Source organism: Oratosquilla oratoria, chromosome 26 (assembly GCF_046742065.1).
Source record: "Oratosquilla oratoria isolate Oo_2021 chromosome 26, ASM4674206v1, whole genome shotgun sequence".
Taxonomy (NCBI): Eukaryota; Metazoa; Arthropoda; class Malacostraca; order Stomatopoda; family Squillidae; genus Oratosquilla; species Oratosquilla oratoria.
The window spans coordinates 22,522,028-22,594,116 of record NC_134802.1 but is presented as its reverse complement, the minus strand read 5'-3'; the positions used below and the strand labels follow the sequence as shown (position 1 = coordinate 22,594,116).

At 39.3% G+C, this 72,089-nt stretch overlaps 3 protein-coding genes across 6 annotated transcripts in view; 1 reads left to right on the top strand and 2 right to left on the bottom strand.

Annotated features, from left to right (window-relative positions):
• Positions 1–16,065: 16,065 nt before the first annotated feature.
• LOC143039309 (uncharacterized) lies at positions 16,066–16,737 on the bottom strand. Its single transcript, XM_076209186.1, has one exon. The coding sequence runs from the start codon at positions 16,735–16,737 to the stop codon at positions 16,066–16,068; it is 672 nt and encodes a 223-aa protein (XP_076065301.1).
• A 3,051-nt stretch (positions 16,738–19,788) lies between these two features.
• LOC143039413 (uncharacterized) lies at positions 19,789–46,213 on the top strand. The gene is made up of 9 exons (XM_076209420.1): positions 19,789–19,807; positions 33,317–33,427; positions 35,963–36,077; positions 41,421–41,588; positions 42,170–42,244; positions 42,713–42,935; positions 43,166–43,371; positions 43,615–43,787; positions 45,868–46,213. The coding sequence occupies exons 2-9, from the start codon at positions 33,359–33,361 to the stop codon at positions 46,120–46,122; spliced, it is 1,284 nt and encodes a 427-aa protein (XP_076065535.1). The 5' UTR covers positions 19,789–19,807; positions 33,317–33,358; the 3' UTR covers positions 46,123–46,213.
• Positions 46,214–57,186: 10,973 nt separating this feature from the next.
• The window catches only part of LOC143039412 (kelch-like protein 24), a 20,019-nt gene continuing 5,116 nt past the window's right edge, over positions 57,187–72,089 (bottom strand). For 2 of the 4 annotated variants that reach the window (XM_076209418.1, XM_076209416.1), the window contains exons 4-14: positions 71,993–72,089; positions 70,844–71,010; positions 69,123–69,294; positions 68,467–68,664; positions 66,703–66,815; positions 66,398–66,552; positions 64,977–65,197; positions 64,592–64,694; positions 59,656–59,763; positions 59,040–59,200; positions 57,187–58,719 (exon numbers count right to left, since the gene is read on the bottom strand). The exon at positions 71,993–72,089 is cut by the window's right edge and continues 38 nt beyond it. In XM_076209418.1, the coding sequence (XP_076065533.1) occupies positions 58,675–58,719; positions 59,040–59,200; positions 59,656–59,763; positions 64,592–64,694; positions 64,977–65,197; positions 66,398–66,552; positions 66,703–66,815; positions 68,467–68,664; positions 69,123–69,294; positions 70,844–71,010; positions 71,993–72,089 (1,540 nt within the window). In that variant the 3' untranslated portion in view covers positions 57,187–58,674. Of the gene's footprint in view, positions 58,720–59,039; positions 59,201–59,655; positions 59,764–61,205; positions 61,276–64,591; positions 64,695–64,976; positions 65,198–66,397; positions 66,553–66,702; positions 66,816–68,466; positions 68,665–69,122; positions 69,295–70,843; positions 71,011–71,992 lie in introns of those variants that run through there. The other 2 variants (XM_076209415.1, XM_076209419.1) reach the window with 2 other exon arrangements.

The following is a 72,089-nucleotide window of genomic DNA, read 5'->3' as shown; positions in this document are numbered from 1 at the left end:
TTTTACTTCTTTAACTGTTTTTTTTTTAATTCTTCAATTTCCTTAGTAAAGTTTTTGTTCGCCTTCTCTAGTTCTTCCAATTTTTCAACTCTGCACAATGTTGTTAACATGACCGAACCTACGCTCCAAGTCCTCGATCATCTTATCGACCTTCTCTTCTAGTCTTGTCAGTCGGGGGGGGGGGGTTGTGTCCCCCCACCCTCTTTAAATCTCTGGAAAATATTCTCATCACTTTCTACTGTATTGCTCTTATCTATACTTCTAATCTTTACATTTTTATTATACATTTCATCGTCACTCAGCTGGTCGGGGGGCCGTTTGTTTACCTTTCGCCTGTCTGCCTGGGCCAAGTCTTCTCCTTCCTCATTTCCTTCCATTTCCCCAGCAATCCCTCCCCTTCTCCTCTTTCCCTACTTTCCCACTATCCCACGAGCAATTTCCCCCACCCTGCAAATACAATAGGCACTTCTCTTTGCTTTGGGATCCACGAAACTTCAATTTTCTTCAGAAAGTCTTCTATGCCGTCCGTTCGTTGAAGTGTGTGTGTGTGTGTGTGTGTGTGTGTGTGTGTGTGTGTGTGTGTGTGTGTGTGTGTGTGTGTGTGTGTGTGTGTGTGTCTGTGTGTGTCTGTGTGTCTGTGTGTATATATATACTACGCGTAGTTGGTAAGTCACTGCGTCACTTGTCATGTGATAGCTGAGTTCGAGTCCTCGGCAGTACCACATTTCAATTTCTGGTTGTGGCCTCCATTGGGTCTCCCGATGTTGATGGCTTAGAATTAAAATGCATTGTGGTTGTTAAAATGTATCTCTAATCACTGGGACCCATTCAGTGTTGTACATATACATATACATACACACACACACACACACACACACACACACACACACACACACACACACACACACACACACACACACACACACTTTCAACGAACGGACGGCTTGACGAACGCTCTGAAGAAAAGTGCAGATTGTGGATACCAACGCAAAGAGAAGTGCCTTTTTGTGTTGCAGGGGGGGGGGGGAAATTGCTCGTGAGGCAGTAGGTAAGTAGGAAAAGAGGAGAAGGGGAGGGATTGCTGGGGAAATGGAAGGAAATGAGGATGTGGAGGACTTGGCCCAGGCAGACGGGCGTAAGGTCAACATGAAACGACCACCGGATGACGAAATGGCAAATAAAAATGTAAAGATTAGAAGTATAGAAAGGAGAAATACAGTAGAAAGTGACGAGAATATGTTCCAGGGATTTAAAGAGGGTGGGGGGGACACAACCCCCCCCCGACTGATAAGACTAGAGGAGAGAGTTGATAAGGTGATCGAGGACTTGGAACGTAAGTTAGGTAAGGTAGACTCCATCTTCCAGAGAATTGAAAGATTGGAACAACTAGAGAAGGCTAACAGAAACTTAACTGAAGAAGTAGAGGACCTAAAAAGACAGTTAGGAAATGTAAAGGAGGAGAATGAGAAATTGAAGAAGAATAGTAATGAAAACAGTGAGAAAATAGCTACAGAAGCTAAAAATTGGAGAATAACTCAAGAAGGGAATAAGGTTTCATTCACTGACATAGTCAAACAGCAATTGAAAGAACATAATGAAGACTCAGTTATTAAAGTGATGAGACAGAAGGAGAATATAGTAAGAGAATTAGCTGACAAAAAGAAATGTATAATTATATTAGGAATGGAAGAGAAACATAACCCAGATAGAACCGCAAGAATCAAGGAGGAAAATGAAAGGGTAAGCAGTTTATTAAAATTAGTCCAGGAAGATGAACCAGAAATTATAAAGGAAATTGAGGAAAAATTCAGACTCGGAAAATATAGTACAGATAAGACCAGACCAATTAAGATTAAATTCAGGTCACAAACAACGGCAGAGAAAATTCTATCCAAGACAGGGAAACTAGCAACAAATGATCAATATAAAAAGGTATGGATAAAAAGAGAAATGAATAAGGAGGAAAGAGAGGCAGAAAAGCAGAAAAGAATTGAAGCTAAGGCAAAAAACGAGGAAAGAACGGAGTCAGAGAAAGAGAGATTCTATTGGAGAGTAGTGAACATGAAAATAAAGCAGTTCGACATACTAAAGAAAAACATAAGGGAAACAGAGAACACAATGGAAGTGGCAGAAAACTAAGAGTGTCTTACACAAATATAGATGGATTGATAACAGGATTGAATGAACTGAATGATTATTTGAAAGAAAAAGAACCGGACATAATGGGAATTGTAGAAACAAAATTAAAAGGCCCACTACCACCCAACAGTGTAGGACATGATACATACAATTATTGGATTAGAAACAGAGAGAAAAAACAAGGGGGTGGAGTTATGTTCCTGACAAAAAAGGATATAAACGTGAAAGGTGTCATATATGGAAAGAATACAGTAGAGATGATTATGATAGAAGTGGAAGACCGAGATAAGAAGAGCAGAAAATTTGTGATCAATTATGTGCCTCCGAAAACAGCCTCATGGGAGGAGAGTGAACATAAAAGTATGTTAGAGGACACAAAGATAGCATTAACTAAAATAATGGAAGACGGAGGAAGAATAGTTATGATGGGCGACTTTAATTGCAAAGAAATCTGCTGGGAAGAAATGACAGTAAAGAGTGGTGATGACTCATGGGGAAATGCTCTACTTGAGATGATTACTGACCATTCAATGACACAATGGATACAAGAGAACACTAGGTATAGAAATGAAGAAGAACCATCGAGGCTAGACTTAATAATTACATCTGAACCTAGAATAGTGGACAAGATTGAATATAAAACACCAATAGGTAAAAGTGACCACATATTGATTGAACTGGAACTTAATGAAGAAAAATATATGAAAAGAAATGAACAATATAGAAAAGGAAGAATGATGTATGAAAAAACAAACTTTGATAAAATAAGAGAATTCTTCCAACAAGAAAACTGGGAAGAAATATACAAAGAAGAAACATCAGTGGAAGAGAAATGGAATATTTTGACAAAAATTTACAAAGAAGGAGTGGAAAAGTATGTCCCAAGACAAAAACAAGAAAAAGAATATGTAAAATGCTGGTACAACAAAAGTTGTAGGGAGTTAAAAGACAAAAGAGACAAAGCCTGGACCGGATGGAAAAAAGACAGAAAACCTGAAAAATGGAAAATATATACTGGTTATAGAAATGAATATGTACAAAAGTGCAGAGAGGAAAAAAGAAAATATGAAAAAGATGTTATAGAAAAGTGTAAAGATCAACCAAAACTATTCTACAGATTTGTAAACAATAAACTGAAAAACAAACAAGACTTGGAGAAATTAAGACAAGGAGGAGTTGAATACACTGAGGAAATGGAAATGGCAGAAATTATGAACAAGCATTTTAAATCAGTGTTTACAAGGGAAAATATACAACCTGAAGAGATTGAGTGGAAGGAAAAAGTCCCCCCTATGGAAGAAATAGAAGTAACGAAGAATGAAATATTGACACACTTGGGTAATTTTGATGTCAGAAAATCGCATGGGCCAGATGAAATAGCAAACTGGATTCTGAAAGAATGTAGGAATGAACTGGCAGACAAAATACATAGCATAATAAGCAGTTCCTTAAAAGAAGGAAAAGTTCCAGAAGATTGGAAAAAAGCAAATATAGTACCTATATATAAAGGAGGAAATAAAGAAGAACCTACCAACTATAGACCAGTCTCTCTAACAAGTACAATAGCAAAAATATGTGAAAGAATTATCAAAAGTAGATGGGTAAAATACTTGGAAAAAAACAACGTACTAAATCCAAGGCAATTTGGATTCAGACAAGGACGATCATGCGTCACCAATTTAATATGTTTCTATTCAAGACTAATAGATATAATACAAGAAAGAGATGGATGGGCTGATTGTGCATTTCTAGACCTAAAAAAAGCTTTTGACAAAGTACCACATAAGAAGTTGCTTAAGAAATTAGAATATGAAGGAGGAATACAAGGTAAATTGCTAAATTGGATGGAAGACTTTTTGCAAGAAAGAAAAATGAGAGTAGTGATAAGAGATCAGCACTCAAAATGGAATGAAGTAATAAGCGGTGTCCCGCAGGGAACAGTTCTGGCCCCAATAATGTTTGCTATATATATTAATGATATGGATGAAGGAATCGAAAGCTATATGAGCTTCTTTGCAGATGATGCAAAATTACTGAAAAGAGTGAAAACTGAAGAGGATTGTGAATCACTACAGAGAGATCTAAATAAAGTACAAGAATGGAGTAGGAAGTGGGAGATGGAGTTCAATACAAAAAAGTGTAGTATAATGGAATTTGGAAAAAGCAAAAACAGAATAACAGGATCATATAATTTGGGAGAAGAAGGAATAAAAAGAGTAGAAAATGAGAGGGACCTGGGAGTCATTGTTATGAATAATATGTCACCTGAGAAACATATAAATAAGATTTTTGGAGAAACTTATAATTTAATAAGAACAATCAAAGTGGCATTTACATACCTGGATGAAGAAATGGTGAGGAAAATCCTAATCACCCTGATAAGACCAAGATTGGAATATGCAGCAACGATATGGTCACCAAGTACAAAAAAATGTATAAAAAACTTGAAAGAATACAAAGAGCAATTACTAAACTGGCACCAACACTCTCAAAACTATCATATGAAGAGAGACTACAAAAACTTAAACTACAGACACTAGAGCAAAGAAGAGAGAGAGGAGATTTGATAGCTATTTACAGAATCATGAAAGGCATAGAAATTACTGATAGAGAGAATCTGATAAAATGGGACGACAGAAATACAAGAGGACACGGAAAGAAAATAAAAAAAGACAACTATAGAAGAGATTTGAAAAAGAACAGCTTTCCTCACAGAGCAATAGACAGTTGGAACAAGTTAGATGAGAAAGTGGTGTGTGCAAAAACAATACATGAATTTAAAAATAGTTTAGATAAAATGAGATATGAAGACGGGACCTCACGAGCATAGCTCCCCTTCCCGTAAAATACAACTAGGTAAATACACACACACATATATATATATATATATATATATATATATATATATATATATATATATATATATACATATATATATATATATACATATATATATAAATATATATATATATGCATGCAGCAGGATGAAGCAAGATGGCGTTAGATCCCGAATTTGTAGTTCAATTTGTGTCCCCAGCAAATACGCTATATCACGATTCACGGAACTGAATAATGATACACGGAATGTTCCGTGGTTTTAAGGTTCCGTTCCGTGCATATATAGAGAAAAAACGGAATATGTTCCGTTCCGTTTTCTGCGCAAATACCATATCACGAAACACAAAACGGAATGATGGCGCACGGAATGTTCCGTGGTTTTACAGGCTTTGTTTTGTGCATATATAGTGAAAACCGGAATATGTTCTGTTCCGGTTTTTTTTTTTTTTTTCGTAATATATCACGGGACACGGGACCGAATGATGGCATACGGAATGTTCCGTGGTTTTATAAGTTCCGTTCTGTGCATGTATAGTGAAAAACGGAATATGATCCGTTCCATTTGCTGTGCAAATATATCACGTAATATATACACGGAACGAAATATTCGACCACAGAAAGGACTGATGGCGCACGGAATGTTCCGTATGTTGCAAGAACTGCCGGTATGCTTTTGCACTTGCCATTGAGAATTATTAATTCTATACTAGTGTGCACATGCGCAGGCGCATGTATTGGCTACTCTACGTCAGATTTGGGTGGTAGCCGCAACCTTCAACGGGACACCTATTGTGTGATCTGACCCGCGGTCAAGTTGGCTTGACCTGAGGTTCAACTGCCAAGAACATATACATTCTCAACCGGAAGTTCAACCATATAAATGATATTATTTTTTATAATTCATCTCATCTTGTATATATATAAATTCATAAAATGTTAAAATAAATACGGAGTATTCATACTCAGTTTCATACTATATATCAGGGGTGTGCAACCTTTTTTCCCAAAGGGCCACTAGTCACGACTGTTGGTATGGAGGGCCACATAACCTTACGATCGAAGACATATCATGTGAGATTATACTGATAAAGATAGATAATTAGTTTGTTACTGATTTTATTTAAATTGGGATCACAAAAATAAGAATTGTCCGAAACAAATGTATTTTCCTTACTATAAATGAACAAATGAAAGGCTACCGTACCTTATTATTATAATATACAAACATAAATAATTACTTAATATTGGTTAACTGGGATGATTAACACACGTACCATACTATAGTGCGTGAATCATACGTGTCAGACTCATAAACAGACAGCCAAGGATCACTCAATCTAATAATTAAAATGTTCAAGTAATATGTTATTTTCTGTTCTAATATAATTAAAATCTAATAATTAAAATGTTCAAGTAATATGTTATTTTCTGTTCTAATATAATTAAAATCTGTACCTTAGTGAACGAAATAGAAAAAATATGGTGAAATTGGTACACAAAAATATGAATTTATTCAAACTTTCGGTGGGCTCTAGTTGGTAACTCTCTCTCTCTCTCTTTCTCTCTCTCTCTCTGAGGGCCACACTACAGCTTATCTATCTTTAGGAGAAAGGGCCGTAATGAAAGCCTTTGAGGGCTGCATGCGGCCCTTGGGCCGCAGGTTGCACAGGGCTGCTATATATAGTTGTAAATAGACAGATGTTTAGAATTATAAATTGTAAAATATTGTTGGCAACTGCCACCATTTTCTTCGTCACCTCCTTGGATGGAAAGCACCAGTCACAGAGGCGACGCAATAAAGAGAAGAAACAAAAATATTTTATCTCCAACGCTTCCAACAAATGTAGAACAACACAAGTCTACAGGTACCGTTTCATGCATATACATAGTGAAAAACAGAATGTGTTCCGTTTCGATTTCTTTGCGGAGCTTTAAATTTGTTATTCGTTTCTCTTTCTAATTCTTTGAATATATTTACATTCTCACCATCAACATCCGTTCCGTTTTCCGCGCGGAACTTTAATGATGATGGACGCAGAAAACAAAATGGCTGACAGGAGGATACTCTGATATGTCTCATGATCTTTCTGCAAACTAACATAGAAAACGATAATAGTATTTATCGAGATGATATTCATAGCAAGGGCCATGATGTGAGCCATGATACTGATGTATATTATATGGAATAAGAAAATCGTGTATTTATAATAGGCTATGGGTGTTATTTGTATATTATACTTCATCTATCTATAAATTACAGCTAAGGCTTACATGGACAATAACGAAATTACTTGATTGATATAAAGTTTTATTATAGGCGGAATTTAAATAAAAACACTAAAAGACATTCGAAAATCATTCCGTGTACCGAGATTCCGTTCCGTGTGAATTTTATTCTGTTCCATGTTCCGTGAGATAGTAGTGACAGTTCCCATTTTACAAGACCACGTCAAACTACACGTCTTTTGAGTCCAGGTGGCCTTGCGCGGGACTGAAAAGCGCGCGCTTTTTTTTTTACCCGTACTCTGTTCAAACGGTGACTCATTGCCGTGGGAGAATGACGCACGCTACTCAGTTTCATCCCTGGCATTTATCTTTGTGGTGGTGATATTTCACTTGCCACAGGTACACGTTATCCTTGTATAGTTCTATCAATAGAATAACGTCCTCACGACACTAGTAGAGCTGCGACTTCTGTGGCATGATGAATGAGGTGGTATTGGTGGGTCTTGTGTTTCGCCTCACCAATCCACCACAGCTTGGAGGGCAGTGGCGCGTCTCAATTTAATTGAGTGTATTACGGAGACCGCCGGCGTCAGTTCCCCACGATTTTATTTACAATGTGACGGGGCCTCAATACAGAAATGATTTCACCAAAGGCTGATATGAAGACTGATTAGATATCATACCTGTTGGATTTTTTCAAATTTGTGAATAAATTAAACAAAATATAATCATTTTTTCATTATAAATTATCATATTATTACAACAATATATCAAATATCACCGAATATAAGCAGGAAAGTGTACGGTCGTTTATATTGCACAACGATTGAAAGTCGTTGTATTCATGGGAAATAAAAAAGTGGAATTGTGTTCTGAAGAATTATTGATAAAATCCTAACATATCATTTTTATTTTCAATTTATTTAAAATAGTGTTTGATTTTTATGTGAAACGTTGCATTTTATATTTGAGATTTATTAGTACTCCACATTCCATAACATCACTCAAGCTAAAGCAGTTATCGATGTTTAAAATGTTTTTGTCACCCCTTAAATATTCTCTTTTAAAATAAGAGAGAATGTTGGCAAAGGCTAAACTTTACCAATGCTCTCATATATATATATATATATATATATATATATATAATATATATATATATATATATGTATGTATATACATATATATATATATATATATATATATGTATGTATATACATATATATATATATATATATACAACTAGGTAAATACACACACACACACACACACACACACTCACCCGGTGTTACCCGGTGTGTGGTGTGTGAGTGGTCTCAGACCTACCCAGAGATCGGCTAAAAATGAGCTCTGAGCTCACTGCCGTAGGGTGGTGTCTGGCTGTCTCGACAGAGACTGCAGCAGATCCGAGGTGAATACACGGTGGCACTGTTGGTAGAGCGCTGAACTGGAAAGTAGAAGTGCTCCCAGTAAACAGTTCGAATCCTGCCCAGGGCCGAAATCAATTCGGTATCGCTGTGCCTCGGGTCGTTACTCTGACTCTCGTGGGCGGGGAGTTGGGTGTGTGTGTGTATGCAAGGTCATAGCATTACCCATAGATCGGACCTACGAGCTCTGAGCTCTCTTCCAGGAGGGAAATAGCTGTCGATCACGATTCCAACACGTGATCCAAAGACCAAGTGAATACACACACACACAGCCTCTTTTCGAGACAGCCAGACACCACCCTACGGCAGTGAGCTCAGAGCTCATTATTAGCAGATCTCTGGGTAGGTCTGAGACCACTCACACTCCACACACCGGAAATGCAAGGTCACAACTCCTTGACTAACGTCCCGTACCTACTCGCTGCTAGGTGAACAGGGGCTAGACGTGAAAGGAGACAAACCCAACTTGTCTCCGCCCGGCCGGGGAATCGAACCCCGGTTCTCCGGCTTGTGAGGCCAGTGCTTTACCAATCCGCCACCGGGCCGTGTGTGTGTGTGTGTGGAAAATTTTTAGTTTCGAACATGGGCGCAATATAGCAATAGAAAATTAATTATTAATTTTGTAAATTATAATGTCTCAACGTAATATGCAATTTTGTGAGCGGAAATAAAAAACAAAAAAGGTGCTAAAACAGATTTCGTAACGAAGTTGTGTCGGACGAATGGTACGCCATGTTTGTTATGATAGATGCCGGCGTCTAAGAAATGAAAGGATGATAAATTCGTCTAACCCAAACTAACCTAACCTAACCTAACCTGTGATTAATAAATCATTACCTGCAAATTAAATATTATCCGGCTAGTCCTCGTTGTCGTCTTCGTGAGAGACGTTAGCGGGCTTTTCAACCACTCTCTCAGCTTGCGGGCTATACAAAGTTCTTACAGCTTGAAGGAATGCATATATCTCCGCTTCATAACATTCCTGCAAGAAAATGTACCTGACGAGGTACTGTCGGAATTACCGAGGCCGTCAAATGACAGACAATAAGATGGCGTCCCGATCCTATGCTACCGACTTCGTTAATTAGCATATTTGCTTGTAGCAGGGTATTTTCTATTTTAATTTCCGCCCACAAAATTGCATATTACGTTGATACATTTTAATTTACAAAACTAATAATTAATTTTCTATTGCTATATTGCGCCCATGGTCGAAACTAAAAAAATACCATATATATATATATATATATATATATATATATATATATATATATATATATATATATATATATATATATATATATATATATATATATATATATATATATACATATATATATTATATCTACGGAGCAGATTCTCACTAATACACACTGTGTTAAACACGACAGCATTTTGGCACTGATGTATCTCCTTAATGAGATTTTCATTTTTTTTTTTTTCTCACAGTAGGTCTCATTTCAGGAGGGTGGGCAAATACAAGCCTTCCATAGTCCTCCATATTTAATTTGATGTTTCTACTTCAGGGAGTCACCTTCAAAATAGTTTACAAGAATTAAGTCACATTTTTTCAAAGCTATATGATACACAATTGACAATAATGCACAGACAACGTAGGTTTAAATATAGGCCGCTTGGGAACGCTGGAAGGGTCGTGACCCTCTACGTAGTCGGACACTTCGCCTTAGAGGGGGAGGGGGAGGGAGGAGTCAGGTAAGATAGGTATTCTCGCTGGGGCACCACGCTGGTCAAGTCGGGGTTGGTGAGGTGGAGGAGGAGGATGGGGAAAGGAAGGAGGTGGGTGTTGCTGTTGTTGGGCTCTAAATCTATAGGAAGAATTAAATAGCGTGATGGCAGAAATCATATTGCATTGAATGTTAATTATTGGAGCTCTCTTCTTTATGTGGATGGCTTTAAGCATTTTTAATTCCTTAATTTTGGTACAATGTGCGACTATCCTAGTGTTATCCACGATAGTCTCCCTATCAATTACAGCCTGGTGGTATTGGAGGTGGTGTTGTTTAATTGCTCCTTGCTGTAAATGTAGGGACAACCGTCTACTCAGTTGACATGTCGTGAACCCAATGTATGTAGAATTACGGGGTGCGCAGTCCCCAGAAGTACAACGGTATTCATATATAACCTTGTTTCTCAATAATATGCCGCCATTGCCAGACAGATTGTTTCCCCCCCAAGTCATAAGTTCTGGCTACGGGCCTGCCCCACGGTCTTCCCGAGCAAGTTCCCATGCAGCCACCTTTCCTTCCCACTCCAAACAACTCTCGACAGGTTCAGTCAACTTGCCCCAGCCATGAGTTTTGTGACACCATTGCTATGCACTGTATTACCAATGTATGTGAAGCTTTCCAATGTCTCAATGTCCTTGCCACTTGTATGGACAAACTGAACTGTGTCATCCAATAAGCCTCTAAACGTCTAGACCTTGGTCTTGGTCCAAGAGGCATGGAGTCCAAGCGGTCTCATCTCCCTGTGCAGTGAATCGATAGCTACAACCAAGACCTCCAACGACTCTCCAAGAAAGATGGCACCATCAGAAAAGACAAAACTAGTTACCTTTGTATTGTCAATAGATGTTCCGCAATTATATTGATAGATAACTCTGCCCAATACCCAGTTCATGCAGGTGTTGAAATGAGTTAGGGCAAGGGCCCATCCTTGGCTCACTCCTGAATTAACAGAAAAGAAGATAGACACGCCTCCTCCATAATTGACAGCATTCTCTATCCCAGAATATAATCCCGACGTCAAATCAATAATCATCGCAGGAATCCTATGGATTCGCAGAAGATCCCAGAGCACCGCACGATGCAGACTCAAATGGCCTCTTGAGATCAGCATAAGCTGATAAAACGCTGCTGAAACGCACGTCGATCCTCCACAAGAACGTGAAGCGTAATAATCCAATCGGTTCTTGACCGCTCTGGCATTTGAAACTTTAGCAGATGCGAACGAAACCATTTTAACAACAGATGGCCAAACGCCTTACCTGGTTTACTAAGCAGTGTAATATCACGGTAATTGTTGCAATCCTGCCAGTCCCCTTTTCTCCTTCCAGATAGCGACAACTAGACTATTTCTTCGGTCAGAGAAAATGGTACCGGACTGCCAGATATTAGACAGAACCGCATGCAACCCGCGGACCATGGCCTCACCTCCAGTTTTCAACAACTCCGCAATGATGCTGCAGATGCCAGATATCTTTCCACCCTTCAATTTACACCCTCCTTGACCTCTGTCAGAGAGGGCAGAGATTCGTCTATCGGCGGATCGGCAACCACCACCCGAACATCATCGAGGGGGAAGCTGTCCTCTTGGAGGGTCACCCATGAATGACTGCTCAAGGTACTCAACAAAGGGGTTATACCCCTCTACGGATAACACTAGCTTGCCATCAACTGTTCGAACTGTGCTCCTCTGGGTCATAGGCTTGTATCGAAGTTTCTTCGGGACTCAATAAGCAGGCCCAAGCTCATTTACACTAAAATGGCCTTCGACATCCTCAGCGACTTCCCTGACATATTTCTCTTTATCTATCCACACGAGAGCTTTAATCAGCCGTTTATGAGTTTTGCATTGGTCCAGGTCCCCAACCATTCTGGAAGCACGGTCCTAGTTTATACGCTTCAGTGTCTCCCGCGATGCCACACCGATTTTCGACTTTGGACGCTCTCCGACGCACTATTCGTCAGCTTTCCGAATTTCACTTTTAACGGTGTCACACGATTCTTCAGGGTCCCCAAGAGTGCCAAATACTTTAAAGACGTATTACAATTGGTTGGGAAGTGTTTGGTAAATACAATAAAATCCTGAGAGGCTCTCTACCTTTATGTTTGAAACGTAAACTTTACAATAAATGCATTCTGTCAGCAATAATCTACGGGTGTGAGACTTGGAAACTGACGAAGGCGATGGAAACAAAGCTAAGGACTGCACAGAGGAGAATGGAGAGGTCAATGATGGGAATAACGCTGAGAGACCGAAAGAGAGCAGGTTGGGTGAGAGCAGACTAGAGTGAAAGCACTTTAAACCTATTAGAGATTGCTATCACATACTCCTGTGCATATGCATCATACCTAAGCTTCTCCAGAGGAAACCCAGGTGGGTTACATCTCGGGATTCTCTTGGATTTGATACGCAGTCTGAGTGTTGTAACCACAAATCTTGGATCTGTCCCAACGAATTCAGCACTCCAATAAGCCTTGCAGTTCTATACGATCTTCCAACAAGTACTAACATATATGCGATCGATCTCCTTAGCCACTCTTCCAGCATTGTCCATCGGTGTGGCTATCATATCTAAAATCAGGAGCCGCCAATCCTCAGCCTACTGGACCTTGGCAATTTCAGAAGGATAGAAGTGTTAATGTTCCTGGTTCCATAATTCATAGTCAGCTCTGTCAGTGCAAGTAACTACACTGAAGTCGCCCGAAACAATAAGTGTGTCTCGTGGCGGGCACTAGTTAACTATAGATTCAAGCTTAGCATAAAGCATCTTCTCTTCAAGGTTATGTACCTCACTAGGAGCATATACTGCAATAAGAGGGGTGAAGCCAGCAACATACGCTCATCTAACGAACCAACCTTTATAACAGTGTGGCGTAATAGGCTAGATATGTATAATAACTGCTGAGAATATTCAATTACTGTGATAAGATATCGGAAACAAACAGTGATGAATGAATATATAGATAGCTAAGTAATTAGGTAAATAAATAAAGAGATAGACAAATAGATAAATAGAGAAATAAATGAACATATGAATAAATAAATGAATAGATAAATAGATAAATAAAAAAATAAATAAACAACTAAATAGATAAATAAACAAAGAAAAAAATAATATATAGACAGATACATAAACAAACAAGTATACAAACAAACAAACAAATAAATGAATGAATAAATAAAGAGAAAATAGATTAATTAATAAATAACTTATAGATAAAAAACAGATAAAGAGATAGATAAATAAACAAATAAATAGATAAATAGATAAATAAACAAATGAATAGATAGATAAACAAATCATGAAATATACATAAACAATCATATAGATAAGTAAATAAATAACATAAATAAGTAGATAAATAACAAACCTACCCTTGGAAAACCCTCAGGTGAAGCAGTGGGACTTGATACACATTGGGGAAGAAATCCCTCTCAAAAGAAGAAAGAGCCCCCTTCCACCCTACTCGCATTTTGGGAGGGCGCCTGGACCTCACTATGCTCCATGTGCATGGCCCATCGTCCTCACTGGATGGTGGACCCACAGCTCACTAGCAATAATTTTGCCTTTTTCACGACTTTATCCATGGACCTCCACCTCCCCCATCTCGGCGCTGGAATACAGGGAAGGCCAATTGGACCCCTTTTCAGGAGGAATTAGGAAGCTGGTAGCAGTCCTACGTCCCCCCACAGAACGTAGATGATGTACATCGATACTTTGTCGCCGCCGTCCAGGTTGCTGCGGAACAAGCTGTCCCCAAAATGAAGCCAAGTATAAATCGGTATGCTGACCGGTGGTATTACAACGACATTGTAAAAGAGCAAAAATCACCGAATCAATGTATTCCGTAGCTTCCTGCGACGGCACCCTTCCCTTAAGACGAGTCCTTCTGCGCTCTGCCATCAGGTATGCGCGAACGGTCACCCACAGGGTCCGGGAAGAAAAGTGGCTGGAATGGTGTGCCACTTTTTCTGCCCAAACTTCTGCTAGCGCCCTCTGGAGAAAGCTGCGGCCGGCAGCACATGCAGTCTTCCCTCCCCCTCACCCGCGGCCCAAACAACAGGCGGAGCTGTTGGCGCAGCAATTTGCGGACCCCTCCTCTTCCACCCAACTCCCCCTACCTATAAGGGAGAAACAGCACCTCCTCCGACAGGATAGAAAGGATGTGGTCCATGCATCCACGGACACAGCTACCTCGACAAATTTCGACGGGCTTGCAAGACGAGCACGGACACTGATCCTGGTAACAATGGGATATTTTACTTCTTCCTGAGGCAACTGGGGCCATCTGGGGAGCTGGCAACACTGGCACTCCTCAATGCCTCCCGGAAGGTGGGGTGTCTCCCTGCGGAGTGGAAAAAATGCGGATATCGTGCCAGTCCCCAAGCCCAAAGACCCATACAGCTACAAGCCCATATCTCTCACGTCTTGCATTGGCAAGACCGGTGAGCGGATGGTCCTCATTTGCCTACTATGGTGGATGAAACCCTTTCGTCACAATATGTATGGTTTTATAAAAGGAGTGGCAGCAACTGACTGTGTGGCAACCCTTCTTGGATTGGTCGGTAGTCAGGCTGCAATTGTGGAGTTTCTGGATCTAGAAAAAAAATCGAGCTAGCAAGTGCTTCTGCCATTCTTGCATCCCTGTCTGCTAAGGGATCCAAGGAAGACTCCTGACCTGAGTTGCAGACTACCTAACAGCTAAGACAGCAAGAGTGCGCTTCCAAGATCACCTATCCGCATGCCACAGGATGGAAAATGGGACCCCACAGGGGTGCGTTCCTAGTTCCACCCTCTTCAACGTACTCATAGAGAACCTGGCTCTCCTTGATGCTCGTCTCCTCTGCTATGCGGACGATCTCGCGTTGGTGGTCACTGGGGGCGGCTGCCTCCTTCGCAGGGCTCAGAGAGCTCTCAGTAGCCTCTCCCAGGAATGTGGAAGGCTGGGATTAAAGATCTCGACGACCAAGGCCAGAGCAATGAATATGAGGACGCAGAAGCAACGCCCACATCTTACTCTTCAGGGTGACACCCTCCCCTGGGTGCCATCAATCAATACTTGGCCATCTGGATCGATGCCAGGCTGTCCTTCGCTCCGAAGGTCTGGTACATCTGAGAGGCCACGAAGACGAGATTAAGGACTGGTCCAAGGGAGAATGAAATGAAGTCCTCCTTCCTGAGTGCCCTAGAATCCGAGGTCCTTCCTGGAAGACGCATGCGGTGAATGCGATCCACACCTTTGAACTCCGGGAATTGGTTCGGCAACGTGCTCTAGGCCACCCTCATCCAGATTCCCCCACCCCTCCCCCCAAACCTCCCACGTGACGATCTCTCTGCTCCAGCTTTCAACTTTTCCACCTCAACGGAAGAAAGTCTGACTACGACCCAGCACGGCTGCGACCCATGGTCCTTGAGGTCATAAAGCCCATCCAGTGGCGGACTTAGCCTACACGGCGCCCTGGGCGAACCTCACCTTCGGCGCCCCCCTTCCACAATGCACATAAAATGCTTGGTTTCTCCCCCTCCACAATGTAAATAAGAAGTTTAAGACGACCAAAACTTTCACAAAAGAACTTTTTATTAAATATCTATTGCTACTACAGAATAAAAGTAAATCATTTGCGAATTTTACAAACCTTGCAAAAAATGAATAAATAAACAGAATTTATTGGACCACAATACAACTCTCATCTAAATCCTTGCTTTTCTCACTTTCCTAGCTGCAAAGTCATCAACTAATTCATTATAAGAAATATTTTCAGCAACTGTGTGATTTATGCTGATGGTGGCCAGAGCAGTGAGGCGTTCCTGTGACATAGTTGACCTCAGGTAGGACTTAATGAGTTTCAATTTCGAAAAGCTCCTCTCTGCTTCAGCAACAGTGACTGGAAGAGTAATAGCAATCCTGAGAGCAGTCCACAAATTTGGATATATTTTAGAAAGCTCCTTTTCGTGGATAAATGTTAATTGCTCAAGCAAGGACATAGTTTGTGATGGCATGTCTGGCAAGTTTTTCAGCTCATTTACAAGCTCTCTACCATTCAAGTCAGAATGACCCTTAAACTGTAGTGTAGTGCTAAGATCCTCACATTTTTTGGTCAGCTCCTCAAATGTGAGATTATGAAAATTAGTCAGCACACCAAACTTCTTTCCCACATTTTCCAAGGTGGAAAATCTTTCCTGAATGGCTGACATTGCAGCATCAACGACTGCATTGAAGAATGTCACCTCCAACTTCTTCAAATCATCATTTAAGGGATCATCACATGCTTCATAGGAGAAGTGCCGTTTTGTAGACCTTAGCCGTTTCTGTTTTAACACAGCCTCCACATTCATTTGTTCACAGATATCTTTGGCAGCCATCTCTCTCTCTCTCTCTTTCTCTCTCTCTCTCTCTCTCTCTCTCTCTCTCTCTCTCTCTTCGTTACGAGTATCGTACGCGTCAAAGTCCGTCTCTCTCTCTCTCTCTCTTTATGGGACTTTTATACATTCGGTATAGATAGACTCAGGCGCTCATGGTTTGATCTGCATTTGGAAGGGGGCAATGCCGCCCCCTCCCAAGTGCCGCCCTGGGCGACCGCCCATACCGCCCATAGGAAGAACCGCCACTGCGCCCATCCCGGCGAGCTTGTCGTACTACACGGACGGCTATGTGGACCCTCTCACGGGAATGTGTGACGCGGTTTTTGATACCGCCGATGGGGTGACCACCCTATGGAGAGTGAGTGAGTGACGGAATTTTTACTCTTCAGAAGGAACTTGCTGCCATCTCCAAGGCCCTGGACCACGTTCCCTCTGTTGGCAGGGCAGGGGACAGTCGTGATCCACACAGACTCAAGAGGTGCTATTCACGTCGTCCGGATGACGTTTACTTAACGACATCAATCCAGCAATCGCTGCACCTGTTGGACCAGTATGGGAGGTCTGGAACATTTCACTGAATCCCCAGTCACATCGGGATTCCAGGAAACACTATTGCAGATGATGCTGCCAAGGCAGCGACGAGGTTCAGCACAATCACACTACCCCTAACAATCATGATCCCACGGATCAAGGGGGTTACAATCAAGAGGGCCAGATTAATGGCCAGGGCCAACCACAACAGCAAACTTCATACTTCGGAATCAGCGCTGTGGTACTACTTCGTCACTAGGTACGGGGGCTGGCTACTTGCCTTCGGGTAGAAGGACGGAATCTACCGTCCACAGGATCCGCCTAGGATATCGCTGTGGGTGGCAAGTGCTACGCGTCGGAATAGACAGTTACGAACGCTGCAAACTCTGTGGGACCGAGATGCAACACTGTAAAACTTAGACTAGGCGTATTACTCATACAGGCGCGGATCCAGGAATGTTATTGGGGGGGGGGCGAACCGATAAGCGATAACCAATACTTGAAACACGCCGATATTTTAACCCCAAGAATAATGCTGTTGGCTTGGAGATTGGTCCAGAAACCTAAGTCTGTTTTGCTCATAATTGTATGTAAAATCATATATAATTTACAAATATAATTCAAATCATAAATTCGCACTAAAAAGTGTTTATCCAAGGAGAATCAAACTCAAGATGAGTGTACCATACTCGGGGCGTTTGGGGGGGGGGGGCTCCTTGTATCCGCGCCTGTACTCATATAATTACTGTATTGTATTATTGTCAGTGTATCACTGCTATTTCAATAAACCTATTATTATTATTATCTATTATCTATTACCTGCTAGAGCAGCGTTTCTCAACCTTTTCCGACCATAGCACCCCCTGTTGTCATGTCTAAGCAGTCCATGGCGCGACGCTTCACCGTCTCCCCTTCCGAAGCAACCCACAGCTTCTTTGGGGCGCGCCTTCACCCTGGCGCCGCCTACGGTTGAGGGGTACCCCACCTTCTCTGATATAATTGGCATCGCGTGGACAACAAACCGTGTTAATGAACTGTTCCGTACTACCTGCGGGTACTAGCCCCGTAAAAATAAAATAAAATAAAATAGATAAATAAATGAATAGATAAATAGATAGATAAACAAACAAGACACTAGTACCGAATAGACCTGGCCACAGGGTCAAACTGCCTTCGATGTCAACATTACGCAGAGGGCAGAGTACCATATTCCTCACTATTCTACACCATGGTCTCATTACATATCGTTTATCTAATTATGGGAGTGGATTTGGTGATCAAACATTCTCTCATCATTCTCCTTGATCTATATTTTTATAAGCTTAAAACGAATTTCTTTGCTTAAACTCATTTGTTTTCATTAAGATACTCTTTACAATATCATTATATATCGTCCTTATTTATATTACTTTGACGTTATGCACTGCGTATATACCATGTATTCCCTGAAGATGTCCATGTAGACGAAAGCATTTTATTTTATCGTATTGTTGCGAAGGTTTATTCCACATACACCAAAGTTTATTTCCCTCCTGTAAGAGGGGTAACCAGTCAATGCACACCCATCATTCACAAACGAAACCTATTCGTTCAGCCCTCTCATCTAAGTACCCTGCATTGCTAGTGTCAAAAACAATGCAGGAAGGCACAGTTCTTCTGCATCAAGGACCGATCCCTAAATGGTTTACTTTCACTGCTTCATCGCACGGTAACATTCCCTCCCCCCCCCCCAACACACACACATACACACGCCTCATCCACTCAAAATAATTTATTAAGCAGATGTGAAGAGTATCCCTTTAGGTCGCGTCCTTGCATCAGCCAACGGATCAAAACACAAGTATAAAGTGTTCACCGGTCCTTGAATTAAGGGAATTAGGCACTACTGGCGTAGAAAATGTTTTTTTTCACAAATTTGCCCCTTCCCTCCCAAAATGGAATTGAACTTTGCATTACCATTACAGTTCTACCGTCTGAACCCTCGTATTTATAATTGTATCACGGTCGTTAGGATTATCTTCACTCAAATGGGATTCTAATAGGGTCGACTTAATTTCTATAACGTCATCGGTAAAATGTTATATAAATATATCTATACTCCCTAACCTCTGCTTTTATGTAACTCCTCCCTCATGAATGAGCCCAATGCACCATAGGCCTCAGATTCGAGAGAGAATTAAATTCAACAAATTTAACTTAATTTCTGCGCCATGGGATCTATATATATATATATATATATATATATATAATATATATATGTATATATGTATGTATATATATATGTATAAATGTATGTATATATATATGTATATATATAAATATATATATATATACATATATATATATATATATACATATATATATATATATATAAATATATATTTCTTTCAATTCATTTAAACAATTTCTCAATTTTTGCTTTGTGCCACGTGCTTTTAAATTGGTAGGTTGGTGTACAATATGTTTTCCCAGATGAGTCGGTTTGACTCAGATATTCCTGATAATCAACGTTTCAATTTAGTTTCTCATATCACCTAGGGTAAGTAACGCGAGGCCGCTCGCTATATTGTGATTTATACTTTTATTCGCTTTGCAAATAAGTGCTCAAATTAAACTGTGATAAGAAAAATTTCCAAGAGGTTATTATTCTTATTTATCACATGGTATGTAAAAGGTGTTTATATTGTATATAATTCTATTTTGAATACTGCGGCTTTAAATATATTTGATGTTCTCCGATATGCCAAAAGCTCATTTATCACCATTCCACTAATTCACCAATTAATTTCTAACCTTCACTATTACCTGTGAAATTTATGTGTGGATATTGTATGTAATAGAGTTGTATCAGTTTCAAATATTGTTCATGTGAGTTTTTGTGTTTACAAATATCATACATTTAGTGATGAACACGAGGGAAGACTGAGATGACCTGCCATGGTTCAGTAACAAATCGCATCTGGCAGTCATTCAGGGAAGTGTAGGCTCGAAACTGAAGTCCTTTCGTTAGGCACCGTCCTCTGGACCATGATCATGGTAGTTCGTGACGCGAAACTGAATCCTCATCATTACCATCTCAGTGAAATTCAGAGCAAGAGATGTTGTTGTTTGTTGTTGCTATTATTATTATTATTATATTATTATTATTATTATTATTATTATTATTATTATTATTATTATTATTATTATTATTATTATTATTATTATTATTATTATTATTATTATTATTATTATCATCATCATTATTATACATACATATATCAAAGGCATTTTCCTCCTTACACGGGGGGTAACCAAAAAGAAAAAGGCGTAGAAACCACTCCCACCCATTCCATTCCCTACATATTCCATTTCCCTCCACCCTCCTCCCTCCCTCTCATCTCGGCACCTCATGGATGACGGGTCATCCCTGCATCCTGTCCACTGCCCTGGGTCAGAAGCAGTCTCGCAAGACACAGCACATCCACAGCAAGGCCGCTTCATAAATTCGGCGACCCCCCCCCTCTCCGTCCCCTCATGCAGGAAAGGAGAAGAGGGGGAGAAATCCCTTCAGGCTGCGTCAATTTTTTTCTCATACATACTTCCTCACCCCGCATCCCCACTCCCCCTCATGCATCACAGCATCATCTATACACAACCCTTCTCCATTCACCCCTATCTTCTGTCCTCTCCCGTCCTTTCTCAATAGACATTCCTCTCTTTTGTAATGCCCCTTTTACCCCATCCATCCATCTCATCCTAGGACGCCCCCTCATATTCACTCCCTCCACCTCTGCCTTCCACGCCTCTTTTACTAATCTTTCTTCACTCATTCTTTCCATGTGTCCAAACCATCCTAATAATCTTTCATTAACCCTATCTCCCAATTCCCTCTCCACCCCTGTGCTCCTCTTCACCTCATTTCTCACTCTATCTAGCCTAGTAACCCCTATCATACTTCTCAGACATTTCATCTCAAACACATTCAAACTTCTTCTCTCTTCTTTTCTTATGTTCCATGTTTCTGCGCCGTACAGTGCTGTTGGCACAATCACTCTTTCATATAACCTCCTAGCACCCATTCCCAGATGTCTATTTCTCATTACACATTTCATCCAACAAGGCATTTACTCGCTTCTCTCAATCTACATTCTACCTCCACCCCCACTCCTCCCTTTCCTGCCACATTCGCACCCAAGTATCTAAAACTATCCACTTCCTCCAGTCTCTCTCCCTTAATGCTCACTTCCAGCCTACTGTCACTCTCTCCCCTTGTACATCTCATCACCTTACTTTTGCCCACATTTATCTTCAGCTTCCTTCTTTCACACACCTTCTCAAACTCTGTCACTAACTTCCTCAATCCCTCCTCTGATCCTGCTACAAGCGCAGTGTCGTCAGCAAACAACAACTGGCTTATTTCCCACTTTTCTCCATTTTCTTTAACCATCTCCAACCCCTGACCCACTACCCTTGCATTCACCTCTCGTACCACCCCATCCATGTATAGATTGAACAGCCAGGGCGACATAACACATCCCTGACGAAGTCCCACCTTTACCCCAAACCATTCACTCTCTTCATTTCAAATCCTAACACAAGCTCTACTACTCTCGTAAAAGCTCTTGACTTCTACCTGTCCCAGAGGGGACATTCCTAGAAAAAGTAAAGGCATAAGAAGGTCTGGGAGTTTTCCAACCAGTACCCTAAGGTTTGGGTCTTTTGATGTGCATGGGTGTGGTACAGATGAGAGTCAAAGAGAAGAGATAGGCAGTATGTTTGCGAGAAGAAAGATGGATGTGCTGGCTTTGAGTGAATCTAAAATGAAAGGGAAGGGCGAGTGAGAGTTTGGAAGTGTAGCCGGGAGGTACTCAGGAGTGAAGAGGGGACGAGGGAGAGAAGGGGTGGCTATACTAGTAAGTGAAGAGATAAGTAAGCGTGTTGTGGAGTGGAAGGAGGTTTCATCAAGGTTGATGTGGATGAAGGTGAAGCTGGGAAGGGAGATGGTTTTTTTTTATAAGTGCGTATGGGCCTGATAGTGAGAAGAGCGTAGAGGAAAGGGAGACTTTTTGGGTATATATAAATGAGTGCATAGAGGGATTAGGGAGAAATGTCAATGTAGTTGTATTGGGAGACCTTAATGCTAGGGTAGGAAACGAACCAATAGACGGAGTGATTGGGAAATATGGAGTTCCAGGTAAAAATCGTAGTGGAGAGTTGATGGTGGAGATGTGTCTTGAAAGAGAGTTGATGATAGCAAATACAGTGTTTAGGAAGAAAGTCAAGCATAAGTACACATGGGAGAGGGTGGTGGATGGAAGGGTGGCAGATAGAGTGTTAATGGACTATATAGTGGTAACCAGGAGTATGGTAGGAAGAGTTAAGGATGTACATGTTCTAAGGGGAGAGAGTGGGGGAATATCAGATAATTTTCTGGTGGAAGGTAAATTGAGAGTGGAGAATAGGTGGAGAAAGAGGAAAAGGGCAGAAGGTAGGGAGGTACTTAGAGTGAACTGCTTAAATGAGAAAGAAAAGGAGAATGAGTACAAGAAGAAGCTGAAGGAGGAGTGGGAGGGAGTGAAGGATAAAGTAGAACTAGGAGTGGAGGAGGAATGGGGATGGTTCAAGGAGGGAGTCGTAAGGTGTGCAAAGATGGTGTGTGGAACAAGGAGGGCGGGAGGAAATAGAAGGAAGGGTAGTGAGTGGTGGGATAAGGAAGAAAAGAAGGGTGTAGAAGAGAAGAAGCAGGCATTTATAGATTGGCTACAAATTAGGACGAGGGAATCGTATGAGAGGTACAAAGTAAAGAGAAGGGAAGTAAAGCATAATATAAAGGAAGCAAAGAGGAGAGCAGATGTGAAATGGGGTAAGAGTATGACAGAAAATTTTGAAAGTAATAAAAAGATGTTTTGGAAAGAAATTAAAGAAGGAATAGGAGGCGAATCAAGTAGAGAAGAAAAGTGAAAAATGCGCAGATGGAGAGATGATAATGGAAGAGAAGGCAGTGAGAGGAAGGTGGGCAGAGTATTTAGGGAGTTGCTAAATGTGAAGGAGGATAGGGAGGGAAAGGTAGATGCAGTGGGAAGCGCTAAGAAAACGAGAGTGATGAGTGAGGAAAATGGAGGAGAAATAGGGAGAGAAGTAAAAGCTGCTGTTAAGATGATGAGAGCAGGTAAGGCATCTGGGTTAGATGGATGCTATGCAGAATGCCTGAAAAAAGGAGGTAAAGTGATGGTGGACTGTCTGGTGAGGTAATTTAATGTTTGTTTAAGAGAGGGTAGAGTGCCGGAGGACTGGAGGAGTACCTGTATAGTTCCACTTTACAAGGGGAAGGGTGACAAGTGTGAGTGTAGTAGTTTCAGAGGGATCAGCCTGTTGAATGTAGTTGGGAAGGCTTATGGGAGGGTCTTCATTGAAAGGATTAGGAGAGGAACAGAGGGAGTAATTGGTCAGGAAAAGTTTGGATTTAGGACAGGTAGGGGATGTGTAGATAAGATTTTTGTGGTAAGACAGATATGTGAGAAAGCTATAGGAAAAGGTAAGGATGTTTTTTTGGCTTTTATGGATCTGGAAAAGGCTTACGACAGGGTAGACAGGAAGGCACTGTGGGAGGTATTGCAGATATATGGAACAGGAGGAAAGTTGTTAACAGCTGTCGAGAGTTTTTACGAGAGTAGTAGAGCTTGTGTTAGGATTTGAAATGGAGAGAGTGAATGGTTTAGGGCAAATGTGGGACTTCGTCAGGGGTGTGTTATGTCGCCCTGACTGTTCAATCTATACATGGATGGGGTGGTACGAGAGGTGAATGCAAGGGTAGTGGGTCAGGGGTTGGAGATGGTTAAAGAAAATGGAGAAAAGTGGGAAATAAGCCAGTTGTTGTTTGCTGACGACACTGCGCTTGTAGCAGGATCAGAGGAGGGATTGAGGAAGTTAGTGACAGAGTTTGAGAAGGTGTGTGAAAGAAGGAAGCTGAAGATAAATGTGGGCAACAGTAAGGTGTTGAAATGTACAAGGGGAGAGAGAGGTAGCAGGCTGTAAGTGAGTATTAAGGTAGAGAGACTGGAGGGAGTGGATAGTTTTAGATACTTGGGTGCGAATGTGGCAGGAAAGGGAGGAGTGGGGGTGGAGGTAGATTGAGAGAAGCGAGTAAATGCCTTGGTTGATTTAAAAGCGTAATGAGAAATCGACATCTGGGAATGGATGCTACGCGGAGGTTATATGAAGGAGTGATTGTGCCGACAGTACTGTACGGGGCAGAAACATGGAAAATAAGAGAGGAGTTTGAATGTGTTTGAGATGAAATGTCTGAGAAGTATGATAGGGGTTACTAGGCTAGATAGAGTGAGAAATGAGGAGGTGAAGAGGAGCACTGGGGTGGAAAGGGAGCTGGGAGATAGGGTTGATGAAAGATTATTAGGATGGTTTGGACACATGGAAAGAATGAGTGAAGAAAGATTAGTAAAAGAGGTGCGGAAGACAGAGGTGGAAGGAGTGAATATGAGGGGACGTCCTAGGATGAGATGGATGGATGGGGTAAAAGGGGCATTACGAAAGAGAGGAATGTCTGTTGAGGAAGGACAGGGAGGACAGAAGATAGGGGTGAATGGAGAAGGGTTGTATATGGATGATGATGTGATGTATGAGGGGGTGGGGAATGGGCGGTGAGGGAGTATGTATGAGAAATAAGTTGACACAGCCCGAAGGGATTTCTCCCCATCTACTCCTGTTCTGCATGAGGGGACGGAGAGGGGGGGGGGTCGCCAAATTAATAAAGCGGCCTTGCTGTGGATGTGCTGTGTCTTGCGAGACTGCTTCTGACCCAGGACAGTGGACAGATGCAGGGATGACCCGTCATTCATGAGGTGCCAAGATGTGAGGGAGGGAAGAGGGTGGAGGGGAAAGGAGTGTGTAGGGGATAGAATGTGTGGGAGTGGTTTCTATGCCTTTTTCTTTTTGACTATCTCCCATGTAAGGGGGAAAAAAGCCTTTGGTATATATATATATATATATATATATATATATATATATATATATATATATGTATACATATATATATATATATCTTTTTCCACCACATACCACTTTTAATTCCATACCATCGCAAACGAGACTGAGAACCGGTTCTTAGTCTCGTTTGCGATGGTATGGAATTAAAAGTGATATGTGGTTGAAAAAGATATTAATTGATCACTGGGAACCATTCAGTGTGTATGTATATGTATATGTATATATATATATATATATATATTACAAAGGATTACAAAGGATTACAAAGGCGGAGCATGCCGACAGTAGACCTTTTGGTCCATATCTAGGTCGGATGCGAAAAAATCATACTGATAGTAAATGAATAAATAAAAACTATAATAATGTAGATAACAAATAAGATACATAAATAAATGCATAGGTATAGTTAAATAATAAACAAACAGGTAAATAGTAAATAATAATAAATTAACATATAACTAATGATAAATGAAAATCAAGCAGACAAATGATAACAAAACAAAAACAAATAATATAAAATAAATTATAATTATTACAGCACCTTGCTTAGGTGTTTGTCTAAATGATTCTTAAAGCTTCGCATTGAACTACATTGCACTGCCTCTGCAGGAAGTTTATTCCATTCATTAACTACACGGTTGGCGAAGTTGTTTCTACCCACTTCCAAATTGAATCTATTTCCTGACAGTTTGAGACCATTGTTTCTTGTCTGATTCTCAGTGCGGAAATTTTGTCACTTTTGATGTTGTCACTTCCCTTTAGAATTCTAAAGACCTGTATCAAGTCACCTCTGAGTCTACGCTTTTTTAGGAAAAACAGAATCATATGTTTTAGTCGATTTTCGTATGATTTATTTTTGATATTTGGAATCAGTTTTTTGGCTCGCCGTTGTACTTTTTCCAGTCTGTCAATGTCTTTAATAAGATTCGGTGACCATACGGAAACAGCATATTCCAAATGTGGATGAACTGACGATTTATATAGCTTGTTAATGAGTGATGGACTTTTGAAATCAAAAGATCGCACAATCAGTGCTAGAATCATATTTGCTTTCTCAGAGGCTGAAATACACTGCTTGGATGATTTGAGATCGTTACTGATAATTACGCCGAGATCTTTTTCACTATCCACTTTTGTTAACGAATTTCCAAATAACTTGTAATCGTACTTACTGTTATTTTTACCTATGTGCATTACCTTGCATTTACTTGTGTTAAATTTCATTAGCCACTTTTCAGACCATTGCTGTAATTTATTTAAATCTTCTTGAATATCTAATTGGTTTAAGTGATCATTTGCCATTCCGCACAGTTTTGTATCATCAGCAAATTTGGAAACAGTAGATTTTAGTCCATGGTCTATATCATTTATAGGCAGGGTGCAGGGATGACCCGTCATCCAGGAGGTGCTCAGATGAGAGGGAGGGTGGGAGGGGTGTGGAGTGTATTTAGGGATGAAATGGGTGGGAGTGTTTTTATGCCTTTCCCTTTTTGGCTACCTCCCTTGGAAGGGGGAAAAAGCCTTGGTATATGTATGTATGTATGTATGAATAGAAGTGACCCAAGAACGGAACCCTGAGGAACTCCACTTGTAACATTTTTCCATCTAGAAGTTTTTCATGTAAAACAACTCTGTTTTCGATCATTCAACCAATTACTAGTCCAACTTAAAAGGCTACCACTTATTCCGTGTGAAGCTAATTTAGTAAGTAGTCTTTCGTGGGGGACGGTATCAAAAGTTTTTACAAAGTCTAGATATATTAAATATATATAGTTTCTTTTGTCATAATTCGAGATAACTGTGTTGTAGAATTCGAGTAAGTTAGTCAAGCAAGAACGTTTCCGTCTGAAACCATGCTGGCTATCATTTATCAAACGGTTACTTTCTAAATGATGTTCGATAGCATCTCTGATGATAGTTTCCATTATTTTTCCTACGATTGAAGTAAAACTTATAGGCCCATAGTTATTTGGTTTCTTTTTGTCACCTTTTTTGAATAAGTGAGTATCGTTAGCTAGCTTCCATTCTCTTGGGACATCTCCGGATATGATGGATTTCTTGAAAATAATTTCTAATGGAACAACAATCTCATTTTTCATTTCCTTTAAGATTCTTGGATGCCAACCGTCAGGCTCTGATGTTTTATTAACTTTGAGTTTCTCTAGACACCTTTTATTTTTTTCTTTTGTTATATTTCCCGTAGTAAGTTTACCCTAGACTTATATATATATATATATATATATATATATATATATATATATATATATATATATATATATATATATATACATATATATATATGTATATATATGTATATATATATTTATATATATATATATATACATACATACATATATAAATATCAAATGACATGAGAGATTTTGGGTGGTGGAAGTGAAACGAAGATGCTCTCGGAATAGGTTATACTCTTACGTTACGACCACTTTGGTCTTCTTCAGAGAGTTGTCTACAAAAGGTTTTATATGATACATTTTATATCACTCCTGAGGGGCCTCTCGGTCAGGTCACAGCGTCCGAGAGGTGAACAAATGTCTGGTGTCTCAGCGAGTCTAGTATAAGGACACTTGCCACCTTTGAACTCGGTAAAATTGCTAGTGTAGAAAATAAATTGAGGAGACTCAATGGTGTCAACAAAGACATCCAGTTCACCATTGAGATAGAAAAAGAAGGCAAACTACCATTTCTTGATACACTGATTCACAGAACAAACGTTGAGGTAAAATTTGCAGTGTATAGGAAACCTACGAACAGAGATGGTTTTGTCCATTATTTTTCAGGTCATAGCAAGAGGGTGAAAACAGGAGTTCTGATTGGTTTCTTCCTTCGAGCCTACAGAATTTGTAGTAGCGTGTATTTAGAAGATTTACAAAGGATTACAAAGGCAGAGCATGCCGACAGGAGACATTTTGGTCCATAGCTAGGTCTGATGCGAAAAAAATCATAATGATAATAAATGAATAAATAAAAACTATAATAATGTAAATAACAAATAAGATACATAAATAAATGCATAGGTATAGTTAAATAATAAACAAACAGGTAAATAGTAAATAATAAATTAACATATAACTAATAATAAATGAAAATCAAACAGACAAATGATAACAAAACAAAAACAAATAATATAAAATAAATTAAATCATTACAGCATCTTGCTTAGGTGCTTATCTAAATGATTCTCAAATTAAGTACACGGTTGGCAAAGTTGTTTCTACCTACTTCCAAATTGAATCTATTTCCTGACAGTTTGAGACCATTGTTTCTTGTCTGATTCTCATTCAATGTGAAAATTTTGTCACTTTTGACGTTGTCAATTCCCTTTAGAATTTTAAAGACCTGTATCAAGTCACCTCTGAGTCTACGCTTTTTTTTTGGGGGGGAAAACAGATTCATATGTTTTAATCGATTTTCGTATGATTTATTTTTGATATTTGGAATCAGTTTTGTGGCTCGCCATTGTACTTTTTCCATTCTGTCAATGTCTTTAATAAGATTCGGTGACCATACGGAAACAGCATATTCCAAATGTGGACGAACTAACGATTTATATAGCTTGTTAATGAGTGATGGACTTTTGAAATCAAAAGATCGCGCAATCAGTCCTAGAATCTTATATGCTTTCCCAGAGGCTGAAATTAACTGCTTGGTTGATTTGAGGTCGTTATTGATAATTACGTCGAGATCTTTTTCACTATCCACTTTTGTTAACGAATTTCCAAATAACTTGTAATCGTACTTACTGTTATTTTTACCTATGTGCATTACCTTGCATTTACTTGTGTTAAATTTCATTAGCCACTTTTCAGACCATTGCTGTAATTTATTTAAATCTTCTTGAATATCTAATTGGTTTAAGTGATCATTTGCCACTCCGCACAGTTTTGTATCATCAGCAAATTTGGAAACAGTAGATTTTAGTCCATGGTCTATATCATTTATATATACTATGAATAGAAGTGGCCCAAGAACGGAACCCTGGGGAACTCCACTTATAACATTTTTCCATCTAGAAGTTTTTCCATTTAAAACAACTCTGTTTTCGATCATTCAACCAATTACTAGTCCAACTTAATAGGCTACCACTTATTCCGTGTGAAGCTAATTTAGTAAGTAGTCTTTCGTGGGAGACGGTATCAAAAGCTTTTACAAAGTCTAGATATATTAAATCTATATTGTTTCTTTTGTCATAATTCGAGATAACTGTGTTGTAGAATTCGAGTAAGTTAGTCACGCAAGAACGTTTCCGTCTGAAACCATGCTGGCTATCATTTATCAAACGGTTACTTTCTAAATGATGTTCGATAGCATCTCTGATGATAGTTTCCATTATTTTTCCTACGATTGAAGTCAAGCTTATAGGCCTATAGTTACTTGGTTTCTTTTTGTCACCTTTTTTGAATATGGGAGTATCGTTAGCTAGCTTCCATTCTCTTGGGACATCTCCGGATATGATGTATTTCTTGAAAATAATTTCTAATGGAACAAGACTCATTTTTCATTTCCTTTAAGATTCTTGGATGCCAACCGTCAGGCCCTGGTGTTTTATTAACTTTGAGTTTCTCTAGACACCTTTTAATTTTTTCCTTTGTTATATCTACCGTTGTGAGTAAGTTTACTCTTGACTTTTCACAGGTTTCAGTGTGGAGTTCACTTTGAGGTGTTTCGTTTACGAATACCGAGCTAAAATAATTGTTTAAAATATTACACATTCCTTCATTTGAATATTCAAGCTGACCGTCAGCAGATAACAGTGGACCAATTTGATTCCTAACAAACTTTTTATCTCTAATGTAACTATAGAATTCTTTGGGATTCTCTTTGGATTTATCAGCGATGTTCATTTCGTAATGTCGTTTTCTTTTTTTTATTGTCTTTTTTACAACTCTCTGTATTGATACATAATTTTCATAGATATTAGATGCACCCGAGCACTTATATTTCTTATAAGCCTGTCTCTTTTTAGCAATACTTTTTTCAGTTTCTTTGTCGAGCCACTTTGGGCGAGCCTGATTTGGGGGACGTCTGTCCTTATAAGGAATGTAAGTATGAATCATCTTAGCGAGCGTATTTTGAAATATTTCCCTCATCTGATCTACAGGTCTTTCGCTTAATTTTGCCTCCCCCCCAATCTGTAAGCTGAAGCTCCTGACGTAGTCCTATGAAATGAGCTTTACTGAAATCGGGTATTTTAGAAACACAAGTATCTATTCTAAAAAAAATTAGGAGTTTGAATCTAAATTGTGATCGCTATTTGCAACAGTTTCACCGACTTCTACATCAGTTACCATGCTTTCGCGGATAGTGATCAATAGATCGAGTAAGTTTCCATATCTTGTGTGCTCTTTTACATGCTGAATTAAGTAATTGTCACCAAGAAAATCAATCAAGCGACTACCTATATGGCCATGTTCAAGGGTCATCCAATCAATGTCAGTAAAACTGAAATCACCCATTATCAATAAATCCCGGTTGCAGAAACTAGACAATTCTTGAAATAACAGTTTGTCGTCTGCTAATGATAATGTCTTTGGCCTATATATTACACCTACATTCATTTTTTGTCCATTTTGTTTGGGTTAACTCAACCCACAAACTATCAAGATGAGCTCAATTATATTACGAAAACGTTCAAAGAACTAAGATACCCTAGTGGCCTAATTTGCAGGATGAGGAACAAAGCCAAAGAAATCCACAATAGGACAAATGCCCACAAATCCGAGAGTGAGAAGACGTACACTTACATAACCGTTCCCAACGCGCTTAACACCGAGAACATAAATCGACTCCTAATGAAAGGTGGACTCAAAACAGCCAAAGTCTCCTCCAACAAAATAGCGAGAATTGTGAAAAAACAAGAAAGAAGTCCTATCATTGTGCTAAGTGTGGTTTATGAGATTCCTTGTAAAGGGTGCTCAGCCTCTTATTTCGGTGAGTCGAGTCGAGGTTTAGAGAAACGTATATGAGCATAAAAATGACCTTAGAGCGCACAGGACGTCCAACTCCTTAGTTCAACATGCAGACAAATTTGGCCGCCTTCCCCATTGGATAGAGGCCAAAGTCCTCAGAAAGGGTCATGAAAAGAAAACAAGAAAAACGATTGAAGCCGCATACACGTCAAAGAAAAAACTAATGGAAGAGATGGATTTATCTGCTTATCAAAGGTAGCAAGTGTCCTTATACTAGACTCGCTGAGACACCAGACAAATGTTCACCTCCCGGACGCTGTGACCTGACCGAGAGGCCCCTCAGGAATGATATAAAATGTGACATATAAAACTTTCTGTAGACAACTCTGAAGAAGATCAAATTGGTCGTAACCTAGGTTCAATCGAACCCCAGGGGTTCGGTGAATCAGTTTCCGGGGTTCGGCGCATTTCTGAAATTGTCTCTGAGAGGCAACAGCAAAAGTCACATTGATTTGCAATGAATATTCATTGTTTTTGTTTTATGTGAAATTCATGTTTTGTTGATTTGGTTCTTTGAACACAGTGATTCCGTGTGCTAATGATCCATGGTACAATTTGTGCACTAATACAGTATATAGTTCTTTTTCTTGAAGAAAAAAAAACACAATTTTTTTCCAACAACGAATAGTTCGATGAATGCATGTATGAAATTTGCGGGGTTCAGTACCTCCAACAAGGTTAAGAACCACTGGTATAACCTATTCCGAGAGCATCTTCGTTTTACTTCCACCACCCAAAATCTCTCATCTGTCATTTGATATATATATATATATATATATATATATATATATATATGTATATATATACATATATATATACACACACGTATGTACATATAAATACACACACACACACACACACACATATATATATATATATATATATATATATACATATATATATACATATATATATACATATATATATACATACATACATACATACATAGGGACACACGGTAAAAATAAACATACATCATAGATGAAACCAATTAATGTCAATGTGTGCGCCCTCTGGTCACCGAACACTTGCGGTCAGCTACTGCATGGCACCGCTAGTGCCGAACACTTGTCTGGCGGATGGAGGGGGGGGCACGGCGCTCCCACTCCACCAATGTCGCACGCGAGGAGCAGGGTGGAGTGGTGGGGCGCTGACCCCCTTCCCCCTCTCCCGAAATGTCTAAGTATGTTTGAAAATATATTAGGAATCTTATATATGTCGACTGCATCTATGATGGTGTCTTCCATATGTACATATGATATTTATAAGGTAGTAGTTTTCAATATTTTTTTCTGTCGCTTCCCCTCCCTCTTCAAGCGTAAGGATTTCATGTGGGCAAGGGAAGAAATATCCCAAACGCCAAAAAATAATTTCTTAAAGAATACAAATATACATAAAACATAGGGAATAAAATTTCCCTAGGTTGGTAGAAAAAAACCCACTTGATAACACGAATGGCATAATCACAGTGGGTTAAAAATTGGCTGTGTGAAGACCATCTGAAGACGAGACATGAAGCACCAGCTGAGAACCACTGGCGCCAGGTAATTTTATTCAATTATGTGTGACACTTCCCACGCGATAGGAAGGGGTTGAGGTTTCACGTCCGCAGGATATTCTCCTCAGTTGGATAAAATTACTTGATGGGCGGAGTAATAGAAATATTTGAAGATAGAAGGTACAGAGTGAAGATTGGTCGCCCCCTGCTTTGCCATAGGGCCATTCTAAAAAGACGTCAACAAAGACAGGCATGAATAAGAGACGAAACAAATTGGGCAGGGAGTCAGCACAGAAGCATAGATTGAATACATCGATAGATAAATACATAAATTATTAGATAAATAAGTAAAGAAAGAGAGAGAAAGGTGGGGGGCTCCATGAAAGCCATAACAGTCTGTAGATTTGAGGTCAGAGATGTCACGAATAAAATTCTAATTTAGATCGAAAAAAAGAAAAGAAATTTAATTCCTCTCCCTAAAACCCTTCTTTTCCGCCCCCGCCCTCGCCTCTCTGTCTCTCACGTCAGTGCCTAATGCTAAGTCATCTTCGCTGTCAACATATGATGTATTTTGTAGATGCCCTGTGTTTTGTAACTTGAGGAGGAGACGACAACAGCAATGGAGACGAGGAACGTGAGCGACCTAGAGGGCTTCACCGACGAGTTCGCCGAGTACCCTTTCCATAACGTAAGTCCTTGTGGCGCCTCTACTTCAGTTGGGTGTCGGTGCTTGTCAAGGGTGGTGCTGTCACGCGCGCGTGCACACACACACACAGTATCGCTGCGCTTCGAATCGTTACTCCAACTCTCGTGGGCGGGGAGTTGTGTGTGTGTGTGCGTGTAAGGTCACAGCATTACCCATAGATCGGCCATATGAGTTCTGAGCTCTCTTCCGGGAGGGAAATAGCTGTCGATCACGAGTTCAACACGTAATCCAAAGACCAAGGTGAATTACACACACACGCACACACAATGATGATTAGAGGCAAAGAGACGGGACCCCATGAACACAGCTCTAACTTTTTTATGCAACAAGTAGGTAACAACAGTTAGATGAATACACGGGTAACAGCAACTTGCTGATGTGGTGGGTAACGTCATGACCTGCTAACTTTAGGATACCGAGTTGGCGTCTCTCTCAGAGCGTGAAACCGTACATTGCGTACTTTAAATGCAAGCCATTACTACCCCCCTTTAAGCAAGGGGGTGTATTCACTTAATTGTATTTACCTAAATGTAGTATATAGGAAAGAGACAACGCTCGCTGGATCCCGTCTCCTATTCTCATGTACAGTTCCAACTTAATTTATATCCTTCATTTGCAATTATTATATGAGAATATATCTTTTTCAACCTTGGGCTATATTACCTTCTAATTTATTCCAAGTATTTATGCATCAGTATGAAAAGCTAAGTGGCTTAATTATTCATGTATTGTTCGAGCTTGGGTTATATTACCTTCTAATCTATTCCAAGTACTCATGCATCCTTTAAGGCCACGTCACATTACGCGTCTTTTGAGTCCAGGTAGCCTGGTGCGAGGGTGAAAAACGCGCGCTCATTTTACCCGTCCTGTGTTCAAACGGTGACTCATTGCCTTCGGACAGGGGTTCCCAAACTTTTCAGCTCATCGACCCCTTAGTAAAGTTTAAGAATTCCTATAGACCCCCAAACTATTAATTCACGAATTATGTCAGTTTATTATTATTGTTGATGTTGTTATTTAATATGCTAATAATATTATTATTATAGTTGTTATTATCCTTATTATTATTGTTATTATTACTATTATTATTTTAATTATTGTTATTATTCTAATTCTAATTATCGATAGTGTTATCATAATCATTTTTATCTGTTATAAAAGGGCTAAATGACATTTATCAAAGCGACGGCGCGGCGTTCCAATAATGATGCAGACACTTTCACATATACGTAAACATAAGCGTTTTAGAATAAATATTTATATCATATATTCTTTATTTTATTTCTATAAGTAATATTCAAGCCAATGATATTACACAAGCTCGTCATCTTGATGTTCATTCACGATGTGGTTGTGTGCATGTGAGATTCTCCCTACATGCACAGAATGAGGAGAATTTTCGACTCAGAGTGAACTGACATGGTTTTTCTTTAAGTTTAAATATTGGTTGGTTGATTATTCTCACTCTTTCAGTACGGGAAGAGAACAGTATCATTTCATGCTAACCATTTAATTTTAAAGACTGCCTTTCGAGCCCATAGCAATCTACTGACCCCCTTTCAATCCCTTGGATGGTTTCATCGACCCCCTAGCAATCTACCTTTCGACCCCTTGGATGGTCTCATCGACCACTGGGGGTCGATATCGACCACTTTGGGAACCCCTGCCTTAGGAGAATGACACACACTACTCGGTTCATCCCTGACATTTCTGTCTTTGTTGGGGTGATATTTCACTTGTCACAGGTACACGTTATCCTTGTACAGTTCTATCAGATGAATAATGTCCTCATAACGCCAATAGAGCTGCGACTTCTGTGACATGATGAATGAGGCGCTTTAGTGGGTCTTATGTTGCGCCTCACCAATCCACCACTGCTTGGAGGACATCAGAGTGTGTTGCGGGAACCGTCGATGTCAGTTCCCCACGATTTGACGCGTAATGTGACGGGGCCTTCAGACGCAAACGTGCGCGTGTATGTGTGCGCGCGTGCGTGTATTTACCTAGTTGTATTTTACGGGAAGGGGAGCTATGCTCGTGATGTCCCGTCTTTATATCTCATTTTATCTAAACTATTTTTGAATTCATGTATTGTTTTTGCACACACTACTTTCTCATCTAACTTGTTCCAAATGTCTATTACTCTGTGAGGAAAGCTATTCTTTTTCAGATCTTTTCTATAGCTGTCTTTCTTGATTTTCTTTCCGTGTCCTCTTGTATTTCTTTCATCCCATTTGATTAGATCCTCTCTATCAATAATTTCTATGCCTTTCATGATTCTGTAAATAGTTATCAAATCTCCTCTCTCTCTTCTTTGCGCGTGTGAGTGTGTGCGCACGCGTGCACAAGCTCTTTTAACCTGATCGAGTTGATTTAAATGCAAATATATACATAAACATGACAAAAATCCACACACGCACGGACATCAACATGCGGACACACATTTGCTATTGCATGCTTCTCTACTTTTTATATTATTCATACATACTTTCTAATAATTTACTTTCATTTTCTTAGTTTCTAGATTGGTTCATTAAAATCAACGATCCTGTCGAGAAATTTAAGGCCCAACCGACATATATCATCTCAGAATGGGTCTTTATCACTTCCGCTGTCGTCTGCTTGATACACTGTAAGTTCTCGACATTATCTTGTCATTTATATATGTACCAGTTCAGTCGATGATTTCTCCCAAAAACATTTTTACGGTGTTGCATATACTTTATTTAAGTATATATTCGAGACGCCATCAAGTGATTCTGTTATTTTTCTATTTATTTATTTATTTGGTTACTGCAGAACGATTCCTATAGTGACGACTTCGGCCACAGCGAAGTGTTTCATGACGTCAGGACCAAACGATTGTATTCAAATGAGGAAATGCTAGACGAGGTTATCATTAATCTCAAATTTGTATCTAAGGATAAGCAGTGTCGTGATTGAAAGGGTTGATTAATTCAAAGGATTACCATCGATCACGCTGACTCTTATCAACCACCCAGGCTCTTGATCTGTCGAAAGTTCTTGAACGCATGTCATGTACCCAAACAAAACCACTATGGTGGTCAATGCCATAGAAAGAACTTATTTGATTCTTGATGACTACTATCTGGAGGAAAGTAAAGTTTATTTCATGGGCACACGTGTGTAAGATATCCTCTTATCATTAGAATCTTATCTAGAGGCAAAGGTCGTGTTGATACAACGTGTTTGCCCTTGGTGTGGTAAGCCAGATAGCAACAATTAGAAGCCATTGTGTATTATGGGCTAAAAGCAAAGACAAAATTTTAACTTTCGGTTTGATGGAGTGTTGCAAAGTGACTGAAGTCGGCTGTAATTTGATTTGAAAGTGTTCCTTTATCTTATACAGGATGCTCCAACAGTGAACTAGATTACTTATCCGTCGACTCAACACAACAAAACCTGGTTCAAGTGTCTGATGTCCACAAGCAGAAACATGAGGTGGCAATATTATCCAGATAAGAATTGGGGCACATAGCAACATACATTCTTTATCAACTGAACTTAATGAACTCTCGTATATATATGGCTCGAAATGATGTGTGTGTGAGAAAGAGAATTCATCACGGTCTTGGATCACGTTTTGGACTTGGATGAGAAGTTGAGCTCGTATGTTGTCCGATCCATGGGTAATGCTGTGACCTTACACATACACACACGCACGCACACACACACGCACACACACAGCTCCTTGCTCATCAGTTGTAGTGCAAGCTCACAATGCAGCGATGCTTAAAATTTCAGCCTTAGATGGGATTCAAACTCGGGTTGTTATATTAGCGGTTGAGAGCGGTACCACTGCACCGTCGAGCCTTACGTGTGTGAGTGTGTGTGTGTGTGTGTTTTTGTTCGAGTTATACTCGCAAGACTGGCTAACCATTCTGCAGAAACTGTCCTACCTGAGGCACCATGTGGCTTCAGAAAAGAAGTACCACAGACATGATTTTCTCCATGCGCCAAATTCAAGAGAAATCCCACAAACAGAACCGTGATATATACCTGGCCTTTACTAAACTAACATAGGCATTTGCCACAGTAAAAAGGGAATTCCTCATCATTAGTTTGGTATCCCTCCAAAATTTCTCAAAATCCTCAAAAGCTTCCATGAGGGAATGAATGCCTGTGTACTGGCGGGAGGGCAAAAAAATCAGAGCCTTTCACTGTCGAAGTGGGAGTTCAGCAAAACTGTGTCCTGGCACCTGTGATATTCAACCTATTTCTCAATGCTGTCACAACCCTTTAGCCTCAATAAGCTCGATGATGACTACGGAACGCGGATACAATTCCGCCTAAATTCCCCCTCTTTAACCTTCGTCGCCTACGGGCCCGCACTAAACTTACCACCGCTCATCTCCTGGAACTGCAGTAAGCTGACGCAGAAGCCCTACAACACACTCTTTCGGTGATCTCCGCAGTTTACCAATCCATGGGTCTGCATATCAGCACAAAGAAGAGAGATATTTGCACAACGCAGAGCATCCCCAGTTCCGCCCCATGTTTTTCAAATCAATGGTGTACAGTTCAAGCAAATCAAACAGTTCACTTACTTCGGCAGGATAATAACACCAAAACACAATGTAGACGATGAAATTCAGTCAGAAAGCCATCTTTCATCCGTATCTTTTAGGCCGTCTACGTTGTCAGGTTTTTCACAATGGAAATTTACGAACCGAAACCAAAAGATCCGTCTACAGAGCCGTCTGCATCTCCACCCTACTCTACAGCTAAGAAACCTGGACCAACTACAGACGAAACATAAAAGCTGTGGAGGCCTTCCACATATGATGTCTTCAAAGAATCCTGGGCATAACTTGGCAAGACAAAGTACCACACACTGAAATCTTGCAACGTGCACAAATCTCCAGCATTGAAACATGGCTAGTAAAGTGTCAGCTGCGATGGACGGGTCACGTCACTTTGACAATTTTTTTTTACAGGCAATTGGCTGATGCACGTCGCATTGCAGGTCAGAAAAAACGCTATAATGATACGCTAAATACTACATTCAAGATGTGCAACATCGCATTAACTGATCTTAAAACCATTGCCTCCAATCGCGCCTCATGCATACAGTGTTCACAAAGGGTCAAATATCTTGAGTCTGCTCACAAGCAAGCACGGGACGACCCCTCCCCCCCAAAAAAAAAATTATATATATATATATATAAGCTCAACAATGGAGTTTATCCTCCTGATCCAGAGCTGACTTGCCCGGAGTGTGGTCTCTACAGTCACCTCTGCTGGTATCAGTGACAAGGACCTCAGCATCACTCATCCCATCACACTTCACCGGAGCGTTGTCGTCGTCGATCTCCGATCTCCGATGGACTGTTTACTAGTCATACTGCCATAACTACTGAGGGGTTTTGAATTTTAATAGCTTCTTTATTTTTGTATGTACAGTTATGGAATTTTAACACAATATGAAGAAGATTATGGAAATTTATTTGCATGAAGTTACAAAAAAGATGAAAAATCACTCATGTATGAAAAATGACGTCTTTTAAATGGCGTCCATTTTCAGCTTCGCACATCCGTGCCCTTTCCAAAACATGCTCCATGACGGCTTCGAGGGTTTCCTGGTTCAATTCCCTGATTTCCCTCGTGATGTTCTCCTTCAATTGTTCCAGGGTTTGAGGTTTGTTGACATACACCTTCTCTTTGAGATACCCCCACAAGAAGTCAGGGCTGGTCAAGTCTGGGAAACGCGATGGAGAGTTGACATCGCCGTAGCGAGAGATAATCTTGTCTTGAACGAAAGTAGGATATCTTTGCTCCCTTTAGAATATTAATAATAATAATAATTAGTCTTGATGCTACGAGTTTTGAAGCATTTTTTGAGTCCCAAATCCCGTGCCAAACCATTCAATTCACTCTAGTTGAATCCCTTACGAGCTGAAAAATCTTCATTTTCAAAATCTGCATCATGGTTGTCACATTTCTTTATCAGGATCCAGATAAAAAGAGAAGGTAGTTGAGCGAAAACTGGGATTTCAGCTGAATGAGGCACTACGTATAGCTTATGGTAGAGTTGTATACTTGATTTTGTATTTGTTTTTCTTGATATATCCTGAAGTTTTCACTAAACAAAAGTAAGTCTGTGCAATGATTCCTTGGCTCTCGCCAAATCATAGGTAAACTAAATGCCAATTGATCACGTGCCCCCTTGGTCCTCATTCGTAAACTCTTGGACGCACTGCTTGCACACCTTGTGAGGGGTCCAAGACCTGTCTTGATCACCAAGCTTTACTTTAAAATGTGCAAAATACACTTGCTTGACAAATATGCTGATGTTTGCCGTCTGACTGGGGAATGGTGAAACTGCCACAGATATAACAAAATTAATTAGGGTTGTTCAGGCACTTGTGACGAGTAGCTGAGGCAGACATGATCTGAAAGAAAGGAAATAAGGATAAACAATAAGTAGATCAGTCACAAGATTAAAACAAAAATAACAAAAACCATATTTAACATCTGCTAGCCCCTTGTATACAGAATTTTATGTTTTGTTTGCAGAAAATAACTCATGTGGAGCACTCACCTGTCACCGTAGTCTCACATGTAACTAAATGGGTATCGGATTTCACCTCTGCCCGACCGTTAATCCTCTTCATATGACGTTACATTCAAACTATTCCAAACATCTTCTCAACGGTCAAAAGCTGCTGTAGTCCATCGTCATTCCCGCGAAGCAGGTGTTAGCGTCATCAATAAACAAAATGTTGCCATTTGCTAATAGCGCCTCTTTCATGAGTTGTGTTCATAGCATCCAGTAAAGTAATTAATAAGATAACATTGATTTTTTTTGTTCAATGTCTATGATTAACAATTAATAAAATAATAAAACAATACAATTGTGCACACAATTAGTACAATTGTGGTTATTCCAAGAGTAGGCTGTAGAGAAAAAACTTGACATGATAGAAGAAAACTGAATAGATATATAATAGTCTCATCGTGATTTAATTCATTTCCAATATCTTCTATTGTTGACACTTGAGTTCATCTTCCATATTTAGGTCCATTTTTATATTGTCTAGATAATTTTGTAATAGCATTCTTCATTTCATATTCATGATTTATGTGTATAAAATGTGTGTATTCCTTCCATGATGCCATTTAAATTGCTAAAAAATGTGCTTACTACACCATTACTTTTCCCGTTGGGTGTGTGTTCTTGGGTCAGTTATATTGGGTTATAAAACATCCAATCTCACTTAAATGTCTTCTCATCTTATTCATTTCACATTTACCCATTTGTTTTGTAATGTGTATGAAAGTGTTACCCTAGGATTTTTTATTATCACATTCCTCCCAATTCGCTTCCTCACAATTAAGGTCTCCTATGAGCACTATATCATTACTTTATTCAGTCCTTTTTCTCTTAGATGAAGGATCATCCCTGGCTCCTGCCACACCACTTGGGTCAGATGCAATGCAGCAAGACACATCACCTCTACAGTGAGGGCCAGCAGTGAATGATTCAACACTACCATTTTGTTGGATAAGATTAAATTTGTACATAACTGAATGTTAGATTTACAGTATTATCCATCCACCTTACATTAGTACTGTATTATATATACCATCTTGGCTTACTTTATTGCTGGAAAAATGAGCAACTCAACCTACCCTAAAGATGATCCTCTTTTCTGTTGCTGGACAAGCTGATGATGTTACCTTTAACTATTCTCTTGATCACTGTCAATACCTATCTAATCTTATTTCTAGCTCTGGCTATCTTCTATCTTTTCTCCCTTTTCATGTCTCTCCTTCATCACCTTTCATTCCATATTTTCACAAGGCACTGACTGGCATCCATGCTCCCCTCAGCCAGTACCACACCTGTGTCATTCTATGGGTGACCTTCGCCCTTGTACTGGGGATGCCAACCTTGCACACATTCACATCACATTTATCATAATGCATTTCTAATTATTTTTAATGCCAACAGCCTTCGTAGTTGGGGGACGATGGAAATATCTCTGGCTGGGCTGTTTCTTACAAGGTCTTGCATTGGAGATGCTTGCCCTTTGGGCGCCTGACATTGACTTCTACTGGCACTCCCAAAGCACCATCATGCTCGTTGGACGACGCCTGCCACTCCATATCACCTTACTTTGTCAGTATTTTACTCATTGATTTTTTGTATAGGTGTATTTACCATATTATGATACACAGAATGGATATTATGTTTATGGGTTTTTGTCTCTTAATTTCCATATATCATACCTAGTTTTGAAATTGTTATGTAGAAGTAGTTGCAAGTAGGACAATACGTCTTACGATTCTGTTTGATAAACACGTAAGCAATATGTTGTAAAGTCTTTCATTTAATCAGATTATCTTTTTTTTTATTCATACATATTTATTAGGCACCTGAACTCCTGTTGGTAGTTTTCTTTTGTAATTTATGTTAAAGTGAACACTAAATTTGTAAATTGTAGGTATTCTGTGATGTAAGATTTAAGAACTGGGTTCATAAAATCAAATATATGAACAGGGTTTTGCATTTCTCATTAAAAATTGACTAAAGAGATGGAAATTTATTCATCTCAAAGCATCAGATTTGATATTGGAATTATGTTTTTCATACAAGGCTATTTATTTTTATCATGTTAAACAGGATTGCTTCGTATATGAAACAAACAATTGTATTGCATGTTATGTACAACAGTTTCAAGAAATTATATTTTTTTGCAGATCCACTATTCATGTATATTGCTGCATATACTGTTGCCCACTTAAAGCTTCCTATGTGGGCAGAACCACTAGCTGGTAAGTTGTGGTGTATCATTATATATGATTTAATAATCATTACTTGTGAGGGGATGAAGATGGAGGTTTACCATGTGAATGAAGCAATTTTGGCTGTTGGGTCATATTGTGGAGATGCTCTGTCTTGCTCCATTGTTTCTGATCAAGGTATTGGATGGGGGTCAGGGATGGTCCATCATCTGCAAAGAGCTAAGATAAACAAGAAAACAAATGGGCATTGGATGGGTGGAAGGAGAGTGCTTGGCTTTCCTAGCTATGCCTTAGAAGGGGGTAGAAGCCTTTTGATAGATAAGTAGATAGGAAATTCTTTCACTGAATTGCTTTTAACCTGAGTGGTGTGGCAGGGGCACAAGGATGACTCTTTATCTGCGATGTTTGAAGATGGGGTTAGGAATGAATTTTGGATGAGTGTGGGTTGGATGTATGCTTTAACATGGTCACCTCCCTCATGATATGCTTATTTTGCAGCTGGATTAGGGCAAGTTCTCATTGACCTCCCTTATGACATTATATGTGTCAAGTTCTTGCACTGGACATGGCATGACACAGACCCCATCACATTTGACCGCCACTACTGGGTTCCCTGGACCTCATACTTCTTCCATCTTTCATATGGAGTTACTTTCCATTTTGCCCTTAACTTCTGGAGGAGATGCATCACTGGGACTGATGACAAGGGAGAAGTGTCATGGTAAGATTAGGTCTTGATGCATTGGAAGGAAAGGAACATACTTGTAAGAATACTGGAAATTGCACAATACCTCATCATATCAACTTACCATTATGTAATAAGAATGTATTTTCATATGGGGAAAATACACTTGAATTACACATTTCTGAATTGTGTATACATGGAATACATCTTATGTGTAAAACAAATACCTATGTACTATATTGTATTATCTCTATTTTCTCTTGTAGTATAAAGAAAGAGGTTCTCTGTGCACTACTTGGTGGATTGTGTGGAATACCAGTTGGAATTTTGCACTTTCTTGTCTTCTATTACCCTCTCCATAACATTTACGGCATCCATAATGAAAACTGTTTCCTGATTGTCGTTGGTCTTTACATGATTCTGGTTTGGTCTGCAGATCGTAATCCTACTTTGGGTGCCCGTTTGCATTCAGGTAATGTGAAGATATTTATATGAAACCCACATTCTCATTGCTTAGTGAAAATAATTTACTGAAGTATACATCTATTTATTGTAATAAAATTGATTTTTCCTACAAGTTCTGTTATGTTTGCATGTTTATATGCTACTCATTATCATGATACTCTGTGAAGATACATTTTATTTCTTGTACAAAACACAAATATAATCACTGTTTTGGCACCATAGTTTACACTTTGGTTCTTATCTGCTTCAGGTGAACACGGTCACTGGTCCAGGTTGCTAATTATTCTAAACTTGGTAGTTCACTACGGTGTTTACCTCAGTTTTGCAATCTTTGGTAGTCCTGAAAATGAAGTCTCCATTGGTATGCATGAAATTGCTGGACCATGTGATGAATATATTACTGTGCCTACTGCTTTTGGTGAAGTAAGTATATAAGTTATGGTTTATTACTGTTGATTTCACTAGTGCTTATAGTAAGGCAACTATGTGAGAAGTATTTGGCAAAATGTTAAGATGTTTTTTAGGTTTTCTTGGAATGAAAGAAAGCATATGACATACATACATACATACATATACCAAAGCTTTTTCCCCCTTACAAGGGGGGTAGCCAAAAAGAAAAAGGCATAAAATCATTCCCACCCATTCCATCCCTGAATACACTCCACACCCCTCCACCCTCCCTCTTATCTTAGCACCTCCTGAATGACGGGTCATCCCTGCACCTTGTCCACTGCCCTGGGTCAGAAGCAGTGTCGCAAGACACAGCACATCCACAGCAAGGCCGCTTCATTAAATCGGCGACCCCCCATTGCAAAAATGAGAGGACGGGGAGAAATCCCTTCAGGCTGCGTCAAATTTTGCTCACACATACTACCTCACCCCCCATCCACCCGCCCATTCCACCTCATGCAATCACAACATCATCCATATACAACCATTCTCCATTCACCCGTCTTCTGTCCTCTCCCGTCCTTCCTCAACAGACATTCCCCTCTTCCCCAAAGCCCCCTTCACCCCATCCATCCACCTCATCCTAGGACGTCCCCTCATGTTCACTCCCTCCACATCTGCCTTCCACACCTCTTTTACTAGTCTTTCTTCACTCATTCTTTCCATTTGTCCAAACCATCCTAATATTCTTTCATCAACCCTTTCTCCCAGCTCCTTTTCCACCCCTGTTCTCCTCACCTCCTCATTTCTCACTCTATCTAGCCTAGTAACCCCCATCATACTTCTCAGACACCTCATCTCAAACACATTTGGACTCCTTCTCTCTTCTTCTCTTATGTTCCATGAAGCATATGACAGGTGTGATAAAAAATGTTGTGGAATGTATTATGGATGCATAGAATAAGACTTTCAAAGGTTAAAAGTATTTGCATAGATATTCAGGCATGTGTGAAAGTTGGCAGTGGAGATTTTGAGGTAAGTGTGAGGTTATGTCAGGATTGTGTGGTGGTACCATATTTGTTCATCATAAATGAATATGTGGATAAGATGTTAAGGGAAGTAAACGTGAGAGCATCATGAAGAAGTTTGGAGTTGGTGGAGAGTGAAGAGACATGAGAGGAGAGCCAGTTGTTATTTAGAGATGACACTACATATGAAGATAATCCTGAGGGACTGAAGCAGTTGGTGATTGAGCTTGGAAAGGTGTGTGAGAGGAGATTGCCTTTCACCTGAGTAGTGTGGCAAGGGACAAGGATGACCCTTCGTCCATGAGTTGTTAAGATGGGAGACACAATAAATGGGTTTCAATGTGTATGAAGTGGTTGTGTTTTAAAGGGCCTTTGTTACATATACTGTTGATCTCATGACCTTAATCATATAGATCAATGGTGCCTAATTTATATGGGAAATTTATTCATTACTGTTTCTAGGTCTAATCCAGAAACCAAGTACTGGCTTCTTTGGGCTGCATCTCCTTGTGGAAGTGGGAATCTTGTATTGCTTTGCAACTGGGGGTTGGCAGGGTTTTGATTGAAGAGTGGGACCCTCTATCCCTGCTCAACTTTCATCCTGTGTGCTAGGTAGCCTCTTGTGACATGACGCTGAGAATAATAACAATTGCACAGCTATCTTGGGTTTTTTCCCTGAGGTGTTACAATGGCTTCATGGGGCAGGTGGTGAGATTTTTCCTTGCATTGCTCCAACTGTTTTATGGGTTGGAGGTGGGTTAATATTTTGAGTTAGTAAAATTTTTTTTATTGTACCCTACATGTGTTTACTGTATCTTTTCTTATCTGTAGCTTACTTCCTTAGTTTTCTTTTTCTTATTTTGTAATTCTTTACTTAATTATTGGAGTAGTTAATTTTCTTGTATTGTGGGTTTTTGCTTTTCATCTTTTTTTATAATGTGAGGGAAACAATGGGTGGTGGGTGGGAGTGGAATGGATGAGAGTGGGTGCATGCCTTGGCTGGCTACCTCCATTATAAAGGGACAGAGGCTCTTGATATATAGATGGACCTTATGTAACTCACCAGTGTCTTTCTTATCCTCTAGGGCCTGAGGAAGAGGAAATACCTATGTTTGGAAGATTATGATGAACCATACTTCGATTTCCATTGCCAACCTGGTGGAATGCTCCCTAGTGAGGGTGTACAGTGGTACACAATTTGTGGAACACCTTTCACCAACCAAGCAGAATATATATCTATCATGGCAACAATTTGTATATTTGCTGCTATTATTTTCTATAACTTGCTCTTTAAAAGTTCACGAACCCTTGTACACAAGGTTAAGCAAAAAATGCTATAGTAGTGAATATACTCTAAGTTCCAGATGTACAATACTTTATGAAGTTCAATGGTTCCGATGTAAGTATACAATAAAGTGTTGGGGATAAAAACTGTTATTGTGTATCCAATAAAGATGATATACATTTTAAGTATATTACAAACTCTCTGATTACTGTGAATTAAAATAATGGTAATTTCTTTTCATCTACTATTCTGATGGCACTGTATGGGGCAGAGATTTAGAATTTAAGAGAAGCACAGAAGAAAAGTATAAATGTCCAAGAAGTATGGTAAGGGTTACAAGATTGGATAGTGTGAGAAATGAGGAGGTGAGGAGGAGAGTGGGGGTGGAAAAGGAGATAGCAGATAGGGCTGATGAAAGAGTATTGGGATGGTTTGGATACATGGAAAGAATGAGTGAGGAAAAATTAGCAAAAGAAGTGTGGAAGGCAGAGATGGATGGAGTGAACTTGAGAAGGATGACTGAGGATGGAATGGATGGATCGGGTGAAAGGGACGTTAAGCAAAAGGGGAAAGTCTGTTGAGCAGGAAAGGGAGAAGGCAGGAGATAGGGGTGAGTGGAGAATGGCTGTGTATAGATGATGCTGTGATGCAAGAAAGGGAGGAGGTAGGGAGTTGTTATTTGTGAATGGTATTTTGACACAGCCGAAAGGAATTTCTCCTCTTTTTTCTGCACAAAGGGATAGAGAGAATGGGGCAGCCAATTAAGTGACGCAGCCTTGCTGTGGATGTGCTGTGTCTTGCTGCATTGCTTCTGACCCAGTAGAGTGGGCAGGATACAGGGAGGACCAGTCATGCTTGAAGAGCTGAAATGAGAGGGAGGAAAAGGTGGTGGAAGTAGTTATATACATTTTGACCTGGCTATCTCCCTTGTAAGGTAGTCAAGTTGTAAGTAAAATAAACAAATAAAATATATAAAATAAAGAAATAAAATAAAGAAAAAATAAATAAAACAGATGAAATAATAATAAAAAAAATAAAACGAAAAAGCCTATTTCAGATGGATAAAACTGAAATATATTCATACATAAACAAAGTAAATTAGAAAACTGATAAAAAAATTTTTTATTCTTATCACATTAAAAGTAAAACTAAATTCAAATTTTATAGTACATGAATAAATGGGTCTGATTATACATACTAAACCAATGGCCTCAAAAATGTTTATCCACTTCTATGCTGGTTAAGTTTGGCCTGTGGGCTTCCTGTACAAAAGAACCTGAAGCAACAGAGTACAAGTATTGTACAATATGTGTTTCTGTATATAGGTCAATCTGGAGAACAAGCAGACTCCGAAAATTCTGAGATGTAATTAAGGTTTTGGCCAGATAAATGATCTCCACAATATGGCAGTACTACTTCCATATGTCAAATGTGTAAAATAACATCTTGGCTGGTAATAACCTGCATTGTATCTGCAATCAGCTTTCTATATAGATAGGTGAAACCTCAGCTCCAGTAAAATGAAGTTTGTGTGAACGAGTGGCAAAGTAATCACAGGCAAGCACATAACCAGTGTACCAAAGCATGTTTGTAAATTAATACTGGTAGCAACTGGTAGCAGTTGGCTTCACCTTCAGGAGAGGAACGCTTAATCCTACCAGTTTGCAAGTGGCATATTAAAAAAATAAATAAATAAATAAATAAATGAAGACTCTTGAGTACTCCTTCTACGGTACAAAGTTTCTTCCTCAAAGAATTAATAGTAACAAAGGTAAAGGAAAGTCAACCTTATTGTAAATCATATTCATTTCCATAATGCACTAATAGTGACTAGTTTAAGCAAAGTCCTTTACACAAAAATATGAAAACACCTTTATAATCAATAGTTAATCTATATAATGAACAAGTATAGATGGTAGCCATGCCCTGATTACATAAAGTACTTCTTAACAAGAGTGACGTAGTTAAGCATTTATTGAAAAATATGATGACAAACTGATGCAATACAAACCCTTGTACAGGATCTAGATGAAACCATAAAACAAGGGTTAAATGTTCTTGGTTATAACCAGTCATTTCCTTAAGTGCTAATTGCAAACCTTAATTAGTGGGTAACAGTATATAACTTGTGCTTTTGGGACTCATGTTAAGCATACAATAAAGACTTTAATAATAACTTGGTCTCAACATTGGACCCAAGATGTCAACTACGATTATATTATTCCCAAGCTTTTCACACAAGGTGAGCTCAAACCAATGACTGGTCCCCTCCTTCTGAAAGCTGGTGATACAGAAACAGAACAACACTAATAAAATGAAAAAGCAATTTAAAGTTTCTTTCCAGAGAAATCTATGGAAGGGTCCCAAGGACCATTGCCAATTACTGTGGGTCTGGAGTTTCCATTCAGTGAAACTTGAGGCAACAATTATTATTATAATCAAGTTAATCAGGTGAATTACATTACTGTTTTACAGAGCTGGGCACCAATCTGTTAGTCTGTTAGTCATTAATTAACAAAGTTAAAATTTTCATTAATGGATTAACTTTAAAGTTAATTTTGAAAATAATTAATGGACTGATTAACTTCCGTTAAATTGGCAACTTGCATTAATAGTCCGTTCACTTCATATATCAACTTTCCCTTATTTTAAGATTTTTGGTACAGATTATTATGAGAATATGACAGTAAAATTGAACAAGTCATTGTAATGCTTTCCAACAAAATAAATATGTATTATTCTATAGTGATATAGTAAATAAAAAAAAAATAAAAAATCTGTGCATCTATGGATAAGTTACAGAAAATGAATAAACAAAGAGATATAAAGATATATCTGTTGGAACACAATACATTTCCTTTTTACTGATCAACAGCATACAAGTAGGTCTGAAGGCCAGTAGCTACGTTAAAAAGGGGACTGTGGGAGTTCTGCCTGACTGCATACTTGTATTATTGTAGTTTGTGTTTGTGCAAATATTTGCCCCCTTTCCTCATCCGAAAATTTCAGCGCAAAAGAAAACAGAAGTCCTTTGCCATCTCTACCTTTGGGGGTCTATCACTTGGTAGTGATTTCATTTTTCTGCCTAAATAATTTTTTTTTTTTTTTTTTACTGATACAGACCAATGACCCAAGTGAAATTTAAATTCAAAACTAAGAAATGCAATTAGTTTGTCTGATTCCACCCATTAAGGTAAGAGTTTGGCAATGGTCACTATTAGCAAACACAATAATTCCAACAGATATTAATTGTAGATTTTTATATACAAAATTCAAACCAGAAAATGAAAGTTTACCATCAATATGGTTTTTATTTTTATTATTTTGATTTTCATTTTATTTAATTCCATTAATATTCCAATTTCAGCCATTTTTGCACATTATCAAACTTTGTAAAACATGTCTTATTTTGAAACCCAATTGGAGGACTACTTCTTTCTCAAGCAGGAGAAGTCAATTTTCATCTGCAAGGTACATGTCAAGTCTGAACAATCTCAAATGGTACATGAAAAGAATGCATAATGCCAAGTTGGTACAGTTTGAGGAGAGGGTGAAGGCAGGCTCTTTTGGCAGGAAAGCTAGGCTTAGGCTTCCTTAGGTTCAAGTAGCTGCCCTTCATTGAGCTCATTTTCACCATCATCCCCCAAGAGAGCATGCCAACAAACATTGGTAATTCTTTTGGCCTCACAGCTACACGGGCAGTAGCATGATGGATTAATGGAAACTTCTCTTATATTCTTCTTGAATTAATGAAGTAACGATTAACAAAGTTAACTTTTTGGTTAATGGTGCCCACCTATGCTATTTTATCAAATCCTATCTTTGAAATTATACTAGCTGCCATATCTTCTTATCTATTTTGAATTAACACAACAATCATATTTCATCTATAATTACTACATTTAACTGGACTTCCTGGGGCCAATGATGGAGGCCTGCATATGAAACTCCTGTGGAGGCTGTAGAATATATGCCTATATTCACATCTGAGCATCCTCACCAATGCATATTATCTGGACTAGACCCATGATGTCTCCATCTTCCATTACTTTTCCTCCTCATTTTCATTTAGGACAAGTTACTGGCAATTGCTCCCTTCCTCCACCTCATTCTTGCTGAGGACAAAGAAACAAACCCACATCACAGAAAACAGTCCAGTGTTTCTTTTTTTCCAATCTGTACTTTTGTCATATTTCATAATTCCATACATACCCATCATGCTTTTAATTTCCATGGGTTCTACACCACTTTCCTCTCTTGAATTCATCACTCATCTCATGTCACACTCCTGCACAATTATTGCTTCATATATTCCCCACAGTACTTCCATGGACATCCTTTTATTTCTCCATGCCACTCTCGGCTACCAGTGTTATCCCACAATACTTCTCCCATGGTTTCCTTTAAGGAATTTACCTTTCTTGAGGTGAAGTGACTAGCCTTCATCATTTATTTCTTCTAGTATGTCTATTATAATCATTCAATCCATTGCCTCTGGTCTTTCTTGCAGATGACCCACCAGACACATTATGAGGAGTACACAAGCATTATTTTTACTGAACCCAAACCCAGGTTGAAGAAAGTTTGGAGCCTAAACTAGGAAGTGTGTTGTTGCAGGTGAAGCCATCACCTTTGTTGGGGCGGGTAATTGTCGTGACAAGATGGATGCAAGTCCTGCAAGCTTCCAACTGTGCCAACAGCTCATTCAACCCCAGTGTTACACCATAAAACTTGAGCCACAATTGTTTTCATAGATGTTCCACCACATAAAATCACTACAATCATCATGTGTTTCTTTTCTTATTACATATTACTCTCAAAATAAAAGCAAATGTGTTTCACAGACCAGCACCTTTGATTAGCAAGACCATCGAAGCAACAAGTTATTTTGGACTTTGTTAATAAATTGTAGGTCCATGTAAATTCAAGGACATTTTCCTTTTGGTGCTGACAACTGCCAAATGATCCCCTTCTTCTCCTATAAGCCCGTGACAAAATGAGTACCACATTTATACAACACAGACAACAGTCCAAAGTTTCTTCTTAGACTAATCTTGGCAGGCTCAGAGGACCACTGCCAGCTGCTTTAGGGTTATGGGTGATGCTGGAAACAACAATTATTCTTACAGGGCGAAGCTCCCAAACTCGGCACCCTCAAGACTATCACCAAGCCGAGTAATAGAATTTTCCGACTTTTGGACAATACTTATTTCTTGATGGTTGGGAGCCATAATAATAATAATAGGGCTACAGAGGTACTGTAGATACACGAAATAACAGTGGACTCCACACCACAATACTGTTACAACAAATCACCATACCTAAACTGGTGGTGGAAAACAATCATGGTGGCACTAAGCAGCTGTACTGGGAAATACAATGCCATGTTTTGGGTGTTCTGCCAGGCCTTAGAAGGCATGTAATTATAGCCAAGTTTTATGTGTTGCCAAGTCTTAGATTGTCGAGTTTGGGAGTTTCAATCTGTATCATCTTCATCACTTGTAATTTCAACATAGTGTGGTACATATAATTCTGTTGTCATAATTTCTAATACAATTAATATAAGCAATTTTGGATCAAACAGACTCCATATCTTAAGATATTCTACATTCAAGAAGTCCATTTTCATACCATGGACTTTTTGAATATGGAATCCCTTGGAATGCAGACCCCATTAAATCCAAAATCCCTTAAATTGAGGTCCATTAAATTGAGGGTTGATTGTACACTAATGGTACATATGCCAAACTTAGTAATTAAGGGAGTAAAGCTCAATGAAACTACCATGTCATATATAAATACTTAATTCCTTTTAAAGCTTTCCACAGTAAAAAAAAAATATTGACTAATGTTTTGAACATTAGAAATAAAATAAAAAAGATCAATATTCTATGCATTACCCAAGTTTATACCATATTCAAAAGGAAATACCTGGACAATTCAATGTCTATCCTTGTTTAAATAATAACTGCCTTACTCTAATTATGCCAGGTTCTGTATAAAATACAGTACAACAAGAGAGTATCAATCAAATTTTCTGATATGTATGTTGGTGATCATTAAGAGGCAAAGGCAGTACATGTACAATGCAGAGCTACTTCCAGGAAATGTTCCATGACATGCATTCCACTACATTCTTTTGTAGTTAACAGATTTCCTTAAGCATTTAACTCTTACTTTATCATATGGCACAGTTACACAAAATTTCTTCACCATTGTTCAAAAACAGCTCTTGGTAGCTTCTGGTTAGAAAAGTGACTTGTCTAACTTGAAAATGGTGTGCAACCTAAGCTTTCAACTACTGTAATGTTATATTTCCAATGAGCAAAAGCACTCATACAAGCAATATGCAAACCAGCATGGACAACTTTCATCAATCCCATGCAATGTGTAACTTGCAGCTGTAGCATGAAATCACATTGCATGAAGTAGTATGGGATAAACCTTGCCTTCCTAATCTCTTTTATTCTAGGGTTGCCCATCAGCTATTCAAGATTGTCTCAAATGAGCCAGAACAAAATATATAAAACATACACAGCATTCAAGGGAGGTCTACTTTCATATCATGAGCCCCCAGATGAAACCTCTTTATCTAAAATTCTCTGACATTTGCCAACAGAAATAAAGAAGTACATTTTTTGGGTTAAAGTATTAAGTCTACAGGACAGTCTCACTTTACATAAACAGTTACTCAGCTGCTAGGTTGTCTACTTCCCGGTACAAATTTAACAACCTTTATTTAATATTTTTAACCAAGGATTAGTGTTTTAGCTCTTATACATTTCTGAACAATCTTCTTCAGCTGTGGTGACACTCTCTGTCTGGTGAAAATTTATCAGCTTGCCAAATACACAAATTAGAAGTGCAGAGCACCAGAAACTTGTGACCAAACTCATCAATAAGCTGACCAAAATTATGCAGTCTATAACAACAAAGATACCCATATATATCAGCATTAAGACAATGGTTACAAAAATATAAATTAATTCATCTATAAATGTAAGAACACACAAAATAATGAGCTTCTTACAGATAAGCATATTAAAGCTAACAGAGATCTACACAGTCATGGTTTGTGACAGTAGTAATACTGAAGAACTTACTTTCAATCTGGGGACTGTCCTTCAGCTGAATGAAAGCTGAGTAGTGGCTTAAACAACTGTATTATATGACAGCCCAAAGGTATTTCTCCCTGTCTTCTCCATTTTCTGCATGAAGGGGTGGAGAGGTAGAGGGGTTGCCATGTAAGTGAAGCAGCCCTGCTATGGATATGCTGTGCCTTGCTGCATTGCTCCTGACCCAGGCAGTGAGCAGGAGACCAGGATGACCCTTCATCTATGAGGAGCTAAGACGAGAAGGAAATAAGGGTGGAGGATGGGAGTGGAATGGGCAGGAGTGGGTGTGTGCCTTTGACTTGACTATTACTGTTATAAGAGGGAAGAAGCCATTGGTATACAGATAGATAATTCACAAAAAAAATTATCCCTGGGAAAAAATAAATCATAATGGGGCCATAGAATAAGGTGTAAGTGAAGGGTGTAATATAGTCTACAGCAGGACCAGTCAATTTACACAGCAACCCTCCTTCCCCATCCCCTCATGTGGAAAATAGAAAAGATGAGGAGAAATCCCTTCATGCAACATCAAATTATCTTCCATACACATTCATTCTTCACTCACACCTATCCTCTGCCTTCTCTCTTCCCTGCTCATCAGGCACTCCCCTTTTACTTAAAGGCCCTTTCATCCCATCCATCCATCTTATTTTCAGTCTTCCCCTCAAGTCCACTCCATCCACTTCTGGTTTCCACTCTTTTTGCTAATCTTTCCTCACTCATTCTTTCCATGTGCCTAAAAACCATCCCAGTAACAATAAGCCTATCTATCTATCTCTAGACCAAAGGTTTCTTTGCCCTTCTACGGGAAGTAGCCAAGTCAAAGGCACAAACCCACTCCATCACCCTTGTATCTTATTTTAGTCCCTCATGGATGATGATCCCTGCCTTCTGCCCACATCAGAGGCAATGCAGCAAGACACTGTACATCCACAGCAGGGCTGCTTCACTTACGTGGTGACCCCACTTTCCATCCCCTCATGTGGAACATAGAGAAGATGGGGGAGAAATCCCTTTGGGCTATGATTAAATATCATCCATACATAACCATCCTCCACTCATACCTATCCCTTACCTTCTCCCTTCCTTGCTCAGAGTCTCTTTTGTCCCATCCATCCTTTTCATACTTGGTTGTCCCCTCAAGTTCACTCCATCCACCTCTATTCTCTACACCTCTTTTGCTAATCTTTCTTCACTCATTCTTTCTGTGTCCAAACCATCCCAATAATCTTTCATCAGCTCTATCAACCAGCTCCCTTTCCACCCTAGTTCTCCTCCTCACCTCCTCATTTCTCACTCTATCCAACCTTGTAACCCCTATAAAATATATATATATATACATATTTACCTAGTTGTATTATATGGGAAGGGGAGCTATGCTCGTGGTGACCCGTCTTTGTATCTTGCAACATCTAGTTTGTTCTTAAATTCATGTATGGTGTTTGCACACACTATTGTTTCATCCAATTAGTGTATGTGTATGTAGAGTTAATACAAAATCTTCAGATCCTACAACACTATAAGTAAGAATCTAAGATTCATGTATTTTTCAAAATAGTTCATAGTATAAAAAATTTAGCCTCCATAATACTAGTTTATACAGATGTTAAACTATCATTTAACATTTGTCATACTTTAACTTTTTCAACATTTTTGTATATTTTGTAGATTTATGCCTGCCACATGCCATACAATGATATCCAGCTGAAGGACTGGTCCAGAACCTACAGCAAGCTCAGTTCACAGATATCCTCTTCAGCGTGGAATCTGCTACTCTGACAGTCATGCAACATTAAATGAAGTGACATAAATAAATAATAAACTCATGCTACAGAGCTTAATAGTCTAGTCTCCCTAAAATGTGTACAACTACCAAAGACATGACTATATCTGAAATCATTTTATGATCGTTACACCACAAATGATGTAATCTGAAAATAAGCTGTAGAAAAAATTATTTCAAAGCTTAGCAGAATAGTGACTGGTAAGGATTCTTGTTAACATGTAGAGCTTAAATTCATATTGACAATTATCAAAATGGTGATAACATAGTAACAATACATGTTATTCATATATACCATAGGCTTTTCCCCTTATCATGGGGTTGGCATAGTCGAAGTACACATCCAGCTCACAAAGAAACACATTCAACTACCCTTACCATCTCAGCACCCCAGGGATGAAGATTTGCTGTCCCCAGCCACATAGCTCAAATCAAAACCAATGCAGCAAGGCACAGCTCTTCCAGAACAAGGCCTGATTTATCCCCCCTCTGCTTCACTGCATGGACTTCTCATTCATTCACATCATGAAACAAACAAGTTGAACATCTCTTCAGGCCATGTCATCCCTTCATCCACTCACAACCTCCTTCAATTCACTCCTATCTTTTGCACTCTTGCTCTCTCTCTCTTCCATGCTTAACAGACATTTCATTTACACCCAAATCCCTCATCACACCATCCACCCATCACATTCTTGCTCTTCCTCCCAAAGTTCACTCCATTTTTGTTTTCCACACTCTCTATGCTAGTCTTTCCTGATTCATTCTTTCCATCAGGGTTGGGTACAGGCAACTGTACTTAACTCCTATCCAAGTACAATTATAGTCATTTTGCTATGTACTTAAGTCCAAGTCCAAGTACAGGTCATTGTACTAATGTACAAGTACTTTAGGTGATAAAGAAAATTCCTGTCACAGATATGTAAAGTATCGTAACACTCACTGTACATATTTACCCAATAGTATCATCAAAGTTCACTAGAATCTATATGCAGTATATAACTTTTGATTAATACAATTACTTGTTTGTACTTGAATGTACTTTGTAGTTTTCAAGTACTTTGGGTCTGAGTAACAACACAAGTACAAGTAACATTGAATTTTTAAATTCCAAGTATGAGAAGAAGTATATGTACTTGGACCCAACCCTGCTTTCAATATGCCCAAACCATCTGAGCACTCTGTTCTACCCTATTCAGTATTTCCATTCCCATCCCTGTTCACTGACTCACCCCCAACAGTTCTCACTATCTGTTCTTATAAGACTTATAATAGTTCTTTTACATTTCACCTGAAAAACAAAGATGACACTTATAACAATAAGGACAAAAATGACAGAGATTTCTATGTATCAATAGAAAAACAAAAGAACACACAATACAAATATAAAAAGAAAATTAATACTATTCTACTCTTGAATACTTGGTATTTCTTAGGAACGTCAAAATTAGGATAATTTATGTCAATACTATTATGGAATCAGTAGAAATCGACCATCAATATCAAAATACTTTTCACCCTGTTTTTACTTTACCAAATTGTAATATATAGAAAAGAAACAACAATTATGGGGTCCAGTCACTTTTTTTTCAACTAATCAAACTTAGTTCTAAATTCATTTTTGAATTAAAATTGGACCAAGTCTTCCTTTAGGGTATTCAGTGAGTTAACACATCTGTACAGAAAACGATTTCTTGATATCTTCAAACATGAAGTTGTTAAACGAGTTTTCATGACTTCATTATGCCTGCCTGTACCAAACCAAGAGTTCTCTGTCAGTCTTAACCAATCTCTACAATGACCTGAACACCACAACCATGTCATCTCTCTAATTTTTCTTTTAATGGTGTGTGTATGAATATAACATTCTGGAAAGAATGAGTGAGGAAAGAATATCAAATGGCACATGAAAAGTTGAACTGGATGGAGTAAAATTAAAAGGAAGATCCAAAATAAGGTGAATGGATAAGGTGAAGAGGAGACTGGATGCAAGAGGAATGTTTGGAAGAGAGAAAGCAAATGTTAGGAGTGAATGGAGAGTGTTTACAAATGGATGAGAAAAAAAAAAATATATATATATATATATATATATATATATATATATATATATATATATATATATATACACATATATATATATATATATATATATATATATATATATATATATATATATATATATATATATATTTTTTTTTTCTTACCTAATCCATAGATTTTTCAAGTGCATGGTGGATGGGAAGTTGTGTGTTGGGGGGGGGGGGGAGATTCTCCACAAAATGAAATAGTAGGGGTAAACCAGTTCCAGCTGTTGGGCTCACTGCATTACTCTTGACTTGAGCAGTAGGTGGGAGTCAGGAAGCTAAGATATTAGGAACAATAAATTGGTTTAGGATGGGTGTGAAATGGGGGAAGAGCTTTCTTGGTACATACACCAATGAAAACCACTAGGAAATAAGACATGTAGTCAAAAGTTTTTTGTCTATTTTAACATCTTTAGAGAGATGATGTGACAGTGGACAAGGTGCAGGGATGACCCATCATCCAGGAGGTGCTAAGATAAGAGGGAGGGTGGAGGGGTGTGGAGTGTATTCAGGGATGGAATGGGTGGGAATGATTTTATGCTTTTTCCTTTTTGGCTACCTCCCTTGTAAGGGGGAAAAAGCCTTGGTATATGATGAATTAAAGTAGAAACGCCACAGCTCCATAGTGGCTGGCAATGGTCCTCAGGCCCTCACAGAGATCTCTCTGGGAAGAAACTTTGGTCTGTTGTCTATGTTGTATTGGTGTGGGACTGTTTCTATGTCACCTGGAGAAAATGGTAGGGATAGGGGATCAGTCCAGAGACCAAGTGTCAGCCCCTCAGGGCTGCACCCTCTGATGGAGGTGAGGGGGTTGAGTTTTGAAAATGAGCATTTTTCAATATCCATCTAGCAGGACCAACCACCCACAGACTACATGCCTGAAGGATATCAAGAAAACAGTTTTCTGCATAGATGCTTAAAAAAACAACTCTCCTATATATTACAATAAGGTAAATACAAAGGATATGCAAGTTGTGTACAAAGAAGTATATGCATGAGTTTATGTATAGTACATAGTTCTTACAAACCTGGGTGTATGTCTGTAGCTGCCTTACAAAATAGGCAATATTAGTTAGTTTCCATCAATGGAAAAAAGAGAGCGAGAAAAAGAAGAAGAAGAAGAAGTTCATAATTCATCCATCATAGCAAGCACTGCAGATGAAGCAGTTATGCTTCATAAAACATTTTTCTCTACTTCAAACTAAATGTACTTGCAAATGAAGCAGAGCATCTTCATTGAACCAATGAAACAAATCCTGCCACAATGCAGGACATAAACCTACAGAAATACTATGAGGGACCAACTAACACATCACTAAGGGAACACATCTGGCAGGAGGGACTTCTGTTACTGAACACCATGTAAATAAAGTCTGATAATTTGTTTACCATCGACAATGAGCGAGACATAATATCCTGGAAACAAGTGAGTACTTGGACCTCTGTATCATATCGTGCGATGTCTCCTCCTTCCTCTGTCTCTGCCTCCACCTTGGAGTTGCCATGCACTCTTCCTCTGCTTCCTCCTCGACCTCTTCCTCCTCACAGCCACTAGGCCCTCTCTCACCTGCTGTATGTCATTTCCACAGCGATTGTCGTGCTTGGTTGGTGGAGGCTCGAGGATGTCAGGACATAGGTGTGGCCAAGTCCCCAATTATTTCTTTCTTGATCTGGTAGGAAAACATTAGTTATACTTCCTTTCTAACTACTTAAATATACATATACCAAAGGCCTCCTCTTCCTCCTCCATGTAAGGGAAACAGCTAAGTCAAAAGCCTCTTCCATAATTGTCATACCACAAGACCTTGATGTATGCACATTGCTCAATAAAGGAAGTTGTATTGATCAAGTTTTTACAACAAAACAAATAAGCAGGAAATTTTTGCCAAAGGATGTCTTTTGATTTTTCATGGCTTGGGAGAAGGCATATGACCAGGTTGACAAAGTAACAAAACTCCATCTACACTTTGTACGGTACTCCTCAACCTACTTTGAGTGGTGCACATGAGAGCCATGACCTGGCTGTCAACATTTCTCCAACCATTGTCCATTTGTCCTCTACAGGACTATAGCACTCGATGGTGTCATGGAAGTGCTCCCAGCCATCCTCACCACCCAGGACATACAAATGGCCATCAACCACAGCTACACCTGTAATTCATATTTACACATGCATCAAATATTAAGGATTTACTGTGAAGTTACTAATATTCCTTGGGTCTGACGGATAAGAGGATAAGTAGTAATTTTAGACATACATTAGTGACCACAAAGAATGATTCATTGTTAGATAGAGAGTAGGGGTGAGATAAGTTATCATGGCTGTTTAACTTATATATGGATGGAGTGATGAAAGAAATGAATGCAAGAGAACAGAAATAAAGATAAAACCACCACTGTTTCTAACTTCAGACCCCAGCACCTATATTTCTACTTTCAATTTTATTTTTCTTATACCAATTTCCTTCCTGTCTAATATCAGATAATTTTGCTATTTCAATTAAATCCTTCAACTAGATTGGATTCTTTATGAATCATATTCTAGCAAATTGCCAAATGACATCATTACGCTGTGAGACAACCCTTTAATCCACTTTGATGCTTACCTGGGCGATATCTCTTCTCACACATCGGTGCTACAAGCTGCCAGCTATTAGTCCGAGAGTCAAATCTTTCCACTTTGTTTGTGTTCTCAGTGGATGCATGCCAACCCCCTGGAATGATTGGAAAAAGTCCACTAATGCATAACTTACCCACCATCACATTTGACAAATATAGACTTATGAGCTTTAGATATTTGGTACCACTCTTTCATATGCAAAGGCTTTAATCCCTCTTATAAGAGGGTAGCCAATACCAAAGCATAATTTTTGCCCTGGTGCTATGTACATACATACATATACCAAGGGTTTTTTCCACCTTACAAGGGAGGTAGCCAAATTCAAAAATATAAATCCACTCCCACCCATTTCATCCCCACATACTCCATTCCCATTCACCACCCCTCCCTCTTCCTTTTCTTGGCTCCTCCTGGATGATGGGTCATCCCTGCATCTCGCCCACTGCCCTGGGTCAGAAACAATGCAGCAAGACAACACAGCACATCCACAGCAAGGCCACTTCATTTAATTGGTGACCCCCTTCTTTGTCCCCTCATGGAGAAAAAGAGAAGATGGGGAATCCCTTCGAGTTGTGTCAGAATATCATTCACACATACTCTCTAACTCCCTCCATTCCCCACCCACTCCTTTCTATGCATCATAGCATCATCCATACACAACCATTCTCTACTCCTATCTTCTGTCTTCACCTGTCCTTCCCCAACTGAATCCCCCTCTTTCCTAATGCCCCTTTTACCCCATCCATCCACCTCATCCTTGGCTGCCCACTCATATTCATTTTATCCACATCTGCTTTCCACACTTCTTTTACTAATCTTTCTTCAATCATTCTTTCCATGTGTCCAAACCATCCCAATCAACCCTATCTCCCAACTCCTCCTCCATCCCTGCTCCCCTCCTCACCTCCTTGTTTCTCACTCTCTCTAGCTTAGTAACCCCTACCATACTTCTCAGGCATTTCATCTCAAACACATTTAAACTCTTCCTCTCTTACGTTCCATACACTGCTGTCAGCACAATCCTTCATACTATTTCCTCTTATCATCCATTCTGAAATGTCTATTTCTTGCTACACTATCCACCAAAGCATTTACTTGCTTCTCTCAATCTACATGTTACCTCCACCTACACTCCTCCCTTTCTTGCCACATTTGCACCCAAGTATCTTAAGCTATCCAATTCCTTCAGTCTCTCTCCATTAATACTCACTTCCAGTCTGCTGCCACTCTCTCCCCTTGTACATCTCATCACCTTACTTTTACCCACATTTATCTTCAACTTCCTTTTTCATACACTTTCCCAAACTCTGTCACTAACTTCCTCAATCCCTCCTCTGATCCTGCTACAAGCACAGTGTCGTCCACAAACAACAGCTGGCTTATCTCCCACTTTTCTCCATTTTATTACTTTCAAAAATTTCTGTCATATTCTTCTCCCATTTCACATCTGCACTCCTTTTTGCCTCCTTTATCTAACACTATGTGGGAGGAAAAATATGAAGGAGTATACTTTCCCAGGTCTATCTTATTACCTACCTTTAATGACATGTGGTGTTTTTGCCCCTCAACACAGGTTGATATGGAAAATGAAGAAGAGTCATAATAACTGTAAAGGAGAGAGTAGAAGAAAGAAGCAAAGTTGATATAGCCAAAGCTAAAACCATACATGAACTTAAAACTAGGTATGATAGCTGGAAAGAAAGAGACAGGACCCCAAAAGCTAAGCACATTACTACTAAAATTTAGTAAATGTAGTTAGGTTATGAATCTTGCAGCCAGTAGTTCCCTGCATTTCTAAGTACCTAATTTGAGATACAGTCCCTGAAGCATTTTTCACATTTAGTAACTTCAACACATCCACCTTCCTTCTCACAAACATACTGCCAAACTATTCCCTTTTACTCTCATCTGTACCCTCGTCATGCACATTAAAAGATCCATATAGGTTCTGGTTGAAAATCTCCTCTAAGACCCTTTTATGCCTTGACTTCTTGTAGGATAGGGTTACAGAAAACAAGATACCTAGTCCCATTATTCCTCTGTCCAACTTTAGCTACCTTTTATGAACTGTATATGGGAATTTTGGTGGCAGAATTCTTTCTCCCCCCCCCTCCACAGAGGAGAAATGCAAAAATTGGACAAACATGCTCAAACAAGTGGCTCTGGTCTGTAGGGGCTCCCCATATGGTCCTTAAAGTATTGGCTGTATGCTACTGAGCAATTTATACTGCACAAAAACATGCAACCAACACCCTAGCATGGAGAAAAGAAAATGAAAAGTAGGTGAGCCAGTTTAGCGGACACCAATGCGCTGGTGGAATGGTAAGAGGAAGGATTAGCCACTTCAGTACATGATACCTATGTAGGCTTCATGAGGCACAAGTGGGTACATGAAGATGTTGGTTTTGGCACCTTGATTATATACATTTTTTGTAGTTGTACATGAGTTACCCCCGGATTCTGTGAACTGGTTTGATCACATTTCTGTGTTTATTATTACTCAGAGTAAAAGAGAATGAGTAATACAGCAGTGACTTTATATTTTATAATGTGAGTAGTGTGTTGCAACATACATATGGCAGCCGATGCTGCGTGTGATAATTAATTTGACTCACACTGAAGTGGTTAAGGGAGTTGGTGTTGGAGTTTGGGAAGGTATGCAATATGAGATAGTTGAAGGTAAATGAAAGCAAAGAAGGTTGTAGAAGAGAAGAAATAAGCATTCACAGATTGGTTACAAAACAGGACAAGAGAACCATATGAGAGGTACAAAGAAAAGAAAAGAGAAGTAAAGCATAAGATAAAGAAAGCAAAGAGGAGAGCAGATGTGAAATAGGGTTCGAGTATGGCAGAAAATTTTGAAAGTAATAAAAAGATGTTTTGGAAAGAAATTAAGAGAGGAAGAGGAGGCAAACCAAGTAGAAATTAAAAGAAGGTACAAGGTGCAGATGGAGAGATGATAATGGAAGAGACGGCAGTAAGAGGAAGATGGGAGTATTTTAGGGAGTTGCTAAATGTGAAGAGGTTAAGGAAGGAAAGGTAGTGGCAGTGGGTAGCACTAAGAAAATGACTGTGATGAGAGAGGAAAATGGAGGAAAAATAAAGAAAGATGAAGTGAAGGCAGTTGTTAAGAAGATGAGAGCAGGTAATGCACCTGGGTTGGATGGATGCCATGTAGAATCTCTGAAGAAAGGAGGTACAGTTATGGTGGACTGGCTGGTGAGGTTATTTAATGTTTGTTTTAAAGAGGGTAGAGTGCTGGAGGACTGGAGGAATGCCTGTATAGTTCCACTTTACAAGGGAAAAGGGGACAAGTGTGAGTGTAGCAGTTTCAGAGGGATCAGTTTATTAAGTGTAGTTGGGAAGGCTTATGGGAGGGTCTTGATTGAGAGGAACAGGAGAGGAACAGAGGGAGTAATTGGTGAGGAACAGTGTGGGTTTAGGACAGGTAGGGGTTGTATGGATCAGATATTTGTGGTAAGACAGATATGTGAGAAAGCTTTAGGAAAAGGTAAGGATGTTTTTTGTGCCTTTATGGATTTGGAAAAGGCTTATGACAGGGTAAAGTGGAAGGTACTGTGGGATGTATTGCAGATATATGGGATAGGAGGAAAGCTTTTAAGGGCAGTAAAGAGTTTTTACGAGAGTAGTAGAACTTGTGTTAGAATCAGAAATGTAGAGAGTAAGTGGTTTGAGGTAAAGGTGGGACTTCATCAGGGATGTATTACGTTACCTTGACTGTTGAATTTATACATGGGATGTACAAGGGAGAAAGGTGGCAGCAGACTGGAAGTAAGTATAAAGGGAGAGACTAGAGAAAGTGGATAGATTTAGATACTTGAGTACGAATGTGGTGGGAAAGGGAGGAGTGGAAGTGGAGGTAGAATGTGAATTGAGAGAAGCAAGTAAATCCCTTGGGGAATTGAAAAGTGTAACGAGAAATAGACATTTGGGAATGGATGCTAATAGGAGATTATATGAAGGAGCGATTGTGCCAACAGCACTGTATGGGGCAGAAACATGGAACATAAGACAAGAAGAGAGGAGAAGTTTGAATGTGTCTGAAACGAAGTGCCTGAGAAGTATGATAGGGGTTACTAGGCTAGATAGAGTGAGAAACAAGGTGAGGAGGAGAGTGGGGTTGGAAAGGAAGTTGGGAGATAGGGTTGATGAAAGTGTATTAAGATGGTTTGGACATGTGGAAAGAATGTGTGAAGAAAGATTAGTAAAAGAGGTGTGAAAGACAGAGGTAGGAGTTAATGTAAGAGGGTGACCAAGGATGAGATGGATGGATGGGGTAAATGGGGTATTGAAAAAGAGGAGCATCTCTGTTGAGGAAGGACAAGAGAAGACAGAAGATAGGGATGAATGGACAATGGTTGTGTATGGATGATGCTGTGATGCATGAAAGGGAGTGGGTGGGGGATGAGGGAGTATGTATGAAAAATAAATTGACACAGCCTGAAGGGATTTCTCCACGCCTTCTCCATTTCTGCATGAGGGAATGGAGAAGAGGGGGGGGTTGCCAATTTAATGAAGCTGCCTTGCTGTGGATGTGCTGTGTCTTGTGACACTGCTTCTGACCCAGGGCAGTGGGCGAGGTGCAGGGATGACCTGTCATCCAGGAGGAGCCAAGATAAGAGGAAAGGAGGGGGGTTGATGGGAGTAGAGTATATGGGGATGGAATGGGTAGGAGTGGGGTTTATGCCTTTATTTTTTGGCTACCTCCCTTGTAAGGGGTAAAGACTTTGGTATATGTATGTGTGTGTATATATATATATATATATATATATAAATATATATATATATAAATATATATATATATATATATATATATATTTGTATAAATGTTCATATCTTCAATAGAGCAAATTTCATCTTTAATCACCATAGTTTTTAACTCATTACCATCTCACACTCACCTACAATGTAGATTAACCCATGAAGAACAGCAGCAGATGATCCACTACGAGGAATCATCATTCGAGGTAACTCCTCCCACGTATTAGTATGGGGATTATACACCTATATAAAGAAAGAAAATGCAACATGAATAGGACACATAAAGGACTATTTTCACATAACAATACACCAGTGCATTATCCTAAAAATACACTATGACAACAGTCCAAAGTTTCTTCCCAGAGAGACTTATGAGAGTGCCTCAGGACTGTTGCCATCCAGTGTGGAATAGTGGGTTCCCAGTCAAGGAAACTTCAGGTAAAAACTATTATCATCATTCCATTCTCATCCAACAATTCCAAACCTTACTGTAAAAAGATACTACATATACTATGAATGCCAAACCTGAGCCCAGTCAATTCCATCTCCATCTTCCAGTATTGCTCCACCAGCCACAAACAACTTTCCCTGACAAGCAACAACTGCAGGAGAAGTAATGGCCAGATTCATGTCAGCCACAGAGGACCAGGAGTTACTTCTGGGATCATACTTTTCCACAGTATTAAGACGACAAGTGCCACTCCAGCCCCCTACAGCGTAAATGTGACCATCTAGTGTAGCAAGGCCTAGTTGGGAAAGATAAGAATAAATATAATACATGAAGACAAAACATCATTTACATACATACATACATATACCAAGGCTTTTTCCCCCTTCCAAGGGAGGTAGCCAAAAAGGGAAAGGCATAAAAACACTCCCACCCATTTCATCCCTAAATACACTCCACACCCCTCCCACCCTTCCTCTCATCTGAGCACCTCCTGGATGACGGGTCATCCCTGCACCCTGCCCACAGCCCTGGGTCAGAAGCAGTGTCGCAAGACACAGTACATCCACAGCAAGGCCGCTTCATTTAATCGGCGACCCACCTTTACCTCAAACCACTCTCTCTCAATTTCTAATTCTAACAGGCTCTACTACTCTAATAAAAACTCTTGACTGCTCTTAACAGCTTTCCTCCTATCCCATATAACTGCAATACCTCCCACAGTGCCTTCCTGTCTACCCTGTCATAAACCTTTTCCAAATCCATAAAGGCCCAAAAAACATCCTTACCTTTTCCTAAAGCTTTCTCACATATCTGGGGATAGAATGGTAGTGGATTTTATACCTTTGTTTTTGGCTACCACCCTTGTAAGGGGAAAAAAGCCATTGGTATATGTATGCATGTATGTACTTCTTCATATCAATCTTTATGTCACCAGCTTATACTTCTGCAGTGAATAGTAGTAATACACAAAGAAGTGTACATGTATATTCCTTTTGATCTTTTATCATACAATGCTGACTAATGATTTATAGATAAATCAACATAATTAACTTCTTTTGGCAATTACAGCACATCAGAAACATTGTCAAATATAGCGAGAGTAAATGAAGGTAAACTTTTATTTTGATTGTTGCCCTTTCATACGTACATTTACCAAAGGTTTTTTCTCCTTACAAGGGAGGTAGCTAAAAAACAAAGGCATAAAATCCACTTCCACCTATTCCACTCCCATTCACCCCCTCCCTCCCTTTTTATCTTGGCTTCTCCTGGATGTCCTTTCAATTTTGGTTATTCTACAAATCTAAAGTGAGCCTAGACTGGCAAGTTGATACCTAATCAACAATGGATCACCATTGTAAATCCTTGAAAACTGTACAATGAAACATGGGCCAAGGTCACAGACACCAGGGCATTTTGCCCACTCCACCAGGAGATACTCCAGTGGAAGAACAAACCAACAGAGAGACCCAACACACAGGAGCTAGAAGAAACATACCTAATTCTGAGCGTGGACTCTCCATAGGTGCCAAGTCATGCCATTCATCAAGAACTGGATCATAACGCCACAAACATCGAGTTACTGAACCATCAGGGAACTCTCCTCCAGCCAGGTACAGCAGGTTCTCTCCAGATACAACTAATCCATGCTTACTAGAAATAAAAATCAAGTTAATGCCTCAGCTTATTCTTGCAGGAGGTCTCTATCTATATACAAAAAAGGCTTCTTCCACATGGTAATAAACAAATTAACAAACAGTCAAATCTATGTCTTCATGTGCAAATGTTTAAGCAGTGACTAACCTGACAGCAAAGGGGAGACAGGACAAACTCCTCCAGCTGTGAGCATGAGGATCATAACATTCCACAGAACGCAACACTAACTTGTTATCCTCACCACCCACAGCAACTATCACCTGCAATAAATGATTAATCATGTAGGCACAAATGTGAATACACAATTAGGTAAAAGGGTTAATTCATTATATTTATTTACCTAAGTAAATTACCTAACATTGGGGCATTGGGAAAGAGGGGAATGTCTGCTGAGGAAGGATGGGAGAGGACAAAAGATAGGGGTGAATGGAGAATGGTTGTGTATGGATGATGCTGTGATGCATAAGGGGGAGTGGGTGGGGGATGGGGGGGGGGGAAGGGAGTATGTATGAAAAATGAATTGATGCAGCCCAAAGGGATTTCTCCCCATCTTCTCCATTTCTGCATGAGGGGATGGAGAGGGGGGGGGGGGTTGCCAATTTAATGAAGCAGCCTTGCTGTGGACGTATTGTGTCTTATGACACTGCTTCTAAACCAGGGCAGTAGGCGAGATGCAGGGATGACCTGTCATCCAGAAGGAGCCAAGATAAGAGGGAGGGAAGTGCGTGGATGGAATGGATGGGAGTGGTTTTTATGCCTTTGTTTTTTGGCTACCTCCCTTGTAAGGGGGAAAAAGCTTTTGGTATATGTATGTATTTAAATTACCTAACCTTAATTAGGTACATACATACATATACCAATGGCTTTTTCCCCCTTTACAAGGAAGGTAGCCAAAGTCAAATGCATAAATCCACTCCCACCCATTTCATCCCCACATACTCCACTCCCATTCATCACCCCTCCCTAGCTGCTGGATAGAATGAGAAATGAGGAGGTGAGGAGGAGAGTGGGGTTGGAAAGGGAGTTGGGAGATAGGGTTGATGAAAGAGTATTGGGATGGTTTGGACACATGAAAAGAATGAGTGAGGAAAGACTAGTAAAAGAGGTATGGAAGGCAGATGTGGAGGAAGTGAACATGAGGGGGCAACCAAGGATGAGATGGATGGATGGTGTAAAAGGGGCATTGGGAAAGAGAAGAATGTCTATTGAGGATAGAAGGGAGAAGATAGGGGTGAGTGGAGAATGGTTGTGTATGGATGATGCTGTGATGCATAGAAGGGCATGGGTGGGGGATGGAGGGTGAGGGAGCATGTGTGAATGATATTCTGACACAACCTGAAGTGATTTCTCCCTGTCTTTATATAGGTATAAAGGATAAATTGAATGGATAAATCCAATCAACTGGATGCCACAGGCCTTCTACAAGAGAGACCACGAGCAATAGATTGACTGATTGATATATTAACATTTTCAGATTCCTGTTATCACTGGAAAAATCTCTGTGGGCTACATACTACCTTATGTATTGATTTTAGTTATATCTAGCAATGTTTTACTTTCAGTGTCTATTGTAAAGTTAGCTTTTATCATATTATATTGAATATAAATTTCTTTAAAAGCTTGAATACTTGTACAAAGAGAGAGAAACAATATTGCCTTCCATGGTCGCCAATCTCTACAGGGCCACAGCAAATTGTTAGATTAAAGTAACTCTTAGCATCATTAAAACTATTCCCCTCAATGTATCTTTCAATTTAACACTGGATCTACTTCCGTTTACATGAATACCTCAATTTCTATAATAAAGAAGATCTGTCAAGGGACAGGGGAATAAAGATCTGTCCATATATTCAAATCTGGTTGTTTCCAGACAACACACTACAAAGTTCTACTGATATTCTTGGTACTTGCAGTTGTGGTATTAGTGTTCTTCCGTGGCTTTGTTCTTGGTGATGTAAGCTGAAAACGGCGATCCGGTAGTAAGTGGTACAGACGAGCTTCCTCCACGAGCAGCCTGCACTCTGGGGAAGATCTCACTGCCATTTCACTTTCCACAACATCAACAAGAAAGTATGGACTAAGCAGAGGCAGTCGAACATATTCTAACACCTGTCAGAAGTTATAAATAAGCATTTTTAGAACAGCAGTTAAACTCTTGCAAGTACAATAATAATATAAATATCTATTCCCTTGAAATTTTATTGGAAACTTGTAGCTCCATAGTGACTGGCAACAGTCCTTTGGATGACCTGCAGATTTATGGGGTGAAACATTGGTCTGTTGTCAGCTTCTTGGGGGTACATCTCCAGACAGAGATGAGGGTGCTGACAGGTTTTGAAGACATGCAACAGGGAGATTATTCTCTCTATCTTTTTCACAGGACCACCATTTGCTGATATCCACTGTTGGTCCCATTAGGCTATAACATTAACAGTATTTACCTATCAGTATATATTCATGAAATGATCTATAGGACAGGCTTTAAGTTATTATATTCAATCATTCTTTAATAATGACCAATATTCCCTTTTGTCCTACTTAATACAACACACAGTTGGGCATACAACCTTATGAAAGACAGGAGTTCGAGAAGCTTGGCTCTGGTGGAGCCAGGTGGTTGCTGCCTGAAACACCTGTTCCTCTCTCTCCACCTCCAACTCATCTGTGCCAAGCAGTTCCACCACCTTCTCCACTCCAAGGTTTATCCACTCATCACCTCCCATCACATGACTAAAATTCCTGTAACAATGATATGAATCTATCAGTACATGTTTTCATGACCTAGTTATTGTCCATCCTTATATCAAAAGGCCCTTTCCTCTTTCTGAAGGGGGTGGCTTAGTCAACGAGTCATCAAACACATGCATGATTCATAAGCAAGAACTTGAAAAGGAATGAAACAAAGAAATGAGTGTTCAAAGGATAGGGAAAGGAAATTAATAGGTGTGGAAATACTGCAGTATTAGCAGTGAGGTGTGACTGGGTGGTTGGCTAAACCATAGGGTGAAGAGAAGTGTTTGGTTTGTGAAGTAAAGAATAGGAATGAAAACTAAGTGATTACAGAGGATGAGGAAATGAAGAACGTGGTGTTAAGAAAGAAGGTACAGTGATGTAATTCAATAAATCCACTGCCCCTGGTCTCCCTTGCAGAAGACCCACAGCCTCCAGTAAACAAGAACCTGGGGACTGTTACTGTGGGGCATTGTAGTATGAGGTGTTCCGTGTCTTGTGTGTGGTGGTTCCATTTGGGGCAGCTTGAATCTGTAGCCAGGTCCATTCTGTTGGTACCATTTCAATGATGGATGGTGTCTTGAGCACAGGCCAGTGTGGTTCTTGTCTGTTGTGGGAGGGCCTCCTCTATGGGTCCCATATTTGGGAACTGTTGTTGGAGCACTCATTTCAGTGGTCCTTCTTGAAGGGCTTGTTTAGTTATCAGGGTGCGAGTGTGTTTTTGTGTGGATGTTTTGTGTGGTTTGGGTGGAAGATTGTTTTAGATATTAGAGCAGTGTTTCTCAACCTTTTACCCTTGTGTAACCTTTATAATTAATTGCATGTCTCAAGGAACCCCTGTGCAAATAAAAACACATATACCATATCTTTCTCATTTTATTTTCATTGTAATAATAGGTTATATAGGATGATGTCTATATTACATTATTACAAAAACTTTTTGCGGAACCTTAGGGTTCTGCAGAACCCTAGTTGAGAAATGCTGTGTTAGAGTGATGTAAATTTTATGCAAGTGTTTCTGACTTGATGTCACTAAAGTTTATTGTGATGAGAATTATGTAAGCTGTATATTCTAAAATGTGTTAATTGTGTAAACTGTATTTTGAATGTCTATTTATGGTTATGTGGGTTTTCAGTGTTGGAGAGGTTTTTGCAGGGTTTCCTCCAGGGGTGCAGTGCCAATTCTATAAGTGTCAAGAGCTCTAGAGGGCCTGACAAAAGCCTGCCATCCCTATCATATTTCTATATACAGTGGGGCCACTGCATGCCACATGATTAAATATTTTGTGTTTGCACTTACTAATTATCATAAAATAAATATAATTATAAATCAAATAAAGAAAAAGAGCACCCACTTACAGAGGGGCTGGAGTTGTGCTTCAGTGAGCTCCGGCAGCACTACACCCCTGGTCTCCTCTACCTAAGTTTGAAACTTTGGTTGACCCATGAGCACATCTTATTAAATTGTAATTTATTTTATTAGACTCTCTCAATACACAAATAGAAAGAGGAAAAACCACTTACATAAAATAAAAATAAAACAAGTTATTACACTCACTTTAAGGTATATGCTTTGGCTTTCTTTGTGAGGTCCTGGCAGGAATGTGCTTCGGCAAAACAGTGAATCCCAACACAGTTTGTGGCATCAATATGTCTCTCTAAAAAACGACAACATGCTTCTCGTACAGTTGCCACCTCAAGAAGATTTGAAGCACTCAACAGATTCTGCCAATGATTTTGAAACTACACATTAAAAGTTGAACTACTTTATGTTTTACAACTGTTCTAAAAGACAATTCTTACACAAATAAAAAGTACAATAATCTATTACTCATTTGATCATTGTATTCTATTTTGTTGCACTTAGCCAGCACTTCTATCATTGGTGATAATACTACATCAGAGGTAGAGTCACAGCAGAGGTAAAAGAGAGAGTTAATGAAGGTAGAAGAAAGGAGGTATAGTATGAGACTATCATTCATAAATACAAAGATGAACTGAAACTTCTTTTGGTTTATCAATAGTAAATTAAGACAAAGGGTAGAAATCTCCAGGCTAACAATGGATGGTGATGTTTTTGAGACAGCATCAACTCAGGGTGAAATAATGAAAGTTTCCAATAAATTTTCACCACAGAGAGTGACTTTGTGGAGGTGGGAAAAGAGTGCAATAACAGTGGGTTAGAGAATATAAATACTCAAGTGAAGGAAGTGATGACTCTCAGAAACACTGAATGCGTGAGAAAAGCCTCTATTCCTGCTATGCTCTCAAAGTGAATTCTTAAATAATGCATGGAGCAATTGGCAGACATAATTCACAATCCAATTATGTAATCTTTTAAAGAAGTAGTAGTGCAGGATAGGAAGAGGTAAAATACGGCACCAATCAATAAAGGAGGAAGTAGAGAGTTACTACTGAATTATAGACTGGTGTCCATGACCAGAATGACATTGAAATTATGTAAGAAAACAATTCAAGTATGGTAGGTGAAATACCATGAAGAAGTGAACAATCTGATTGACAATCAATTCAGCTTCAGATCTGGGGGTTGGCCAAGTCAAAGCACACACCCACTCCATGCCCATCAAAACCCATTCATCTCTCATGAATAATAAATTTCGTAAATGATCCCATCAGTAACACGTTGGGAATTGATAATGAACCCTGGTGTCATTTTAGAAGTATCTAAAAGTACTTTATGACCCACCTGTACATTGTTCTTGGTTATGGTGATGCGTGAGGTGTAAGCATATTCAAGAAGCAGTCCAACCATGTTGGCATCCACGCCACTCAAAGTGATGTGC

Excerpts from the sequence above, each read along its gene's own strand:
- LOC143039309 (XM_076209186.1), bottom strand. The coding sequence starts at position 16,737 with ATGGCTGCCAAAGATATCTGTGAACAAATGAATGTGGAGGCTGTGTTA.
- LOC143039413 (XM_076209420.1), top strand. The coding sequence starts at position 33,359 with ATGGAGACGAGGAACGTGAGCGACCTAGAGGGCTTCACCGACGAGTTC. Across the intron at positions 41,589-42,169 it reads ACTCCATATCACCTTACTTT|ATCCACTATTCATGTATATT; the intron begins GTCAGTATTTTA and ends ATTTTTTTGCAG. Across the intron at positions 42,245-42,712 it reads GTGGGCAGAACCACTAGCTG|CTGGATTAGGGCAAGTTCTC; the intron begins GTAAGTTGTGGT and ends CTTATTTTGCAG.